Source organism: Halichoerus grypus, chromosome 1, assembly GCF_964656455.1.
Source record: "Halichoerus grypus chromosome 1, mHalGry1.hap1.1, whole genome shotgun sequence".
Classification (NCBI taxonomy): Eukaryota; Metazoa; Chordata; class Mammalia; order Carnivora; family Phocidae; genus Halichoerus; species Halichoerus grypus.
The window spans coordinates 15977887-16048108 of record NC_135712.1 but is presented as its reverse complement, the minus strand read 5'-3'; the positions used below and the strand labels follow the sequence as shown (position 1 = coordinate 16048108).

At 38.7% G+C, this 70222-nt stretch overlaps 1 pseudogene; it reads right to left on the bottom strand.

Annotated features, from left to right (window-relative positions):
• Positions 1 to 11465: 11465 nt before the first annotated feature.
• On the bottom strand, positions 11466 to 49049 carry LOC118547672 (small ribosomal subunit protein eS26 pseudogene; annotated as a pseudogene).
• Between the last annotated feature and the right edge of the window lie 21173 nt (positions 49050 to 70222).

Below are 70222 nucleotides of genomic sequence, written 5' to 3'. Positions count from 1 at the left end.
AATGCTACCATGCACTGTGACACCAAAAATAGTGTTTCCTTGTTTTATTGAAAACCCAGTACAACAAATGACAGGCCCAAGATCCTTTTGTTCCACAGTGACCAGAGGTTTCCCCTGAAATGCAGTTTAAATTTAGCGGTCATTTTGATGCCCATCATGTTAAAACAGAATTTTACCGGTATCTCAGAATCTTGCTTTAAGGCTTAATTTGCATTTATAAAGAGGTTTTAAAGCTCCCCATAAATGTTTGCAAAGTGATAGCATTCTCTTTAATAAGATATTAGATTTTTCACTTGATACCGCATGGTTTTGCTTAGCTAAAAATGAGCAATCAATTAAAACCAAATTACCATCCAAGCAAGGGCAATCCTGGATTTTTCAGAGAGAAAAATGAGGATAAAAATATCAGCTTTCTCTGCTTCACAAGGTTCTTTTTGGAAAGAAATGAAATGTTGTGAAAGACGCACAAAAGATTACTGTGCTGAATGAAGTTTTATTATTACCCTCACTGTAGAGTTGGTGGGCTACACAGGTCTTGTGGTTTTCTTTCTTTCTAGTCCTAAGTATTTTAGCTAATTTGTTGCCCAATCTGTAATCTTATTCTGTAATGTGCAGTGGGAGAAAAAGGGACGTGCATCAGTTAGGATTAGAATCAGTTGTGACATAAGCCAGTCAGAGAAAGACAAATACCATATGATTTCACTCATATGTGGAATTTAAGAAACAAAACTGATGAACATAGGGGGAGGGAGGGAAAATAAAATAAGACTATATCAGAAAGGGAGGCAAACCATAAGAGACTCTTCTAGGAAACAAACTGAAGGTTGCTGGAGGGGAGGTTGGTGGAGGAGGGGTAACTGGGCGATGGGCATTAAGGAGGGCACTTGATGTAATGAGCACTGGGTGTTGTATGCAACTGATGAATCACTAAACTCTACCTCTGAAACTAATAATACACTATATATTCATTAATTGATTAAAAAAAAAAGAATCAGCTTCGAAGGGCCCATTCCACCCTGGCTTGTCCCCCACCCCCAGCCACCACCACCAAATAACAGTGGGAAGATTTTTTTCTTCTATGATGTGGAAAACTGGGGATGTAGAGTCCTGGGTTGATTTGGAAGTTCTGCTCCATAAAATCTTCAGAGCCTCAAATTTCCTCTTCTGTTATTGAGGGATGTCCTTCATTATTATGGTCCAAAATGGCAGCAGCTCATTGTTACAGTTCAAGATGGCTACATCAAGGAAGGGACACAGAAGAGGAGGGGCTGACAGGGTGGGCTGGCTATCCTGGAAGTTGCCACAAGATGCTTCTGGGCCATGGGGTGCCCAGATATTTGCTCAGACATTATTCTGGGTGTGTCTGTGAGAATGTTTTTGCATGAGATTTACTTTTAAATTAGTAAACTGAGTAAAGCAGATTGTCCTCCCTGATGTGGGAAGACTTCATCCAATCAGTTGAATAGAACATAAAGGTTCTGAGTAACTCCTTCTCCTGCCTGCCTGCCTTGAGTTAGGATGTTGACTCTTTCCTGCCTTTAGACCAGGAAAGAAACATTGGCTCTTTCTGGCTTTCAAGCCTGCTGGCAATCAGATGAGAATTGTACCACTGGCTTTCCTGGGACTCTAGCTTACAGAAGACAAATCTGGGGACTTGTCAACCTCCATAGTCACATGAGCCAATTCCATATAATAAATCCCCCTCTCTATATATCTCCTGTTGGTTCACTTTGTCTGGGGAATGCTGACCAATACAATCCTATCATCTGGAAATTAGTATGGAAGAAAAAGAGCAAGTATATGGAGTGAAATGTGTGGGGGTGCAAGCAGAAGATTCTGCCACAGGAAGGAAACTCAAACCCTTCAGGGTACGTGTGAGTCAGCAGTGATGGGAGTGCAGTCTTCTATTTGGGGAGCTGACCCAAGAGCACGGCCATATCAGCAGGCCAGGCTCTCCATTTATCAGTTTGGGCAGCAATGTCTTCCTCTGTCCTACCAGCTGAAAGTTCTTGGAAAATATTAATCATATCCACATTCCTTCATTTTTAAAATATCTATCCAGAGTATGTTAAATAGAAAGCTCTGTCACTTTGTGCAGTGATGCACATTTGTATTGATATGAATATATGTGTATAAAACATGGAAATAGGGTATTTGGTCTGTTTTAATGCCTGAAGTGGAAGTAAGGGTGATTACTTTTGTATAGCGAGTAATATACCTCCAGCTTCTTGGCATTTTCTTTTTCTTACACCAGGTAACTGTCAAGGGTGAAGGATGGATGACAAAAGGTTTTGACAATGGTGACAAATTATTCAGTTCCTAGATTGGGGATTTTTTTTTTTTTATTCGTTTCAGGGGTAGAATTTAGTGATTCATGAGTAGCATACAGCACCCAGTGCTCATTACATCACATGCCCTCCTTAATGCCCATCACCCAGTTACCCCATCCCCCTACCCACCTCCCCTCCAGCAACCCTCAGCTTGTTTCCTAGAGTTCAGAGTCCCTTATGGTTTGCCTCCCTCTCAATTTTCATCTTATTTTATTTTTCCTTCCCTTCCCCTATGTTCATCAGTTTTGTTTCTTAAATTCCACATATGGGTGAAATCATAGAGCATTTGTCTTTCTCTGACTGACTTATTTCACTTAGCATAATACCTTCTAGTTCTATCCACATCATTGCAAATGACACCCTTTCATTCTTTTTGATGGCTGAGTAATATTCCACCACACACACACACACACACGCACACACACACACACACACACACACATCAATGGATATCTGGGCTCTTTCCATAGTTTGGCTATTGTGGACATTGCTGCTATAAACACTGGGGTGCATGTGCCCCCTTTGAATCACTATGTTGCTATCCTTTGGATAAATACCTAGTAGTGTAATTGCTGGGTCATAGGTTAGAGATTATAAAGCCACTTCACTGGCTGGGTGCAGATGTTACCCCATTATTAGAGGTCTAGTGCTTGATTTTTCAGAGCAGTTATCCAAGATCTTGTAAGAACTGCTAATAAGAACACGCATCTCTTCTCAAGCTTTGCACAAAGATCAATTGTACACAACTCCTGATGGTTGTTGCTCAAAGTCATTTCTTGCCTCCTCTTCTTTCCAACCGTGGGAAGGGCATGGGGGTATGAGATCTGTTTGGTTTGCTATTATTCTTGGATTCTAGTATAAGGCCATCAGAATAATCAATAGGTGGAAAGTTGAATAAATACTTACTTTTAATTTGTAATTGGTTACCAAACTGAAAGCTTTATGTAGCATCAGGACTAATTGCATAATTTGTAGGACCAAGTGTGAAAGGAAAATTTGGGGCCCTTTGGTTAAAAAATTAAGAACCTTAAGACGCTGATGGTGGAGCATTTAGAGCCAACGCAGGGCCCTTCTGAGTGTGGATCCTGGGCAACCGCCCAGGTGGCACATCTATGAAGCCAGCCGCTCTTAGCATTGCATGATTATCACTTTGATGTCCTTGAAGGCTCCACAAAGCTCCCACTTTATCCCCTCCCTCCACAGCCTTGAATCTTCTCTTTCTTCCCAATTCTTTACTTTGTATAACGTTACAGGAAATGAGAGGGTCTAAAGAGAAAACATTAATTGGTTTTAGATTTTTTCCCCCTTTCCTGAATATCAGGACTCACAGACATTTCCCTGTCTCCTGACTGCCTCTAATAGGAGGCAGTATTCTGAGCTGCTTCCTGGTCATGTATACACACATGGAGAACATTCGTGGGACTGTGTGTATGAAGGGGATTGATTCCTGCCAAATAAACTAGCAGTATTTGTCAAAGGCCCTTGACATTTAACATGGAAAAATGACCTGTAAGAATCACATCATCCACACGTAATGAAAAGTGAACTAATTTCCCAGGGAGATGGGATATACCTGGATCATGAAAGATTTATAAGGCAAATCAAAGGCACATATTCTAATCCAAATAGCTTCAGACCTGTGCTACTGTATTTGTCAGGGCTCTCCAGAGAAACAAAAACCAGTACAAGGAACGGGCTCGTGCAATTATGAAGGCAGGCAAATTTCCAAATCTCCAGGGTGAGGCAGTAAGCTGGAGACTCAGGAGAGCTGGTAATATATTTCCAGTCTGAGTCTGAAGGCCTGAGAACCAGGAGAGCCAGTGCTGTGGTTCCTGTCTGAAGGCAGGCCCGTTGGAGACCTAGGAGGAGCTGGTTTTCAAGCAGGAAGAATTCCCTTTTACTTGGGAGGGTCCACCTTTCTGTTCCATTCAAGTCCTTGGTGCAGTGTGAGGCCCACCACATTGGATAGGGCAATCTGCTTTATTTGGTCTATCACTTTAACAGTTAATCTCATCCCAAAACACCCCTATAGAAGCGCCCAAGCTAATGTTTGACCAAATATCTGGATCTCCTGGGGACCCTGCAAATTGTCACATAAAGTTCACCATCACGGATACCCTGTTGTCACAAACTCTGTACAGCACGTAAAATTCCTGGCTTCACACGTGGTACAGAAAGCTAGCTACTGTTCATCGCATTTGTTCAGTTCTACCACATGGCCATAACTGAAGAGTTAATTAGAACAAAAGGTAAATTCCTAAATCAACAGTTTACTGAGTACGAAGCACAAGCCAGGGAGGAGAAAATAACCAAAAAAGCTGATTAATACAAAGAATACTGGTGAAGAAGCAGCTTTATTTAAGTGGGTTTTACCTACAAACTTCCTTCTTTCACTTGTTAGCTCTCTTGCCAGGGACATGACTTTATTTTCTGTTGTGATTGCCCTTTTAGGACTGGAACCGAGTGAGGGTCATCACCGCTGCTGTATGGACTAGGCTGGGTGAGGTAGGATGTACAGAATGAGGGTGAACCACTCAAAGTGGATGAGAGAGTAGCTGTGGGTCCAGGCATCCATCGCCACGGGGCAACAGAGTTGGAAGGAGTAAGCTGAGGGGAAGATCGGAAAGAATGTTGGAGGGAGCAGAGAGAGGAAGGCTGGAGGGGTGAAATGTGTGAGGTGAGCCCGGATTGGCTGGTCATGGTCAGCTCTACATTTTAAAAAATATTTTATTTATTTATTTGAGAGAGAGTATGAGCAGGGGAGAGGGGCAGAGGGAGAAGGAGAAGCAGACTCCCTGCTCAATCCCAGGACCCTGGGATCATGATCTGAGCCAAAGGCAGATGCTTAACCGACTGAGCCACCCAGGTGCTCCCCATCTCTACATTCTTGAAGATGCTCAGATTACACCAAGGAGAGAGAAACCAGCCTGGAGCTTGGAGAAGACTCAGGTGATAAGAGAGGAAAAAGAGCTGGCATCACTGAATTCCTTGAGAAAAAAACTATTAAGAAGCTTGAGGCTTAAAAGACAGTGGCATCCATGGGTCAAATAAGCTTGAACTAAAAGCCAGATTTGATTAAATAGTTAAGCATGAATGTCAGGGTCTTTCTTACCTTAGGGCTTTGTTCATGCTCTTCTCTCTGCCTGAACCTGGAATGCCTTCTCTCTCTGCCACTACCTGGTTCACGCCTGTTAATTATTAGGTCTTCACCTAGCTGTTTCTCCTCCCAGAAGATACCTCTGACCCCTGAAGACTGGGTTTTGTGCCTTCCTCCCGTGTTCTCAACTCACCGTATTTCAGAACTTATCGTACTGATTGAGATTGCTTTCTGCCACATCTGCTTTCCTGAAGGAGCTGGAAGCTCCTTTATGACAAGGGTTGTGTCTTGTTTAAAGTTGCATCTCCAGAATATCCTTCAGTGCCTGGCACTGCGTAGGAGTTGAATGGGTATTTGCTACCTGAAAGAATGAAAGAATGCATGAGGGCCCTACTCCTGCTCTCTCAATGGCCCGTAAGGCACCATGCTGGGCATTTGGTGATGGAGCAGCAGGAAGAGTGAGGTAGATGTGGGGGTGAGACAAAGCAATTGGACACTCTGCCTGGTCTCTGAGCGCCTGGTCACAGCTGTGACTCATGGTGTGACACAAGACAAGTGAAATAATGCAGTACTGTAGTACAAGACAGGAGAGCAGGAGTGCCAGATTTAGTCAGTAAAAATACAGGGTGCCCAGTTAAATTTGAATTTCGGATAAACAACTAAGAGTCCATATACATCTCATGGAATATTGGGGGCATACTAATGCTGATAGTTATGCACTGTTTATTAAAATAAAGGTTTAACTTGGCCTCCTGTAATTTATCAACCTTAAAAGAGAGGAACATGGCCTATAAGGGATGATATTACCTCTGTCTTTTAGAGGCGATATAGGGATCTAAGAGAAAGACGATTCAGAAGAGATTTTCTAGGCAAAATGGGAACTGAGTTGAGTTGCAAAGGATGCAAGCCGAAACGTGGAAGAAATGCAACTGAGGCAGGAGACATCTCAGGTGGAAAGTCAGCTTCAGAGACTGGCTGCCATCTGGTTTGGGCAGTGTGAGAAGGTGTGAAATGGGAGGGGAGAAATCCAGCTAGATGGTTGGACCAGGTCTGGTGACTCCGCATGGGTCCGAGCCTCAGCACCCCCAGCACCTGCGCCCCTTCACCTCGGCTAGACTTCGCGAACAGGCAGGGCAGAATCTTTCTGCCTGGGCCAACATTTCATCTTTACCCAGTTGAGCAGCACTGGACATTAGTCTTTCTACTTAATAATGAAGAAGAAGCACCAGGGACATTTTGCAAGGGTCAAAAATTGCTCAATCATTTGTGTTTTTTTCAAACACTGGTGTCAAAACAGCATCCCTAGCCAAGTCGAGGAGAAAGTGAATATTAACAATGACTTACCAAAACAAGATGGGAAATACTAACAACTTCGAAGGCATTTATAATTTTGTCTTTTCCACTTTTCTCTTGCAACATTTAGTTAGCATTATATGGCAAATATATAATGAAATTGATAAAATAGCTTACTTAACATGTAGGTGAGAGGTGGAAATGTTTATATCACCCATACTGAGCACCTACTATGCTCCAAGTGGCAACATATACAATTTCCCGTGGTCTTTTTTTTTTTTAAGATTTTATTTTTTTAAGTAATCTCTACACCCAGTGGGGGGCTCGAACTCACCAACCTGTGATCAAGAGTTGCATGTTCCATGGACCGAGCCAGCCAGGTGCCCTGACAATTTCTCTTAGTCTTTTTTTTTTTATTTATTTGACAGAGAGAGACAGCGAGAGAGGGAACACAAGCGGGGGGAGTAGGAGAGGGAGAAGCAGGCTTCCCGCTGAGCAGGGAGCCCGACGCAGGGCTCGATCCCAGGACCCTGAGACCACGACCCGAGCCGAAGGCAGACGCCCAACCAACTGAGCCACCCAGGTGCCCCCAGTTTCCCTTAGTCTTAATCACAACACTACTGTAGTGCTATTGTACATATATAAACATATGCAATAACATTATAACACTACTGTGTATATAAGCATATACAATAATACTATAATGGTTGTTATGCGCCTCTTGTTGAAGTTCATGTTTATTTGCTCATCTATGATCACTCAAGTAGCAATTTAGTTATTTTGGAATTCAAATCTGCTTTCACTCTAACAGCTATATTATTTCCATTATATTACACCTATAGATATAGACCCATGGATAAATAACAATTATTGAGCCTTATGGCATACACCGTGTGGGAGCAGAAAGGAAAGAACATCTAATTCTGTCCTATGGGCATCAAGAACGGCTTTGTAGGGGAGGTGATGCTTGAGTAGTGATTGACAAAATTTTCACATCTTCTAATCTGATTAATAATAGGCAATGTGTGGAGAATACTCACAATAAAAGAAGTATTCTTAGTTTAAAAACATATTGTATTAATTCTAAAAAGCTCTCATTAGGTTTTTGTAATCTTTTATTAAATGTTCCACTTTGATGACACATACTTAAATTCTCATACTTGCTTCTTTTTTTATTATACACCCACTAATATAATTAGTCATATTCGTTAAATGGTCATTATTTATAATCTTCAGCTACTTATATGATTATAGTTTGATACCACTTTTGTTAGAAACACTACACATTCACATAGAAATATGTTTTAAATGTCTTTATAATTCTATAACCTACGTGAATGGTTACATAGTTGGGTTGACTAAATTCCTCCCACATAATTATTTCAATTATATAAAACTTTACTTACATAAGTGGAATGGTATTAGAGTTGTAGAATATTCAATTCTGTAATTATGTAAGATTAAAGTAAGCAGAAAGCCCCGAAATTTTAGCAACATACTTTCTAGAATCTAAATGGTTCTATTCCTACATTTTATTTTATTTTTAAAGTTTATTTATTTAAGTAATCTCTACACCCAGTGTGGGACTTGAACTCATGACCCCAAGATCAAGAGTCGCACACCCTTCCAACTGAGCTAGCCGGTGCCCCTCTATTCCTGTATTTTAAACAACTATAATGATAAAATAGGAAAACAAAATGCTTCTCAATGCTTTGCTTTCTCATAAGACATTAACCAAACTTTAGTTTAAAACCTCAAAGAGTGTTAGCTTTGAATACGTTCTTGTGAGCTGAATCCTCTTTGAGCCCAAATCTGGCTTCCAAATTTTCTTTCCAGGAAGCCCTCTCGAGGGATCTTACTTCCCTGGGGTTAATACTTACCTACTTTCCCTCAACAACTCATTGTTGTTGAACAACAATGCTAAGGCAACTCATTGCCTTAGAAACTTTGCAGGCTTTTCCTATATAGAAAAAGCTATTTAAAAATGCCCAGGACACTATTCTTCACTTGTTAAGCTTCGACAGCCATCTTTGACTGACTGACTTTCTGACAATGACTATCCAGAAGTGACAGGAAAAAGGGCTAATTCTGGCCTTGACTGGAACATTCGCGGGGAAGGTTCTGTACTTGAATTTCAGATGTGTTCCTCAGGAAGTCATATAAACTTGATGCTTATGCTTACTGAAGGAGAGATTTTAAATGAAGATAAAATTATGACTTCCATACAATATAAAATAAACATATATCAAAGATTTTAGTTAACTCAGGAATTAATGAGGGACCAACAGATGTTGTAGCCTGTTTAAAAGAGAACCACACGTTTATAGTCAGATAAAGAATGTGACATGAATTCTCAAATACATGCAAAACTGGTAAAACTGGTCAATAGCCACAGGAATACAATTTGCATTTTTATGGACAGGAATTGTTTGCATTACAATAAATTTTCCACAAGTTAATTTCTGTATCTAAAAGGTTGTGAAATGTCCTCATTGGAGGCAAACAAAAGCATAGATAACCCAGATGGATGAGCTAGATGATGCTTAGAAAATTTCAAAGTCTGCCCCCTTTTTTCTCATGTAGTCTTTCTTTAAAGGGTGCTTTTGGGGTGGCTCAGTCGGTTAAGTGGCTGCCTTAGGCTCAGGTCATGATTCCGGGGTCCTGGGATTGAGCCCCATGTCAGGGTCCCTGCTCAGAGGGGAGTCTGCTTCTTCCTCCCCCTCCCCAACCCTGTGCTTGTGCTCTCTCTCTCAAATAAATAAATAAAATCTTTTTTAAAAAGGGTGCTTTTGGGGCATTTGACATCTTTATAATGATAAATAACTCAAGATTTAGAAATTAACTAGTGAATAAATTAGTTGTTGGGGTCCAAGACTCACACACAGGAATTTGGCACTGAAATTCATTTTGAACAATAGCATAAAAATTAAGGATTCTTTCAAGGATCTGGCACTAACTAATTATATGTTGATGCAAAAACTGAAATATTATTCTGTTTTCTGTACATGTCCGTGAAATACAATATAAGCATTCTGAATGATTTAGACCAGTTCTCTAACTGGCAGCAACCTCCCTGTCACTCACAGATCGACCTCCATAATAATAGGCATGCTAATACCAGCAATAATAATAAAAACTATGGCAGCCAAGTCTTACTGATTCCTTAACATGTGCCAGACACTGTGTTAGGTCTTTTACCTATAAATTTTTAAATTTATTTTTCATACCACCACATACAGTGGGGTATAATTATACCTATTTTATGGAATAACGGTTCATGCTTTCTTTTCTCTAAGTCCTTCTTTTTTAATAAAGAAAAGGAAACTTTAGCCAAACAAGTTTTATTGAATGATCTGAATTATAGTATTTCAAAAGCAGCATGGTTCAGTGAACTAAATAGCAATCCGTTTTTGGCTCTGGTTTCCTCAACGACTTGGCTTCTTTCCCCCTCAGTTTTAAGTTATGAATAGCTTTACATAATTGCTGTTGCTTAATCTCTGTGCAATGCTTCGAGAAATCTCTTAAGGTATAAAACCCTAATTATTCCTCTTTTTATGAGTGAATTGGAAAGGACTTGAGTGCTTTGCTTTAACAGACAGATTTGGAGTCTGGAACTGTTGACTTCTAGCCATTCAGAGAGAAAACATCTGAAAGAGTAATGCAATGAAATTACAAAACAACAGCGTTTGGGTAACTGAGATACTATCTGGACTACCCACGTTGGAAAATGATGTTCACACTTACCCCCCTCTTTGCACTCATCCTCCTCTTCTTCTTCACCTCTGTTCTCTTTATTGACTTTATATGATTAAAGAGTCATTTAGTACCTGACTGTACAAAGAAATATGCTGAGTTTGACTTTCTCGATAGCATACACTCAGGAACTCATTTTAATATATGTTGCATTTATTTTACGGATGACTCTTTTTTGTTGTCCTATAGTTACGGTTCTAAACTCTGTCTTGCTCTGCATTTTTATTTCCTCATTTTGCATTGTGGCAAAAGGAAAACAAAAAGCAATCACTACACCAAGGACACGCTCGCAGTAAAGATGGTTTCCCCCAGGACTGACTGTGAGCTTTCTCCACCCCACTCATAGAGAGGGTTAGAATAAGGAAGTAGCACGAGTCATTACGATTGCCACACATTCAGGAAAACCCCTGCTCTGTCTTCCTCTCTACTCTGGGTGACAGGAGGTAAAATTTCAGAACATATGTTCAGGAGTTTTCTGTAGGAATGCAGCATTGATTTGATTAAAAACAACATTAGAAAGGACCCACATAAAAAAATCTTCAAAGAGCAGAAGAATGGGTCTGATCTAAATTTGCTTATAAGCTAGTTGTTTGGAAGTGGGAATGCAGTTGCCATTTCTTACACATCCTCTAAAATTGCTCCTAGATTAGCTCACCCAAGCATATCCCACCCCCACGTGGCTGACATATATATAGTATTGTTTCTGTGGGGAAGACACATTTGGCTTTCCAGTTTGATTACCAGGGACATGTTCAATGAAATGAAAAGACAGCTTGCAGAATGGGAGGTAATATTTGTAAACCATATAGTTAATTTTATATATGGTGTGAGGTAGGGGGTTCAATTTTATTCTTTTGCATCAGTTGTTCCAACACTATTTGTTGAAAAGATTATTGTTGTTGTGTATGTGTGTGTGTTTAAAGCTGGTTCTTCATTTTATTTTTTGTCTAACTAAAGAACAGTTTTTCTTTAGTCCTTAAGGACTTAGCTCCTTACATGGGCTTTGATGGAAGTTGTGGGGTAGCACCTTTGGGTCTAAATCAGAGTGGGGGTGTTTGGTCCTTCCATGCTTCATGAGAGCAATTCCTGACTACCTTGTGTGAATGGCACAGTTCACACAGTGATGTAGATTCATACACAGCTTAGGAAGCATATAGGCATCAAAGACACTTGCTATGGAAATGTCTCTGAAGGCAGTGGCCTCTACTATGTTATGAATAATGAACTTCTTAATGGCCTTACCCTTGGGCACACAACAGGCAGAGTTGGTGCAGCAAACAGCCTGCACTTGGCCAGAGCCCTTTCTGGCATGGCCATTATTCCTTCTTTTCTTGGTTATCTTAGAAGCAAGGACCCAAGAGAGTGAAAAGATTATTGTTTATCCATTGAATTATACCAGTACATAATTGTCTTTATGACTTTATTACTGTAGCTTTGTAATAAATAATTTTGAAACTGGGAAGTCTAAATCCTACAAGTTTGGGGTGCCTGGGTGGCTCAGTCAGTTAAGCATCTGACTCTTAATTTTGGTTCAGGCATGATCTCAAGGTTATGAGATGGAGCCCTGTGTTGGGCTCTGCACTGGACCTGGAGTCTGCTTAAGATTCTCTCTCTCCAGTTGTGGAGAAAGGGGAACCCTCTTACACTGTTGGTGGGAATGCAAGTTGGTACAGTCACATTGGAAAACAGTGTGGAGGTTCCTCAGAAAATTAAAAATAGAGCTACCCTATGATCCAGCAATTGCACTATTGGGTATTTACCCCAAAGACACAGATGTAGTGAAAAGAAGGGCCATATGCACCCCAATGTTCTTAGCAACAATGTCTGCAATAGCCAAACTGGAAAGAGCTGAGATGCCCTTCAACAGATGAATGGATAAAGAAGATGTGGTCCATATATACAATGGAATATTACTCAGCCATCAGAAAGGATGAATACCCAACTTTTACAACAACATGGATGGGACTGGAGGAGATTATGCTAAGTGAAATAAGTCAAGCAGAGAAAGTCAATTATCATATGGTTTCACTTATATGTGGAACATAAGGAATAGCATGGAGGACATTAGGAGAAGGAAGGGAAAAATGAAGGGGGGGAAATTGGAGGGAGAGATGAACCATGAGAGACTATGGACTCTGAGAAACAAACTGAGGGTTTTAGAGGGGAGGGGGGAGGGGGAGGGGCTAGCCCGGTGATGGGTATTAAGGAGGGCATGTACTGCATGGAGCACTGGGTGTTATACGCAAACAATGAATTGTGGAACACTACATCAAAAACTAATGATATACTGTATAGTGACTAACATAACATAATAATAATAAAAAAAAGATTCTCTCTCTCCCTCACCCTCTGTCCCTGCCCCCCCCACCTCCCCACCTCCTCTGGCCTGTGCATGCTTGCATTCTCTCAGGGGGAAAAAAAATCCTACAAGTTCCTTAATCTTTTTGAAGACTGCTTTGGATATTGTGTTTCCATATAAATTTTAAGATCAACCTGTCAAATTCTGCAAAAAAATAACAGCTGGCACTTTGAGGGGGATTGGGTTGAATGAATAGACCAATTTGTGGAATATTGCCATCTTAACAATAATAGTGCCTTCTGATCCATGAATATGGGATGTTTTTCCATTTATTTAGGTATTCTTTAATTTCTTTCACTGACATTTTGTAGATTTGCAGTATATAAATCTTGTGTTTTAAAAAATTTATTTCTAATTTTTTTCTTTTGTAAATGGAATTGTTTTCTTGATTGTGTTTTGAATTATTCTCATACTTTCCTTTAATTCTTTAAATATAGTTTCCTTTAGTTCATCAGGTAATTTAAACTCTTTGTTTAAGAAGTCCAAAGTCTGGACTTTGTTAGGGATAATTGACTGGTTGTTTTCTTTTGCCTGGGCTATACATTCCTGTTTCTTTGTGTGTCTCATATTTTTCTGCTCTAAACAATATACTGTGGCAACTCTGGAAAACAGATGCTTTCCCCAGGGTTTGTTGTTGTTGCTGTCTTTTGTTTTTGTTGTATTGTTGCTGTTTGTTTATTCATTTGTTTAGTGACTTTCCAGCACTCTTTCTGTAAATCCTGTGTTATTTGTGATATGTGGCCATTGAAGTCTCTGCCTGGTTAGCTTGGTGGTCAGCTAATGATTAGACAGAGATTTCCATAAATGCTTTGAACCAATAACTTTCCCAGCCTTTGTGTGTTGGCCTATATCTTCAGTGATCTTGCTGGCCTTAGCTTGTGCAGAGCCTCAAGGCAAGCTAGAGATGAGAGATTAGGACCTTCTTAAGTCTTTTCTGTGTATGCACACAGCCCTGCACATGTTCTTCTAGATTTCCAAGAAAGCCTGTGAGCTTTTCAAAGTCCCTTACAGACTTTGCCTTCCCCTGTTCTTTTTAGGTGTTTTGATTAGCCCCATTTAGTAACATCATCTCAGGCAGCTGCAATGTTAAAACAATTGTCACTGATTTTTTTTTTTTCTTTCAAATTCCCTAGAATCAAGGATGTTGGTACAGAGCATGTTCTGAGTCAGGTCAAATATAGACATGTCTTGAGAATGGGGATTTTCAATAAACTTGCCATAAGCTGGTCAAATGTTGACAATTATGGGGATTTTGGGAAGTTCCAAACCCATCCTACCCTCTTCAGTTAGACTGCTGGTTTGCATGGCTATCACAGTTTTTGGTCCTCAAGGCTACCATGAAGCTGGGGAGGGGAAGGTGGTTCTTACCAAGATTCAGCCATTTTTCTTGATAAACATGATTTGGAATTTTGTAATTCTTTAGTTAATGTCCAGAATATGGAAAAATTAATTTTGACATTTGCCCGAGTTTTACTGCAGATTTTTGTAAGTCCTTATTCTGCCATTCAAAAAGCACTCTTTCCTTTTCTTTTTTTTAGGAGGTTAAAAGACAATTTTTTTTAAAGGTAAAATCATGATACTCAAATCAATACAAATATTAAATAAGCACATGCCAAAGATTTTATTTAACTCATTTATTTAACTCATTACAAGTTGTTACAAATTCAAGAGGGTATTGAAAGAACACACATGCATACACAGGCATTTGAGAATACTGTCTAGGTTTACGTATGATGTATATTTGGTTAGTACTGACAGCCCAACAACCAATTGTATTTTGCAGATCCCAATTCACTCGCATTTCTTCAGAAAACAATCATTTGCATTATGATCAGTTTTCTACCACTTTCAGAGTTGTAAAATAGCTGAAAGACAGTGAAAGCAAAGATGCATTAGAAGGGTAGATGGACATACAGTTTGGCTTGGAAAAAAAAAAAAAGAAGGGTAGATGGACAGGACACGTGGTCATCTTTTTTGACCCCCATCAAAGTCTTTCACAGTTTTTCCTGACGCAGGAGTGGAGGGCACAGGAATGGCACACAGACATGTGGTCAAGGGGGCTGTTTATGACCCCACCTTTGGAGATAATTTCTTTTATGTGACCCAGACTCTTCATCTGTGAGGGAAAGGGAATGGCCCAAGTGATCACTAAGACTCCTTCCATTCCAGCAGTGTTCTTTAAAGTGTGGATCTTGGGCCGCCAGTGGGGGCATCACCTGAAAACTTGTTAGAAATGCAAATCCTCAGGCTCCATCCCAGTCCAACTGAATCAGAAACTCCAGGGTGGGTCCCAAGAATCTGTTTTAATAAGCTCTCCAGGTGATTCGGATATAATTACATTTTGAGAACCATTACATCCCAGGTTCATGAGAAGGATCTTTGATATCAGGGCAATTCACTTATCATAAGAGTATATTTGTTACTTCCTCCTGAAGTTGGGAATCATCCAATTCTACATTTGTGTAAAAGAGAAAGTCAGTTTGGTTGAAGCTTCTTTGCTCTAGGCAAAACTTCAATCTACTATTTATTTCAACATAACCAGTTTAAAGAGATGTCAGAGAAGTATTTCTTGAAGCTTTGGGTTTCACATATTTTATACAGTTAGAAGATCTCTCCCAGTTGTTATGGCAGACAGAGAGGAGATGAGTCTTCACAGATCTTATGCTGGAAAACATTTCCTCTTGCTCCTTGCATGCAAAGGCAGTGATCACAAGGCACTGTATGGCATGACTGGAAAACTTCTCTTTAAACTGTGTCTCTGGGTGGGGCACTTCTGCTCTTACTTATGATGAGCCATTCTGTTTCTGTTCAGTACACAGAGGACTAGTCTGTCCTGTTTGCCACTATCATTTCTTTAGAGGGTACAGCTATGCTGTGCCATATGAAAGGGTGGTTTTCAAACATCTTACTTCTATAACATGCCTTCTGTACATTCTCAGCATCATGCTCTTTCCAGTGTTTTCTACACTAGTATTCTCTGTTTAGCTCCGTCTGATTGACTCGTATAAAGGTCATCATAATTTCTGACCCGTTGCCTTGACCATCTTTGAAAACTCTTTCCCTTAAGTATAGGTCACCAGTTACACTGACCAAAGTAGTATCTATGAACTTAAGAATCACTGAGACTTCAGAACTTGTCAATACATCATTATTCACCTTGTAGACAAGTTTCTCCAGGAAGTATTAATAGTTTAGGAAGAAAGCATTATGTGTGGTCAATTCTCTCTCTTGAAGATTCATAATGTACAATGTGTTAAAGGCTCTGAGAGTCTTACAGTAGAGAAACTTATCTGTGTTTGACTCAACATTTTCCAAACTTCTTTGAGCCTGGAACGTTTGTACTACTGGCATATCTAATGCTATCCAGCTTGGGAGGGACAGGTGTAGAAGATTGAGTTGATGTACAAGACCAGATATTTCACAGAGTTCGATTTCATTCATTTATGATCAAATGAGGGGAACTATTTGAGGGCCAATCTTAGACAACAAAGCATCAGTGTAAATGTGAATTATGTCCTGATGTTAGTAGTTGAATCTACCGTGGCTTTATTACTCAAAACCTGGGAGCCTTTTAGAAATGCAGAGTCTCAGGCCCTAATCTAGATTTGTTTCATCAAAAGCTTCATTTGGGTGAGGTGTGATTCCCATGCATTTTTAAGTCTGAAAAGCACTGATTACAGCATTTTCCCCTGTTATTTCCTTTTCTCACTGCCTACTCCATCCAGAATTCCTTGGGATGCTTCCCTTTCCGGAAATTCAAAATCTTTGCCATTATTTTTATGCAAACTTTTGTTTCTCTTACCCTTCTCTGAATTCCAATATCCTATGTGGTTTGTTTTATACCAACATTATGGCTGGGTCTGGGAAAATTCTGTGAGGATCATAGTAAACTTTTGAAAATTAATAACATTCCCTAAATTGTGGAACACTATTAATTAGTTTTCTAAAGTCGGTCTCTCTAAGTCTTTCTTTAATTGTAGGAAAGGGTGGGGAGTGTGTTAATGATCTCCTTCCATTTAAAAAAGTTCCTAAGAGTTAAAAATATAAATTCTGCATATATTAAAAATAACATTCTTTATCACAATAATTTATTTTCAGACGTCTGACTGTCAGAACCATGCAGTGGTAGCCACAATAAACATTATACAAGGGGCGCCTGGGCGGTTCAGTCAATTAAGTGGCCGACTCTTGATTTCAGCTCAGGTCATGTTCTCAGGATCCTGGGATGAGCCCAGCGTCAGGCTCCCTGCTCAGTGCAGTCTGCTTGAGTTTCTTTCTCCCTCTTCTCTGCCCCTCCTGCTCTGGGCACACACACACTCTATCTCTCCCTCAAAAAAATAAATAAAATAAAATAAAATAACAATGAGAATCTATAGGTTAAATATCAGTTTTTTTTTTCCACTGAAGGCAGATTAAATAACATATTTGGGCTAGACCTTAGCTAAAATATCTGAGATTTGACTACGTTTTCATTAGACAATGAATGTAGGTTTTGATGACCCCGTCCTCCAAGTATTTCCAGAGGAAGCAGTGAGAGGAAAATTTAAATTCTGACAAAGATTTACTCATTTGTTCTTTTGTGGGGAAGAAGAGCTGTATAGTGAAATCTAAAACATTCAAAACTCATAATAGTCCTTGTTCTAAGCAAATACCAGGTCTCTAAGTTTATTAGCCTGTAAGATAACAGAATTCCAAAAATGTTCCGGAAAGTTCTCTTTTCTTCAACCCTTGCACACATATCTATTCATGTCAGTGAATAGAGTAGCCTTAATATTTTAAAACACGTATCATGTAAAAAGGAAGTGAGAATTGCAAATATGGGAAAAGAATGTGATACAAAGAAGTGCATTCCGTGTTTAGCAGAGAAACCATGAAAGCCTCAGAGAACCAGCTAAATGTATGAGGTCACTAACTTAACATTTTAAATTCCCCAGTGCTGAATTATTATGGTTTGCAAGAAATCTGAAAGACATTAAGCTTCTAGGAAAAAGTGTTGCAACTCTGGATTTTTGCCTATCCTTTGACCCTAATAAGGCTGTTTTAAAATAAAGTTATTAAGGGAATTAGGTCTGTCTCTAAAATGAGGAATAATAATTTGTTCTTACAAGCCTCTGATATCACATACCTTCATACTTTACAAAAGTTCAAATTCACTGAGGATTAAAATATTAAGAATTTAGTCATGCAGAGAAAACAGGAGTTGTTTTGTCAGTGTCAAAAATGATTGGCTCTAAACTCTAGAATAGCGTTGTCCAATATTGCTTTCTGTAATGATGACAGTGCTCCATATTTACGTGGTCCAAAATGGTAGCCATAGCCACATGTAGCTCTTGAACACTTGAAACACGGCTAATAGGGTGGAGAAGCTGAATATTTATTTATTTTTACTTTGATTTAAATTTAAAGAGCTACAGTGGGGGGCACTTGGGTGGCTCAGTTGGTTAAACTTCAAATATGTTCAGACTCTTAATTTCAGTTCAGGTCATGATCTCAGGGTTGTGAGATCCAGCCCCTCATGGGGCTCTGCAGTCAGTGGGGAGTCTACTTGGATTCTCTCTCCTTCTTCCTCTGTCAGCCCCCCATGCACACACACTCTCTCTCTCTAAAATAAATAAATTAATTAAAAAAAACAAGTAGTTACAGTGGTCAGTGACTATTGTGTTAGACAATTCAGTTCTAGGAATATTTTCTTTCCATTGTGAATTTAAAATTTACAGCAATATTTTTATTTCTTAATGTTATTTTCTAGGTCACAGATTTAGAAAAAAACCATTTTGTACCTCAGATGAGAACAAATTTTATAATATTTTGCAATGCCATTGCTTAGAGATATTTTCTTGAAAATAATGACATTAAGTGGTCCACTAGACAATGTTGTCCAAGTGATAGAAATGCTTGACATAAAGTCCAAGATAACCCTCACATCTGTAGTCTATGGGGAGGGTTTGACTGGTATACAAAAAAAGGACCAAGGAAAACCTGAGCACAGTGAAGAGAAATCACTGCTGATGCTGTAGGTTTGCCATTTTCTCTTTTTATTTATATTATGTTTTTTTTAAAAAAGATTTATTTATTTATTTTAGACAGAGTGAGAGTGCGCTCATGTGTGTGCAAGTCCAAGAAGGGGCAGAGGGAGAGAGTCTTCAAGTAGACTCCGTGCTGAGGGTGGAGACTGAGGCAGGGCTCAGTCTCATGACCCATGAGATCATGACCTGAGCTAAAACCAAGAGTTGGACAGCTTAACTGCTGAGCCACCCGGGCGCCCCTATTTCTATTAATTCTGAGTGACTTTATCAAGTCCTTTGATTTATCCTTTTCTGACTGGCATTTGAAATTTGAGACTAAGCTAAGTAAAGGACCCAACTTTTATTTAATTTATTTATTTATTTATTTTTTAAAAGATTTTGTTTATTTATCTGACAGAGAGAGACACACAGCGAGAGAGGGAACACAAGCAGGGGGAGTGGGAGAGGGCGAAGCAGACTTCCCGCCAAGCAGGGAGCCTGATGCGGGGCTCCATCCCAGGACCCTGGGATCATGACCTGAGCCGAAGGCAGACGCTTAACAACTGAGCCACCCAGGTGCCCCAAAGGACCCAATTTTTAGGTGTATACACTGCCTACATGCCAGCACCACCAGGGAAGATTGGAGATCATGAACTAGCACGAGTGGTCTGCTAAGAAGCCCCCTGTGAGCTCTTTCCTTATTTTAAATGTAATACTAATTGTGTTTCTTAAAACATCGTCCTTTCATTGGGCCTTTGTTCAAGATTGGATTATAGACCACATAGGAAAACCAGTTTCATTACTTGATAATTATGCTTTAGACAAAGAATCAATTTTTGAACAGGCTGGACGTATTAGGGACCAAAGTGGAAAACAATCCTCTTTTAAGCCCTCTGTCAGCTCTCCTTTCCTGCATATTTGTCTCACAGATCTTGTTTGCAGGTACTCGAAAGTTCAGCCCACAGGTGTGCCAGTCCCTACAGTGGTTCTTTTGAAGAACCATTTGGCATGTGCTATGTACTAAATGTGCCTTCCCCCAGATTCATATGTTGAAGCCCCAAACCCCAGTGTGATGGTATTAGGAGATAGGACCTTTGGGAGGTGATTACATCGTGGGGATGGAGCCCTTATAAGAAGAGACAGGCGAGAACTTGCTTGTGATAACAAACCCAGGAAGAAAGCTCTCATCAGGAGCTGAACTGGCTGGCAACTTGATCTTGGAGTTCACAGCCTCCAAAGCTGTGAGAAATCAGTGTCTGTTGTTTAAACCACCCAGTCTATGATATTTTTGTTACAGCAGCCTGAGTTAAGACAGCTTGAGAAAAGGAGAGAAGCCCTCCTCCCACTCTCCGTTGGGAGGCAAGACTAACATATAAATGTATCCTTAATAATCTTCTTACTCCTACTGTATAGAAGCTGCAGGGAGGTGGTATAGGTAAGTTTCGAGTCATCCCTTAGAGAATCATGCACAGATGTTCTAATGCTTCCCTTTAGGGCTTGAGATAGAGTGTACCATGATAACCTCACTGAACTGAGAGAATTAATTGGCATCTGGTGGAAGCAATCTCAAAATTTGGACGCACAAGATTTATAAAAAGCAAGGAATATAAATACACTAAAAAAGACCTCAGGGATGATGCTCAAAATGGAAAAATACCAATATTCATCTCCTGTTGACCACAAATCACCTCCAAATAGTTGACATTGTGTATACTAGTATGTGGAAAGACCTTCACCAGGTTTTGCATATTACACTTTACCTATAGAATTAAGATGATTTTAAAAAATGGCTAAGCAAAATTGGAATGTGGGAAAGTTTATCTCTGATAACCTCTGCCCACCTGTTCTTTCCTCTTTTTGGTACTATCCCGACTTTCTTCCCTCTGAAACCCCTACCCCTGCCAAACATAGAAACACAAACACACAAACCAGGCACACATTCACAGATCCTACATATGGAAAAACAAGTCCTCAATCTTTTTTTTTTTTTTTTAAAGATTTTATTTATTTATTTGAGAGAGAGAGAGAGAGAAACAGCATGAGAGGGGGGCAAGGGTCAGGGGGAGAAGCAGACTCCCTGCTGAGCAGGGAGCCCGATGTGGGACTCGATCCCGGGACTCCAGGATCATGACCTGAGCCGAAGGCAGTCGCTCAACCAACTGAGCCACCCAGGTGCCCCAGTGCTCAATCTTTATACTTCCTATTTGTTCTCTGGCCTTTTTTTTTTTTTAAAGATTTATTTATTTGAGAGAGAGAGTGGGTGCGCTTGTGTGTGTGTGTGTGTATGTGTGTGTATGCACTCATGCGCACGGGGTGGAGGGTAGTGGGGGGTCGAGGGGCAGAGGGAGAGAATCTTGCAAGCAGACTCCGTCCTGAGCACAGAGCCCCACACAGGGCTCAATCCCATGACCCTGAGATCATGACCTGAGCCAAAAATCAAGAGTCCAACACTTAACCGACTGAGCCACCCAGGCATCCCTCTGGCCCTCTTTTTTTTTAAACATACAATTCATTTAAATCTTCCAGTGCAGTGTCTTATGCTCAGGATATTTCCTGCTCTCCTAAACCCTGACAAGATTTGTGGTCTTTTGTCCTAGGCCCTTAGGTTTTACTTTTTAGTAAGTAGTCAGAAAAAATAATTCCCACTAGGTTCTCAGTAAAAGGAAAGACATTAATGTGTGATACCTTTCAGGTATCAGATGTGCACTCCTAAACAGTACATGGCCTTTGGAAATTAGCTGTGCTAACCTACAGGAGTGCCTCAAAGGGCTGCAATTGAAGGCAGGACGGGAGCTGGTGGAGAAGATACAGACCTTTTCTGTTCTCTTCAATTCACACCATCCAGACAAGTTTACATAGAATTTTTTCTCGGGGGTTATTGAACTCATTGAATTGGTTTTGGGGGTGCAGCCAAAAATGAGACCAAAAAAGCTTTATTTCATCACCTGTTGCATAGTGGCGATTCCCCAGATTTTTACATGTTAAAAAAATATGTTTATATTTTTTACAAGTAGAATTATTAATCAGTAAGTTCTAAGTGGCTTTAAAAAGCATGACTAGAATTTCATGGAGACAAAGACTTCATTTGACACAGGGTTAACAGTAAAGCTTTTAATTGTTTCCTTCAGTCTTTAAATTGCAAGTCCTTGTGAAGTGAACTATGGGAACTCTGTAACGTTCCCTGTCTCCTGGCCTGGTGTGTGCATTATCTCCACAAAGATTGTTACAGCAGAAATGCAAAAAGGAAGAGCCAAATGTTGGCTTTGGACAGCCAGCACAGGCTCTTAAGTCCTCCGGTTTCCTTTTAGCCCTTCCCATCGGCTAGCTGCTACTCGTTCTTTGTCACTTGGCTGCAGCCTGATGTCTCCAGAACGCCTTCTCCAGTTTCCGGTAAGTTCTCCTATTTTGGCTTCATAGCGTCAGAGCACACTTTTATCTCTGTATTGAACACACCTTGAAATTACTCATGTTACCCCTTGCTTGGCAGGAGTCTTGTCTTATTCATCTTTGTAATTCCCCCCTTCTCGCCCCCTCCTAGCGTCTACTTCGGTGTCTACCAAATAGTAGGTTGCTCAATAAATGTTTATTAGATAGAGGGAACTAGGTAGGATTGGGATGTATTCTGAATCACATTTTGCAGTAACAGAACTAAGACTAACCCGGAGTTGGCAAACTCTTGGTAGATGGCCAGATAGTAAATATTTTACACTTTGCACTCCATCCAGTCTCTTTCACAACTTCTCAAGTCTGCCATTATAGCAGGAAAGTTGATAATACATAAATGATTGGGTGTGGCTGTGTTCCAATGCAACTTTATTTACAAAAACAAGTGGCACACAGATTTGGCCTCAGGGATCTAGTTTGCCAGCTCTCGTACTCAACTAAGAATGGTTTACTGACCTCACTTAATTCTACACTTAGAGTTTATTTGTACATGGCTATTTTTCCCCAGAACTCAAAGTATTTTTACATATTTGAATGAGAGTATATTATGGTGGAATAATAGTCTTCTCAGTAGTTTGCTAGTGGCCTAAGGATATAATGTCCAAGCAAAGACGTATAATTTAAAACCAAGAGGAAGCTTCCTCACTAAGAGAAAGCAATTTAAATCCCACTGGGTTTAATGTACTTGTGAGTGGGAAGAAACAATTAATATTGGCTGTTCAAGCAAATAGTACATTTTAAAGAACAATCTGTTCCCCTAGTGTCTCCCAGGTCATCAAGACAATGGACTTTTTAATGGGCAGGAATTATGTACTTAATAAAATTGTAATACTCGCTCTGCTTGTCAGAGGAAGCTCATTATTCACAGATTATGTTTCTCTGTGTCCTCCTGTTCTCCCACTGTTTCTTGACATTAATGATGTTCTCTGGTAGGTCTGTCTCTCACAGGGCTCCACGTGGTCCAAGCTGGATCTTGGCTTATATGGCTCTCTGCTAAGATTAAGGCGTGGGGGTGGCAGGAGAACAGACTCCAAGATCTCTAGGATCCCATTCAGTTCTCAAATGTGTAAACTTCTTTTTCCTCTCTAAAGCCTCTTTTCCATCTCAAACCAGCTCTGGCCTTGGCACATATCCTACATTTAAATTAGCTGTGCCTCCTCTGAACTCCAATTGCCTCTTTAGGCTATAGCACATATGGCAGAGTTAGCTTGAATATTAATCTGATTTCTGTGTATTTCCCCTTCTTTCTGTGTTTTACCTTCACTTGAACTCCGGGGAATCCCCAGACTTTAATCAAACACCAATGCAAGCATTTTCAGATGCTTACTTATAAACACCTCATAAGTTTGGGGCTGAGGCTGTGAGAAGGACAGAGGAAGGGCAACGGGGCTGTGAAAGGAAGGTGTGGAGGGACAGACTTGCCCGAATGGAGCCAGGGAAGTGAAGGAAGGACCAGGATATAGAGGGAGTCAGCACCATAATTAGTTTGAGATCCATTTGCCCTCAGGAACCACTTGCTCTTAGGAACAAATGGTTACTGCCCATGGAAAACCCACCATCTAAAAGTACTGGGCCTTTATTTGTGCCCTGGACAAAGGTGGAATACTTGCAGGGGAGAGAAAATATTTTTTCCTACTACTCTCCTAGGTTCTCTGGCTGAGGCCCTATAAATTGGGTAGATGAAAGACACATTAATAAGAGAAAAATAGCTTGTGGGCAGCCCTTGGTCCTGGTGGCAGTGGGGGTTGCAGGTCTTCTGGGGTAGGTTTCCCCCATCACTCCCCCATGGAGGAGGTGGAGAGCATAGCTGTGGGCCTGGATGCTCTCACCTCTTACTGCACAGGGACAAAGGCACTAGCCACCCAAGCTCAAGAGGGGGAAGCCCATGTGGCCCGTATGGGCCTGTGAGTGGAAGTGACCAGGGCCATATAGCAGAGGGGCAGCTGCATGATTGGCCTCCAACTGGGGCCAGAGCTACTCTGCCAGGGTTTAAAATTTTAAATGAGAATACAGAGCATTATTTATGAGGAAATGAGAGTGAATAATTCATCTCTAACCTCTTCCAGGCTTTTTTCATAAGAGAGACCATATTAAACTTATATATTCAAAGACTGACTAATCCTGCCTCCAGCACTAGTGGTTTCTCTGTTTTGTGATCCACAAGAACTTTTTCAGTAACAAATGAAATGGTCCAGGGGCATGGAAAATATGACTTTTACATTAGTCTGGGATTGGCTGTGCTGGGATTGGCTGTGAGCTCCAGCATTTTCACTGAAGGGAGTTTCAGTTTGGGAAAAAAAAAAAAAAAGGGTCTTTTGTGCTTTGCCAGGAAAGGCTCCATGAGACCAGGTCAAGGTGGCCATGCATATCGTAACGGTTGGTTGTAGTGGGTTGGATTGCTATCAAGTATGTATACAGAACATTTGAAGAAAATATTATAGTTGTATATTAAATATTTGCACACGCTAGTACAGCCTCATATTAGCACATTTTAAAACTTTAAATAAGTCCTTGTTTTTTTTTTTTTTTTTTTTTTTTGAGAGAGAGAGAGAGAGAGAGCATGGGGGGGGCGGGTGCAGAGGGAGAGAGAGAATCTTAGGCAGGCTCCAGGTCCAGCACGGAGCTGGAGGTGAGGTTCGATCTCACCACCCTGAGAGCATGACCTGAGCCAAAATCAAGAGTCTGACACTTAACCAACTGAGCCAACCAGGTGCCCCTATAAATCCTTGTTTTTTTAATGAACAAAACACAAAATATGTAAAATTTAAGCCAGTAAAAGTCATCTAGCAGTTGAATAGTTTATTTAATTCAAATGAGAAGACTTTCTTTTACCTCTCTGATTAAAACATGTCTGATATAAAAAAAAGAAAAACAAATAGAAGTTTATTAACATGTGCATCATGCTTACATATGGGAGCACTCAGAGGTGAGTAACTCAAAGGTTTGGTTAGAACTTGGGCTTATATAGCCTCTTAGCAAAGGAACAATATATTTTTAGAAAAGTGACAAGACAAAGAAAAAGGACTTTTGAATTTTCATGGCAGCAAATTGTGGGAATGCAGATAAATGGGAAACTAATGGTAGATAACGCTAGTTCTATCAAGGTTCATGATGTAGTTTGCTCTGGTGCCATCTCCAGGCTGATAAGGGTCTAAAGTCATCTCTGTGATTAACTCTTAACTTCTTGTTCTCTTGGAGGAGGCAGGTCCTTTGTAAGTTTATGTCCTTCTTTTAGGCAAATAGGAGAGGGCAGAGAGCTTTTCTTACATCTACTTCCTCTCATTTGCCTTTAACTCAAAATAATCTTTATGCCAGAGTGACGTATTTGGGGGTGGCATATTCTGCCACCATACAGTCAACTTGTCAAAACAGGAAGTGGGAAAGAAAACCATGGTGTCCTAGCCTAGATGGATCAGAATAGTTGGGAATTTCCCTGTGAGATGGAACAAATGTGGACCCACTACCATCATTACACATTCTGCTTGGCTGCTAACATTTGTTATTTCTTGTGTATTAGTCTTGTTTTTAATTACTTTTCTATTAAAAAAATTTCTTCATCTCAAAGTGGGTAGAATAAGACCAACCTTGCAGAGTTATTGTAGGGATAAGTGAATGTGTGTAAGGCTTGTGAAATTATTCCGTTATACCAAAATAAGGAATTTTTATTAAATCAAAAGCTCTCTAAGGATCAAGTTTTATTCTTCTCTTATACCACATGATGACTCATGTCAGAATATCATCAAGATATGAAGTTTATGGAAAGTGGTTCCTGAATTTTCATCATATTGCTATTATATTCATGAGTCATTGAGGTTACAAAATTCTTCCTGCATTGAATGTTTTCACTCTTCCTTCAGGCTTCAACTCAAATGTCCCTTTCTCTGTAATCCCTTTGTCAACATTCCTCTGCCCCAGCCTCCCCCGTTCTGTTCATTCCTCTCTTATATACATCACATTGTGTAATTATCTATTTACATGTCTGATTCTCCTGCTAGTTTATGAGCACTTGGAGGAGAGAAAAACAGAGCCCATGTTTTGTTCACCTTTGTATCCCCAACATTTGCACCATCTGACAGCAAATATGCTCCATGCAGTCCTGTAGCTTCTGGAACTCTGCTGATGTTTGTAGGGCAATCAAAATTTAGAACTCTGATAAGAGCAGTTGAATGTTCCTTAGCCTATAAATGCAACTTGGAATTAAAGACATCTGGTCTAGTGTAAAAAAAAATCTCAAGTGGTCTCCATTTTCCATTCTTGTCTCCTTTCACTCATTTTCCAAGTACTGCCAAAGAGAACATCTTCAAACAAATCTATTCATCACTTTCTTGATTAAAACTCTTTAATATCTTCTCCTTGCTGAGGGATAAAGTTAAACTTTTTAGGATGACACAGGACCCTACATAACTTGATCCTGTCTACCTTCCAGGACTTATCTCTCTCTCTCTTTTTTAAAGATTCACTTATTTGAGAGAGAGACAGAGACAGAGACAGAGAGATAGCAGGGTGGAGGGGCAGAGGGAGAGAGAATTTTAAGCAGTCTCTGTGCTGAGCACAGAGCCTGATGCGGGGCTCCATCTCACAACCCTGAGATCATGACCTGAGCTGAAAAGTGTCCAATGCTTAACCGACTGTGCCACCCAGGCATCCCAGGACTTATCTCTTGATGTCTCTTCTCCATTCTCTCCCCATATTTCCCCACACCTTTGCCCCCCACCCCACCTGCCACTGTAGAGATTCTGAGCTCCAAGTAATATCTAAGTGAACCATGCTGCATTATATTAACCTCTGTTCTTTGTCTTTTTTTCATCATCATCTTGTTCTTTCACTGTTGTTTCTATTCCCACTTTTATCTCCTTGATTATTTAAACTTCACTTATTTTATAGTCTTGTTCACATCTATTATATCTAGTTTTTGTAATGTGAATTTTCCATTTGTAATGTTTACTGACTCTCTCTCACAATGGTGGATTGTTTCCAAGAGTCTGTGTGTGTGTGTGTGTGTGTGTGTGTGTGTGTGTGTGTGTGATTTTTTAATATATTTCATTGTGAGATCATCTTCAGTAGGGGTTGATTTTTCCCCCATGGGAGTAGTGCCCTCCGTGGTGGAAATACCTGTTTCGCCAGTTATCCAGTGGTTTCATGGGTCTCAGACCAGCTTTATGTTAATGTCTTAGCATGGGATTTTGATGGGGAAAATATAAATTGGACGCTTATATGCAAATGTGCCTTAGGTGTGGGGTTTTCAATTTTTCCCCACCCTGAGTTCCAGGCAGATGGCAAGTTTTCTTGCTACTTCTCCAGGCTGGTGGGGAGAATTTTCTTAGTTCCCTTTTCCTAGATGGGCCCAGCTAAGTGCAGAGATCTCAGTTCCAACTCTCTACCTCACATGGGCTGTATTCTTCTCTTTTTCCTGCTGGAAACACTCAGCCTCTCTAAGGAGGGCTAACAACCCCTGAGAAGTTGCTATATCAGTTTCATTTACTACTCTGCATTGGGTTGTCCCCTTCATTTCTTGAAACTATGGGCTGTTTTCCTTTTTTCAAGCTTGGCTATTGTTTCTTATGCTATTTTATCTAGCATGTGGAAAAATCTGTGTCAGTTTTTTCCACTAGGTTGCTGGAAGGGCTCTGTTTACCCACTGAGGTTGTCCTCACGTCCTTCTTTACGTGTAATATTCTGCCCTCTAACTCAGACCCAGATGAACTTTGCTCTTCTTTCAGTACCCAGCTCAGGCATCCCTTCCTCAATGGAGATTTTCCTAACCCTTCCTTCCCCAGGGTGAAGTTTGTCTTTCCCTCACGCACACCTCCACTGTGCTCTTCATTCTTCTACCATAGACCTGAGACATTAATGTGCTTGGTAACATATATGACTCTCTCTTCTTCTCTGATGGTTGTATTTTATTTATCTTTGTGTCCTCAGAGTCTTGCACTATACAAGGTCCATAATACGTGTTCAATACATGCCAGATGAATAGATGAATAAATGAATGGATACATAAAGTGAGTGGGTAAGGAATAACAAAATTTAATAGTGTATCTGTCTTTGCCTCTATGCCAGGTTTCTATAGTAGCCTATTTCTGTAAAGACATTAAGAAAATCAAATTTAAACAAAGCATTTTATCCTGATAAGAAGTAAAATATCAGATGTGCAATAAGACTAATAGCAGCAATCACAGTTAGTGCTCACCATATGCCAGGAGCATTAAATTCACACATCTAATTTTTACAACAATTTTTTGAGGCAGATACTTTTACAGATCAGGAAACTGAGTCACTGAAAGGTTAACTTGACCCAGCTCATAAATAACTTGGCCAAGCTCATAAATGGCAGTCCTGGGATTTGCACTCAGGTACTCTGGCTCCAGAGGCCATGCTTGTTACTATAATATTAGACAGACTGTTAATACCAATGAAAGAGACATGTTGAAGTTTCTGGATCCAAGTTTTTTTAAAGCAATTATTTTTAAGTCCAAAGTAAATAGTTGTTTTCTAATGACAGCTCAGGATCTTAAAGCCATACTACTTGGGAAGTTTACAACCTCACCCAGTAAATTATCTCTATATTTAACTGATCAGTCTAAAAATCCTTCTAGAATTGAATTCAGATCTCAGACATTGCTGTTTAAACACCTGCCTTCCTTATTTATAGGTGAGAAAAAAAAAAGAACAAATATAGCAACCTTCTCCTTGTGTTCCTGGAATGAAAGTTGAGGCTTGATGAAAAATTATTTAGTAGTACAAACTTTTTTTTTTTGAATCTAGAAAGCACCTAAATATTTTGGATATACTGATACAAATACACCATGGCCCTTACTCACTCTTGTCTTTAACACTGACCACAATGTCAGAATCAAGACATCCTGCAGCAGAACAACGTGCCTCACTGGTCCAGCCATTCCGACTCCCACATTGGCTTTGGGTGGTTACCACCATGTTTATCCTTGTGGCTGCTGACCGCAGTGATTCCTGCATTGCTAATATGATCTCATTCTCTTATCTAAATTCCTTTAATGGAAATCCATGGAGAAATGATGACTTCCTCACTGGCTATAAGCAAAATGGGAATAAATTTTTAGAGTGGCAGAAGTTTCTTAGGGTTATGAAAGAATACGCTAAAGAGAGATAAGCAACTTGAGCGGTTACTAAAAATACCCAGCATGCATGGGACTGAGATATGTGAGGTTATGTGCAGCTGAACAAACAAAATGATATTTCTGTAGGGACCCTAAGTGTTTGGTGCTTTGCTTCTGATGACGCACCTTACTATTTAAGGAGTGCAGGAGAATTATCCTATCTGAAGTCCAGAATAGATTTTTCTCTTCAAGAGAAATTTATTTTTAAATATTTGAATGGCCCTTGAGTAAAATATATCTATCATAAAAATTATCCAACAAGTTACATTGCCACCAAGGTGACACGGTCTAAGAGCCATGACGAGATCAGAAAAATAGATGTAATCAGTACAGTACACGGAACTTCATTTTTTTCTTCAAGAAACTGCTTCTAATACAGTGACAGTAATTTCCAGGAAATGGATGGTTATTGAGATGAGATTACTCGTGAGAGATAATGTGGATTATTCAGGTGAAAAGTTTTTCTTGTCTTCTTTTTGGCCTGAACTACTATATTTAGATGAATGTTCAAATAGATGGTAAAAGTTATCACAGGTATTAAAATTTAAATAACTGGCATTTAATTAATGATTGGCAACCTTGTTTAAGGTGTTCTGGCCACACATAGAATTGTAGTACGATTTTTCAAGGATTAAGAAAGAAATCATACCAAAAGACGATATCTGATAAATGGTTCAGGCGGTTTGAGTTCATGTTTGAACAAGTATCAGGCAAAAGATTTATTGTTTTAGAAATAATCTCCCTGTAAAAGATATCTGAGTTGTTTATGAGTTACTGGCACTTTCTTATAAAGCTCCAGTTGTTGCTTTTCTCAGAGAACTGGGAAGTCCCTTTTGACTTTGGTTGTGTTTGATGGACAGCACTCCATCTACAGAGACTGGGTGATCTCTTTTCTCGCTGAAGGACAAAAACTGGAGCGTACACAGCGATTGGACACAGAGGCCTCCATGAAAGGATTTTCTCACCCCAGTGCTCTCCTGAAATTCGCTATAATTCTTTAGTTTGGGAACTGGATACCTGTCAAGATGACTCGGAAAGAAAAACACATTCTTTGATTTTGCAAGGATGTATTTTTAGGGTCAGATGATATGAGAGGGTATCACGCAGTATCAGGATAGTTGACCTGAGTTGACCAAAGAACATAAGCTGAAAAACAAAAACAGAGGCCTATTTTAAAGTGTAGCTGACACTATACAGAAAAATAGCAGGTAACTCAGGGAAAAAGCAGAGAAGTCCAATTGGCAGATTTGGAGAATATTGAACCTAACATGACAGATCGTAATGGTAACACAGTCAGTTTCTACTCTGAAGTTATTCGGTTCCGAGTGACATCAATGGGCAAGAGTATTTTTCAGTGACCATTTTAAAGAAATGCAGTCATACACATTTTTTGGGGTATGTGGTTATAAAAGAGTTAAAAAGCAACAGTGATGGAATATGTTAATCCTATAGCATGGAAAATAATCAAGTAATTTTTAAAGATAAAAAATTTTTCAAAAAAATAAAGTAAAAAAAATTTTTCAAGGTTATTTGAATTGAACTGCTAGGGAAAATAAACAGGTGAAACAGAAAATAAATGAATTTTAGACTGATTTTCCTTTTTTTAATTGTGTTTTTAAATGTAAATTCAAGTTAGTTAACATACAGTGTACTATTAGTTTCAGGTGTACAATTTAGTGGTTCAACACTGCCATACATCCTCTGGTGCTCATCACAAGTGCCTTGCTTAATACCCATCACCTACTTAACCCATCCCGCCCACCCACCTCCCCTCTGGTAACCACCAGTTTGTTCTTTATAATTAAGAGTCTTTTCTTGGTTTGCCTCCTTCCCCCCACCGCCCTTTGCTCATTTGTTTTGTTTCTTAAATTCCACATATGAGTGAAATCATATGATATTTGTTTTCTCTGTCTTAGTTCACTTGGAATAATACTATCTAGTTCCATCCATGTCATTGCAAATGGCAGGATTTCATTCTTTTTTATGACTGAGTAATATTCCTAGACTGATTTCTTAATCCTCAAAGGTATTTTTCTGTAAAAACTCCTCTTTAAAGGAAAATATATTAAACAAATTTAAAAAGGGAATTTTATGTGTTTTAAAAACAGTATATTTCAATTTTAGATAGTTTTAAAACACACACTAAGAAGATGGGGATTTTATTATAATACATTTATTTTCCTCCCCTCTGTTATAGGGTTAGGAAACTACAACCAAATCTGGCCTGCTGCTTGTTTTTGTAGATGAAGTTTTATTGTAACTTGCTCAATTGCCTGTGCTCATTTGTTTATGTATTATTTATTCCTGCTTTTGAGTTACAGCAGTGAAAGGAGTAGTCCTGATGGGAACAATATGGTCCTGTTTGTTTTGGTAAATAAAGTTTTCCTATTAACACAGGCACATCCTTTTGTTTATGTATGGTCTATTCCTGCTTTTGAACTACAGCAGTGAAATTAAATTGTCTTGACAGAGACGATGGGGCTGGCAAGCCTAAATTATTTACTCTCTTGCTCTTTTTAGGAAAAGTTTATTGATCCCTGTTATATTGTTACTTTTTATATTGTCAAGATGTATAATATCTTCTTTGCAACCACAGTTCCACATTTTTGGTATATTTAGATGCATACAGTGCTCTTCACTAGTCCTCTTTACCATGACTTCTCCAATTTTGAGTTCTTTATTTTGATTCTTTTCTGGATTTCATCAAGTAGTTTCTTCAATAAAAGGTTTTAAGAACTGAATTTCCCTTTTTACATTAAACAACATATACCTGCTACAAATTACTTTAAAACATCTTGGGTAGCTATTATATTCTTTCCTAAAAAACTATGTAGATCAAAATAGTCTGATAGAATTGTAATCCTAGTAGCCACATTAAAAAATGGAACAGGGGCACCTGGGTGGCTCAGTCGGTTAAGCAGCTGCCTTCGGCTCAGGTCATGATCCCAGGGTCCTGGGATCGAGCGCCACATTGGGATCCCTGCTCAGCGGGGAGCCTGCTTCTCCCTCTCCCTCTGCCTGCCTCTCTGCCTACTTGTTCTCTCTCTCTCTCTGTCAAATAAATAAATAAAATCTTTAAAAAAAAATGGAACAGATAAAATTAATTTTAATAGTATATTTTATTTAACCCAATATGTTGAAATATCCTTTTAACATGTAGTCAACTTAAAACTTTCTTAATGAGATTTAAAAATTATTATTATTATTATTATTATAAGAGAAAGAGAGAGAGTGCGAGTAGGGAGGGGCAGAGGGAGAGAGAGAATTTTAAGTAGGCTCCATGCCCAGTGTGGAGCCAAACATGGGGCTCGATCTGAGATAATGACCTGAGCCGAAGTCAAGAGTTGACACTTAACTAACTGAGCAACCCAGGCACCCCTAAATTATTTTTTTTATAGTAAATCATCAAAACCCAGCATGTATTTTATGCTTACAACACAACCCAGTTTCAGTTAGCCATGTTTCAGGTGTTCAAAGGCCATATGTAGCTAGTGACTATCATATTAGACAGCACATTGCACACTACTCTCATTTATAGTTGAGTGTGGAATGTTGCTCTGCAGAAGTCTGAGATCTGTCTGATAATTGTTTTTCTCCTTGGAGGTGATTAGCTTTTCTTTTTTTAATTTTATTTTATTATGTTAATCATACATTACATCAATAGTTTTTGATGTAGTGTTCCATGATTGTTTGTGTAAAACACCCAGTGCTCTATTCAATATGTGCCCTCTTCAATATCCATCACCAGACTAACCCGTCCCCCCACCCCCCTCCCCTCTAGAACCTTCAGTTTGTTTCTCAGAGTCCATAGTCTCTCATGGTTTGTCTCCCCCTCTGATTTCCCCCCCCTTCATTTTTCCCTTCCTGCTATCTTCTTCTTCTTCTTTTTTTAAACATATAATGTATTATTAGTTTCAGAGGTACAGGTCTGTGATTCATCAGTCTTACACAATTCATAGTGCTCACCATAGCACATACCCTCCCCAATGTCCATCACCCAGTCACCCCATCCCTCCCACCCCCACCACTCCAGCAACTCTCAGTTTGTTTCCTGAGATTAAGAATTCCTCATATCAGTGAGATCATATGATACATGTCTTTCTCTGATTGACTTATTTCACTTAGCATAATACCCTCTAGTTCCAGCCACGTCATTGCAAATGGCAAGATTTTGTTCTTTTTGATGGCTGCATAATATTCCAATGTATATGTATATACCAATGTGTATATACATTGATGGACATCTTGGCTCTTTCCATAGTTTGGCTATTATGGACACTGCTGCTATAAACATTGGGGTGCATGTACCCCTTCAGATCACTACATATTTATCTTTGGGGTAAATACCCAGTGGTGCAATTGCTGGGTCATAAGGTAGTTCTATTTCAACTTTTTGAGGAACCTCCATACTGTTTTCAAGTGGCTGCACCAGCTTGCATTCCCACCAACACTGTAGGAGGGTTCCCCTTTCTCCACATCCCCACCAGCATCTGTCGTTTCCTGACTTGTTAATTTTAGCCATTCTGACTGATGTGAGGTGGTATCTCATTGCTGTTTTGATTTGGATTTCCCTGATGTCAAGCGATGTTGAGCACTTTTTCATGTGTCTGTTGGCCATTTGGATGTCTTCTTTGGAAAAATGTCTGTTCATGTCTTCTGCCCATTTCTTGATTGGATTCTTTGTTCTTTGGATGTTGAGTTTGATAAGTTCTTTATAGATTTTGGATACTAGCCCTTTATCTGATATGTCATTTGCAAATATCTTCTCCCATTCTGTTGGTTGTCTTTTGGTTTTGTTGACTGTTTCCTTTGCTATGCAGAAGTTTTTATCTTGATGAAGTCCCAATAGTTCATTTTTGCCCTTGCTTCCCTTGCCTTCGGCGATGTTTCTAGGAAGAAGTTGCTGCGGCTGAGGTCGAAAAGGTTGCTGCCTGTGTTCTCCTCTAGGATTTTGATGGACTCCTGTCTCACATATGGGTCTTTCAACCATTTTGAGTCTATTTTTGTGTGTGGTGTAAGGAAATGGTCCAGCTTCATTCTTCTGCATGTGGCTGTCCAATTTTCCCAACACCATTTGTTGAAGAGACTGTCTTTTTTCTATTGGACATTCTTTCCTGCTTTATTGAAGATTAGTTGACCATAGAGTTGAGGGTCCATTTCTGGGCTCTCTAGTCTCTCCCATTGATCTATGTATCTGTTTTTGTGCCAGTACCATACTGTCTTGATGATGACACCTTTGTAATAGAGCTTGAAGTCCGGAATAGTGATGCCACCTGCTTTTCTTTTCTTTTTCAACATTCCTCTGGCTATTCAGGGTCTTTTCTGGTTCCATACAAATTTTAGGATTATTTGTTCCATTTCTTTCAAAAAAGTGGATGGTATTTTGATAGGGATTGCATTGAATGTGTAGATTGCTCTAGGTAGCATTGGCATCTTCACAATATTTGTTCTTCCAATCCCTGAGCATGGAACGTTTTTCCATTTCTTTGTGTCTTCCTCAATTTCTTTCATGAGTATTCTATAGTTTTCTGAGTACAGATTCTTTGCCTCTTTGGTTAGATTTATTCCTAGGTATCTTATGGTTTTGGGTGCAATTGTAAATGGGATCGACTCCTTAATTTCTCTTTCTTCTGTCTTGTTGTTGGTGTATAGGAATGCCACTGATTTCTGTGCATTGATTTTATATCCTGCCACTTTACTGAATTCCTGTATGAGTTCTAGCAGTTTTGGGGTGGAGTCTTTTGGGTTTTCCACATAAAGTATCATATCATCTGCAAAGAATGAGAGTTTGACTTCTTCTTTGCCGATTCAGATGCCTTTTATTTCTTTTTGTTGTCTGATTGCTGTGGTTAGGAATTCTAATATTATATTGAATAGCACTGGTGATAGTAGACATCCCTGCCGTGTTCCTGACCTTAGGGGGAAAGATTTCAGTTTTTCCCCATTGAGAATGATATTCGCTGTGGGTTTTTCATAGATGGCTTTTATGATATTGAGGTATGTACCCTCTATCCCTACACTCTGAAGGGTTTTAGTCAAGAAAGGATGCTGTACTTTGTCAAGTGCTTTTTCTGCATTTATTGAGACGATCATATGGTTCTTTTTCTTTCTTTTATTAATGCATTGTATCACATTGATTGATTTGCAGATGTTGAACCAACCTTGCAGCCCAGGAATAAATCCCACTTTGTCGTGGTGAATAATCCTTTTAATGTATTGTTGGATCCTATTGGCTAGTATTTTGGTGAGAATTTTTGCATCCATGTTCATCAAGGATATTGGTCTATAATTCTCCTTTTTGATGGGGTCTTTGTCTGATTTTGGGATCAAGGTAATGCTGGCCTCATAAGATGAGTTTGGAAGTTTTCCTTCCATTTCTATTTTTTGGAACAGTTTCAGAAGAATAGGTATTAGTTCTTCTTTAAATGTTTGGTAGAATTCCCCTGGGAAGCCATCTGGCCCTGGGATCTTGTTTGTTGGGAGATTTTTGATGACTGCTTCAATTTCCTTAGTGATTATAGGTCTGTTCAGGTTTTCTATTTCTCCCTGGTTCAGTTTTGGTAGTTTATACATCTCTAGGAGTGCATCCATTTCTTCCAGATTATCTAATTTGCTGGCATAGAGTTGCTCATAATATGTTCTTATAATTGTTTGTATTTCTTTGGTGTTGATTGTGATCTCTCCTCTTTCATTCATGATTTTGTTTATTTGGGTCATTTCTCTTTTCTTTTTGACAAGTCTGGCCAGGGGTTTATCAATCTTATTAATTCTTTCAGAGAACCAGCTCTTAGTTTCGTTGATCTGTTCTACTGTTCTTTTGGTTTCTAGTTCATTGATTTCTGCTCTGATCTTTATTATTTCTCTTCTCCTGCTGGGTTTAGGCTTCATTTGCTGTTCTTTCTCCAGCTCCTTTAGGTGTAGGGTTAGGTTGTGTATTTGAGACCTTTCTTGTTTCTTGAGAAAGGCTTGTATTGCTAAATACTTTCCTCTTAGGACCGCCTTTGCTGGATCCCAAAGATTTTGAACAGTTGTGTTTTCATTTTCATTTGTTTCCGTGAATTTTTAAAATTCTTCTTTAATTTCCTGGTTGACCCTTTCATTCTTTAGTAGGATGCTCTTTAGCCTCCACATGTATTTGAGTTCTTTCTGACTTTCCTCTTGTGATTGAGTTCCAGTTTCAAAGCATTGTGGTCTGAAAATAGGCAGGGAATGATCCCAGTCTTTTGGTACCAGTTGAGACCTGATTTGTAACCTAGGATGTGATCTATTCTGGAGAATGTTCCATGGGCACTAGAGAAGAATGTGTATTCTGTTGCTTTGGGATGGAATGTTCTGAATATATCTGTGAAGTCCATTTGGTCCAGTGTGTCATTTAAAGTCTTTATTTCCTTGTTGATCTTTTGCTTAGATGATCTGTCCATTTCAGTGAAGGGAGTGTTAAAATCCCCTACTATTATTGTATTGTTGTCAATGTGTTTCTTTGATTTTGTTATTAATTGGCTTATATAATAGGCTGCTCCTATGTTAGGGGCATAGATATTTACAATTGTTAGATCTTCTTGTTGGATAGACCCTTTAAGTATGATATAGTGTCCTTCCTCATTTCTTATTATAGTCTTTGGTTTAAAATCTAATTTGTCTGATATAAGGATTGCCACCCCAGCTTTCTTTTGGTGTCCATTAGCATGGTAAGTTGTTTTCTACCCCCTCATTTTCAATCTGGAGGTGTCTTTGGGTCTAAAATGAGTCTCTTGCAGACAGCATATCGATGGATCTTGTTTTTTTATCCAATCTGATACCCTGTGTCTTTTGATTGGGGCATTTAGCCCATTTACATTTAGGTTAACTATTGAAAGATATGAATTTAGTGCCATTGTATTGCCTATAAGATGACTGTTACTGTATATTGTCTCTATTCCTTTCTGGTCTATGTTACTTTTAGGCTCTCTCTTTGCTTAGAGGACCCCTTTCAATATTTCTTGTAGGGCTGGTTTCGTGTTTGTAAATTCTCTTAGTTTTTGTTTGTCCTGGAAACTTTTTATCTCTCCTTCTATTTTCAATGACAGCCTGGCTGGATATAGTATTCTTGGCTGCATATTTTTCTCGTTTAGTGCTCTGAATATATAATGTCAGTCCTTTCTGGCATGAAGGTCTCTGTGGATAGGTCTGTTGCCAATCTAATATTTCTACCATTGTAGGTTACAGACTCTTGTCCTGACCTGCTTTCAGGATTTTCTCTTTGTCTCTGAGACTTGTAAGTTTTACTATTAGATGTCGAGGTGTTGACCTATTTTTATTGATTTTGAGGGGGGTTCTCTGTGCCTCCTGGATTTTGATGTCTGTTTCCTTCCCCGAATTAGGGAAGTTCTCTGCTATAATTTGCTCTAATATACCTTCTTCTCCTCTCTCTCTTTCTTCTTCTTCTGGGATCCCAATTATTCTAATATTGTTTCTTCTTATGGTATCATTTATCTCTTGAATTCTGCCCTCATGATCCAGTAGTTGTTTATCTCTCTTTTTCTCAGCTTCTTTATTTTCCATCATTTGGTCTTCTATATCACTGATTCTTTCTTCTGCCTCATTTATCCTAGCAGTTAAGCCTCCATTTTTTATTGCATCTCATTAATAGCCTTTTTGATTTCCACTTGGTTAGATTTTAGTTCTTTTATTTCTCCAGACAGGGTTTCTCTAGTATCTTCCATGCTTTTTTCAAGCCCAGCTAGTATCTTTATAATCGTCATTCTGAACTTTAGTTCTGACATCTTCCTAATGTCCATATTGATTAGGTCCCTGGCAGTCCGAACTGCCTCTTGTTCTTTTTTTTGAGGTGAGTTTTTCCGTCCTGTCATTTTGTCCAGAGGGGAACAGATGAATGAGAGAACAAAATGCTAACAGGGTAACAAGGACCCCAGAAAAATATACACTAAACAAATCAGAAGAGACCTTCCAGAAAGTGGTTGCTTTTTTGGTCAGAGAGTTGCTGCTATTCTTTTCTTCGATCTCTTGTTGAATTCATAGGTGTTCAGAATGGTTTGATACCTATCTAGTTGAATTCCTGGGACCAGATGAAATTTAAGTCTCCTACTCCCCCGCCATGTTGCTCCTCCTCCTGATTAGCTTTTCTTGTTGCTTGAATGATTGTTTCTTCATTATTTCTTGAAATGCTAACTTCACATGGACATATATTAATGTAAAGAGTTCCATACCTAATCTTCATGTTCATTCACTGTGCAGATTTAATGTTTTCATTTCAAGGATATTTTCTTGTAATATATCTTTGTAATACTTTTCTTATTTCATTTGTTATTTTTCTTCTAGACACCAATTATGCATTTGTTAGCGGCCTATTTCGGTAGTGTTTTCTCTATGATTCTTTAAGCACTCATGTTTATTTTCATTACTATGATGTTCATAATCTTTTTCTAAATGTAAGTAAGTGGGTTTTGTTTTTTGCTCTTTCAGTCTTATTTGTTTCTTATTGTTCTTAACTTGCTTATTTCTAATGACATTGTTTTGCTTCTCATTTTATTTTCTAAGAATTGTATTTTCCCTTTTCATATTATAGTGTTCTTTATATTCTAATTATTGTGTTCTTATTTTGTCAAAGTCAAATGGTTGTTGTTGACTCTTGTCTTATTACTCAAAGCTCTTCTGAAAAATTTCCTTCTGTTTCTTGTTTGCTTTGTTTTTCGTCTAAGTTAGTTTCTTTATTAATTACATATTATATTTTCTTTCTTCTCCAATTTTTCCATAGATTCTTCTCACTGTTGTCATGCCATTTATTATTTTAAAAAATCTCATTCACTTTTATTGTTGGCCATGGTTCTTTACTGCTCTAACCAGCAGATTCTTTTCTTTCTTTAAGATACTGATACCATTGGATGTTAGAGGACTCTGAGGAGCAAAGGGAGGCATTAGGATATATTCCTACCCACTTGAAACCTTGATTTTTGCACTTTTTGCTGATTTGATAGTGAAACAAGTGACAATAACTTACACAGAGTCTGAATAGTGACTCTTACCAGTACCTAAATCTGGACTAGACTTTGTATGTAGCCTAGCTTTAATTTGTTACCTCATTCATCACTACCATAAGCTAGCTTGCCAGAAGTATAGTGTAGCCTAAGGGTATGGTGTGTGTGTGTGTGTGTGTGTGTGTGTGTGTGTGTGTGTGTGCTTGGACTCTGCTTTCATTTTGGAGGCTCTCTCTAATGTTAGGCACCTGAATTCTCTCTACCCAGTCAGGATATATTCCATGTGTAGACCTTGGATTCACATTGGTCCTCAATTTACAAGCATCTCAGGGACTTTATCTCCTTCAGAGAGAATCAGCTATGTTGCTTACATCTTTTGCTTTTCTTTACTGCCTCCCCAATCAGAAGAGGAAGAAGATAAGCAATATGCTATACTTCTTTTCAAATTGAGTGATGCTAGTGAGAATTCTCAGGATTTTGTTAATGGATATATGTGGCTTCTGGGGAAAGGGTAGGAGTGAAATTAGGAGCTATGCCATACTCTTCTCTGTGAGACATATCTGCATTTTAAAATTCTGTTTATTAAAGTTAATGACACTGGGTCATATTGCTTAATTTGTTTGGAATCTGCTGGTAAACTTTTTCTTTGTAGCTTCATAAATAGTTAATATTTATTACTAGATATTAGGTGAAAGTTATTGTGAAGCAGCTTCATTTCTTCCCTTAAACAGTAATTTCTTTTTCTGAAAAAACAAAAAAACACCAAAAACCAAAGAGCAAAAAACCCCAAAGACGCTTATCTCTCTCTCTGTGTGTGTGTGTGTGTGTGTGAGAGAGAGAGAGAGAGAGAGAGAATGAGCACAAGAATACTCTGGAATATTTTTGAGATAGTTTCCAGTTCAGAAGTTATTCTTCTTTCCAAAAGTCAGGGAGACTCAGAATGTCTCTAAGACTGTACTCACAAAAGGCAGTGAGAAGAGGCGAAAAGCAAATTTGTATGGCTTTTGTCAGATTTGTAATTTCTAAAGTTCAAGCATTGGTACATATTTGTGCAGTTGCTGCAACTGTAGACAGAAGATATTACAAATTCTATTTTAGGAGCTTAACTTTGGGCTATTTTAAAATAGAGATTAAAAAAATCTCTAAAATTCACGTAAAATTGACAATGGGGAAAAATTGACTAATATTTTAGTGGAAAAAAACCCTCTAAAATTTGTAAATCAGTGCATGATTGTCCATTGTGACTTGGGATTTGACCCTGAAGGAATCAAAGGGTAATATAGAACCCAGATAAAAGCAGAAGAAAATCACCTGATGTAGACCCAATAGGCATTTAGGAATAAGATTCTGGTAGTCAGTCCAGGAAAGTGACTCCTTTGAAAGAAGGGGGTTCAATCAAAGCCAGTTCTCATGGGGGCCTGCATCTTTAATGAAATTCATAAAATAAACACATGCCCTTCTTATCTCTGTTTCATACTTTATGCCTGAGGATGCTTGGCTACTCAATTCAGAAACCATATTGGTAAACATTTCTGTCAGTTATTTTATTGTGTCCTATAAAGTATGTTTAAAACTTCTATTTTACAGACAAGGAAGCAGAAATGAAGTGTCTTGGAGTGTGTCTTTTTATTTTAGCACCAAGACATTTTATTTTTTTAATTTAATTTAATTTTATTATGTTATGTTAGTCACCATACAGTACATCATTAGTTTTTGAGGTAGTGTTCCATGATTCATTGTTTTCCTATAACACCCAGTGCTCCATGCAATATGTGCCCTCCTTAAGACCCATCAGCACCAAGACATTTTAAATTAGGATATGGTAAAATTGACTTTTATCTTTTGATGTACAGTTCTATGAGTTTTCATGCTGATCTAGATTCAGGAAACCACTACAGTAAAGATACAGAACAGTTCTCTTACCCCTTAACATTTCTTAGTGCTATGCTTTTGCAGCCACAACCTGCCCCCACTCTCCTAATCTCTGACAACCACAAATCTCTTCTCTGTGGTGACAGTATAATCTTTCTGATAAATAGAATCTTACACTATGTAACCTTTTGGGACTGGCTTTTTTTACTCGGTATGTACTGCATTTGACATTCATCCAAGTTGTTGCATGTATTGATTGCTCAGTGCTTTGTCTTTTTGTGTTTGTTCAACCATAGTTTGATTAACCATTCACCATTGAAGAACATTTGGGTTCTTTCTGGTTTGGGGTAAATAAGGATACAGCAGCTCAAAACATCCATGTAAGGATTTTTAAGTGAACATAACTTTTCATTTCTGTGGGGCAAATACCTAGGGAAGGGATTGCCAGGTCATATGGTAAATGTATGTTTCATTTTAGAAAAAAACTGTCAAACTGTTTTCCACAGTGTCTATATTTTGCGTTCCACCAGAGATGTGAAAGTTCCAGGTGCTCTGCATCCAAGCCAGGACTTGGTATTGTCAGTATTTTTTATTTTAGCTATTCTAATTGGTGTGTTTTAAGCCTGGTTTTAATTTGCATTTCTCTAATGGAAAATAATTTTGAACTCCTTTTCATGTGTTTACTTGACATCCTCTTACCTCTTTGATGAGATGTGTAAGTCTTTTGCCTATTTTTAAATTGAGTTGTTTGATTTACTACCGTTGAATTTTGAGAGATTCTTACATATTCTGGATCCAAGTACGATGTCCAATATATGATTTTCAAGTATTTTGTCTCAGTCAATAGCTTATCTTTTCATTCTTTTAATGGTATCTTCCACAGAGTAAAAGGTTTTAATTTTGATGTAGTCCAATTTATTATTTTTTTCTCTAATGATGTGCTTTTGTTGCCATGTCTAAGAACACTGTCTATTCTTGATACTGAAGATTTTCTCTTATGTTTTCATATAAAAGTTCTATAGCTATATGTTTTACATTTATTTTTATTTTTTATATCATAGTTGCTTTGTTTTTTTTCATTCTTTAATTTAAACTCAATTAATTAACATATAGTGTATTATTAGTTTCAGAGGTAGGGTTCCATGATTCATCAGTCTTAAATAATACCCAGTGCTCATTACATCAAGTGCCTTCCTTAATGTCCATCACCCAGTTACCTCATTCCCTCTGCCCTCCTCCAGCAACCCTCAGTTTGTTTCCTATGATTAAGAGTCTCTTATGTTTTGTCTCCCTCTCTGATTTCATCTTGTTTTGTTTTTCCCTCTCTTTCCCTATGATCCTCTGTTTTGTTTCTTAAATTCCACATATGAGTGAGATCATATAATAATTGCCTTTCTCTGATTGACTTAGTTTGCTTAGCATAATACCCTCTAGTTCCATCCATGTCATTGCAAGATGTTCACTTTTTTGCATATGAATGTCCAATTATTCCAACACCATTCTTTGAAAAGACTACCTTTTTCATTTAATTTTCTTTGAAATGTTGTCAAAACTAATCAGTCATACTTGTGTAGGTCTGATTTTGGACCCTCTATTCAAATCCACCCATCGTTATGTCTAAACTTTCACTAGTACCACATTGTCTTGATTACTGTAACTTTATAGTAAATTCTTGAAAAAGATAGTATGACTCCTCCAACTTTATTCTTCTTTTTCAAAGAAGAATATCCCAGTTCCATTGGCATCCCATATCAATTTTAAAATCAGTTTGTGTATATTTACAAAAATCTTGCTGGATTTTGAGATTTTATTGGACCTATTGATCAGTTAGGGAGAATTTACTTCCTCACAGTATTAAGTCTTTCAATCCATACATGTTGTATGTCTTTCTATTTATTTAGGTCTTTGATTACTTTCATCAATATTTTGTAGTTTTCAGCCTATAGATCCTGTATGTTTTGTTAGATCTATACTTAAGTGCTTTATATTTTTAGAGCTATTGTAAGTGGTATTATGATTTTAATTTTTTTCTTTTTTTTTCTTTTCCCCCGAGAGAGTGTGAGTGGGGTGGGAGGGGCAGAGGGAGAGAAAGAATCTCAAGCAGGCTCCAGGCTTAGAGCATGGAGCCTGACACAGGGTTGGATCCTTTGATCCCAAGATCATGACCTGAGCCAAAATCAAGAGTCATACGCTCAACTGACTGAGCCACCCAGGCGCCCTTAATTTTGGTTTTTAATTGTTTATTGTTAGCAGGTAGACATACAATTGATTTTTGTGTGGTGACCTTGTACCATGTGACTATGATACTGGGAGGTTTTTTATTTTTGTTTTTCCTTCTTTTTTTGTAGAAACCTTGGGTTTTTCTATGTAGATAATCATACTGCAAATAGGGACACTTTTATTTATTTGTTTCTAACCTGTATGCCTTTTATTTCTGTTTCTTGCCTTATTGTACTGGGTAAGACTTCTGGTATGATGGTGAATAGGAGTGGTGCGAGTGGATATCCTTGGTTTGTTCCTAATCTTAGGGGGGAAAAACTCAGTCTCTTGCCATTAAGTATGAAAGTTATCTGAAGGTTTTTTGTTGATTCCCTTTATCAGGTTTAGGAAGTTTGTTTCTATTCTTAGTTTTCAGAGCGTTTTGTTCTTGTTTTCAATCAGGAATGGGTGTTGAATTTTGTCAAATGCCTTTCTGCATCAGTTGGTATGATCATGTGGTTTTTCTTCTGTCGGCACTTAATCTGATGGATTGCACTGATTGGCCCAGATTTTCATTTCCAGGATAAACCCCACTTGGTCATATTGTATAATTATTTTTTATATTGCTGGATTTTAAATGTTAATATTTTGTTATTTTTTTGGTTTACTTGCATATTTTCATTTAATTCTTATAGTAACCTTGTGAATTAAGAGGTATCCCCAATTTATAGAGGAACATAATGAGGATTGAGAGCATTGGTAATTTGCCCAAAGTTACACAGTGAACAAGTTTGATAAATAGATTTCTGAATCCAAAGTTATTCTCTTTCCACTCTATCACCAAGCATAGGATTTGGAAAAAGAGAGTAAGAGAGCCTCAAGAGATCTTAAGTGTGGTCATGCCTTCAGGATTAGATAAATTACTTCTCAGAGTGTAAAAGTCTTCTAGATTTGTTGTCAGAGACATTAGAGAATTGGAGAGGTGAAAGAATAGATTTAAGAAATATTTAAATATTTAAAAAATAGATTTAAGAAATTCTAGAATCCTTTATTAGATAGATGGCTGATGAACACTTGGAACAGAAGATGGTAATCAATAGGGACTGACATACATTTACTAAGAAAAGGTCAAAATAAACTCTCATTTTCTTTGATCATAGATTTCCTACATTGCATGATCACCATAGAATAGCAGACAAAGCATATATCTTATTGGCTCTGGGACCCCCAGTTGTCATCTTTGGACCAAAATCCACATGGGAGAAGATAAAGTAAGAAATAACTCCAAATTAAAACTAACTTGTATAACCAATAAGGACTAGCTTAATATTACCTAGAAGAAGAATTACCAAATCTCAAGTCAAGTCCACAAAGATTTAATCTTCCATGACCCAGGCAGGGGTCCTCCCCGTCTGTGATCATTGTGTTGATTGCATCCTATAATAAACTTCTACAGTGTGCTCTTTTCACACATCCTAGATTATTCCACAATATTCCTAGGGGAGTGAAGAGCCATAATTTCCTAGAAATATGCGCGTTTTCTAAGGGGATAAGGATTTCTGCATTCTCATGACCATTGGCATATGATTTGGTAGTGTGCCCCCTCTTTGGAGCCCTGTGGTTTCTTTCTAGACAGTTTCTGCTGTTGTTTTTGTGATTGGTTCCTCTGGCTTTTTTTTTTTTTTTTATCAGTTAGCTATTTGCAGTTCTTTTTTTTTTCTATAGTAGTAACTATAAATAGCACAAATAACCACCCCCCTTCAATCTTTATTATTGTCTTGCCTTGGATAAAGCCTAGATAATCTTTTGAATAAGATAGACTCATGTGGGATGGCTGATACTACAAACAGAAGACTTTTCAGGTAGTTGGACAATCACATGAAAGGATATAAATCAAGGGAGGTCAACCTGGAAAGAAATTTCTCCAGGCATCCAAGCATGCCGCAGTTCTTTGTTCTTGGAGTTTTCCTGTGAATTTTTTTTTTTTTTTTTTTTAGTAAGCTCCACACCCACCATGGAGGCTTGCTTGAACTCACGACCCTGAGATCAAGACTTGAGCTGAGACCAAGAGTTGGACACTTAACTTACTGAGCCACCCAGGTACCCCTCCTGTGAAAATTTTTATCAGTGACTTGGGCATAAACATAAAAGCCATGTTTATCACACTTACCAGCTTATAGTTTATAAAGCTGGGGGTAAAAGATGAAAGGATGAAGGATCTCTCCAGGCTGGACCACTGGCTGTGAAATGACATGAAATATGTGAGTCCCTATTGTCAACTTCAAAAGGTCAATTTTACAATGATAAGATGTAACATACAAAACTTTCTGACAGCAGTTTTTGTAACAATGAAAATAAAACATGAACAAATCTATTAACTATGAATTTTCAGTGAAACCAAAATACTACATGGCTACCAAAAACTTAACACAGTCTTATACTTCAGATATTGCCCATAAGATCTGAATTCTAAACACCATGTTTTATGCCCCTTTGTATCCCCTATGTCTTGCGCTTAATAGATTCTCGATGATTGTTTAATAATAGCTATGATAGTCAAGACTTAGCTGGAATACTGTATTGAAATTTCACTGTCACATTTTAAGGGTCAGTTGTTAAGCTGGAGTGCACATAAATAATGATGGTTCAACAGAGTGGGTCTGAAAACTACATTCTTGGACAGCCAATGGAAAAATTAGAGATGTGCAGAAGAGATGATTAATGAGAGACAAGCTAATTATTTTGGTCCAGATTCATTTTATCCTGTCCCAAGGGAAGAATTTGATTGATCTTGTGGGGAGATAGCTGTAAACTCAATATTAAGAAGAACTTTCTATAATTAGTGGAGACAGTAGTGTGGACTATTGAATGAGCATCTGTTAGGAATATTGCAGAGGGAATTCTTGCCTATGTATATGGTGTGGTGATTTAGCTTGAATGGCCTTTCCAACTCAAAGATTTTATGTAGTAAGTAGTAGTAAGATTTAGTCTAATTTTTTGAAAAATGATAATAAATGTGTGTGATATATGCATTTTTCCATTAATGACAATACTTCACTAGAAAACCTTTCCTTTTATTTTTATTTTTTAAAGATTTATTTATTCATTTTAGAGAGAGAAAAAGAGAGCAGGAGAGTGAGTAGGGGGAGAAAATCCCGAACAGACTCCCTGCTGAGTGTGGAGTCTGACTCGGGCTCAATCCCATGACTCTGAGATCATGATCCGAGCTGAAATCAGGAGTTGGACACTTAACTGACTGAGCCACCCAGGTGCCCCAAAGACCTTTCCTTTTTAATGATTTAGTCAAGAAATGGGGTTTCCACTTCTTTTTTATTAGACTATAGTTTTATTTTTTCAATTTGTTGCAGGTTAGGTATCACTAGACATCTGCATTACTCATATCCATTATTTTGTCAAAATGTAGCTGTCTCTCTGTTGGTTTTTTAAGTCCTTAATCTTTCTGAATTTAAGAAGTCATTTTACAGGCATTTTTTCCACATTCAGGTCATTGTAATTATTTGCAAAACCAATAATAATATATTTTCAGTTTCATGTACTTTACATTTTCCCCCATAGTTAAACAACGAACAATAAAATTTTTTAAATGTTAATTTTTTCTGGGCGCCTGGGTAGCTTAGTTGGTTAAGTGACTGCCTTTGGCTCAGGTCATGATCCTGGAGTCCTGGGATCGAGTCCCACATCAGGCTCCCGGCTCAGCGGGGAGCCTAATTCTCCCTCTGACCCTCTCCCCTATCATGCTGTTTCTCTCTCTCTCTCAAATAAATAAATAAATAAAATCTTCAAAAAAAAATAAAATTTTTTAAATGCTAATTTTTATTATGTAGTGACCCAAATACCCCAATAACAAAAAGTTGAGTCAAACCAATTGCCTGCCCTCAAAATAGTTCAATGTAACACTAATTTCAATTTCCTAACAACACAAGTCAGCAGTGTACTCTTCAGTGGATTTACCACCACATACTTAACATTATTTTACCCTGGATCCCTGGAACACTGTGTTTTCTGGTTCCTCTCTGATTCTCTGGCTTCTTCACAATGGCCTTTCCCTCATTCTCATCTTAATTGTGGTTTTACTTGAACAAAGTCCTTGTCATTGTCTTGTTTCCTTAGGATTTTCTACTTTAACGTTTCACCTACTTCCATGCCTCACAAGGTGGAGCCCCATTTTTCCTACCGCCTGCCATGCCCTGGATCTCCAGCTCCTACTTAGGGCTCTCCATAGGATTATAGATCTAAGATCCAACTCAAACAACTTTTGTTTTCACCTCAAAACAAAACTTTGGGATCTTCTCTGTTTCTGCTAGTGATAGAACCTTTCTCTCAGCCATTAAAGCTCAGAATATATCACACTCTTTGCTCCTGACTGCAGAGGTAGTGTCTCATGATTGAGAAGAGCACAATTTCTGACTCAGGATAACTAGGTTCAAACCCAAGCCCTTCCCGCTTCCAGTTGCAAACCTGAACTAATTGTTTAGCCTTTTGAGGCCTCATTTTTCCCATATGTCAAATGGAAATGATAGGAACAAAAAGTGGATGTTGATGTCCACATAGCTGGAGCAACTATTATGGATTTGAGAGCCCAAACTTCTAGGTCGACCAGGTCATTATTTTGGTTGTTCAGACATGTCTCCGATGCAAAGTGGATATCAACAAAACATTAAACACTAAACATAAAACATTATGTTTAGTTTTTAAGTGACTCCCTAGTGGTAATTTTTTAATATACTTAATATATTCACTGAGATATGTGAATATATTAAAGTGTGGAAAAATTAATATACTGTATTAGTTTGTCAGGGCTGCTATAACAAAAGTACAAAAGACTGGGTGGTTTAAACAATAGATATTTATGTCCTCACAGTTCTGGGGACCAGAAGTTGAGATGCAAGGGTTGGTTTTTTCTTCAGGCCTCTCTCTCTGGCTTGTAGATGGTTATCTCCCTGTGTTCTCACGTTGTCTTCCATCTGAGTGTATCTGTGTCCTAATCTTTTCTTATAAGGACACCAGTCATATTGGATTAAGACCTACTTAATTATCTCATTTTATCTTAATCACCTTTTTAGAAGCCTTATCTCCCCCAAACAATCACATTCTGAGGTACTGGGGATAAGGGCCTCAGCATATAAGTTTTGGGGATGGGGGTGGGGGGACACAATTCAGCCCACAGCATATACCTACCTGAGGCCTTAATGGGTGAAAAAATAAGTAGAGTTTTAAATTTGTCTGCTCTACTATTTCCCATGAGGTAATCTAAAATAACCTGGGGAATCTAGGTGGTTTTTAAAGCAGTTACTTTTGTGGTGTTTCATCGTTACTTCTGAGTGGAGGGAAATGAAACTCAAGCTGGCCTATTTGGTTTCTCTGACACCAGCTTTGCTCCCCCTCCTTGGGGAAGGGTGATTTTGAAACTACGGACTAGAAAGGCTTTTGGATTGTGTGAGTCATGCTCTTTTTGTGACCCTTACCATGCTGGGTGATCAGGAGATGGCTGTAAATTTACTGCTCTGGGCAAAGACCAAATTTCCTTTCTGATAGCAATCTCTACACCAATATCACTCTGATACATCATGCATTATTGTGCGAAGCTTAAAAATCAATCCACTTAATATTTTCCCTTTTGTAGGTGGAGTTTAGCTCCTTTACAGATCAGGTTCGTGGTCTTGGGTGGGGACCCAAGGGAGTAGGAGGCTGGAGGGAGTCACAAGAAGTTTGCTTCTCACATGAGTATGGGCTCAAGTGCCCTCTTGTGTCTGCTTTGGCTTACTTTGCAGAGGAAGAGCCCAAGTTACATGGAATCCCATTGCCCACCTAACTCCTGTCTCTCTTGATTTTCAGACAGGTTTTAATTCCTATTAATTCTTGGTGATAGAATCATTTTCTGTAGGGTTCAGTTCATCTCGATGATTCTTTGAAACCTTTAACTCACATGGTTGTTTGAGTTGTGTCTCAACTTAGTCAGCCCTGAAAGCTATTCCGATGAGGTCATGGTTATTGTGTGGTTTATGCAAAGAGAAACTCTGGCCATAGTCTGCTCCAAGTGGCAAAAACAGGTGCTGTCAGAAGAGACAAAGCGAATCTACCAAGTGCTGGAGAAGCATTTCCTCCTGAGAAGTTCATCACTTTGTGAAGCCCAAGGGCAACGGAGTGATCATGGAAAGACTATCTTCCATTGGAGCCTGATAATACTTGCAGAATGAAGTTAAGTTGCTCTTCTGATGGTTGAAGCTATCTGTTGACGAAGTCATGTATTCTATTTTGCTGAGTAGGTATTTAGGATCTTCTTTGGGAGGAAATGAAAGTATGACAACTGGCAAGGGGGAAGGAAATCTACAGAAATTTGCCTTTTCTGTGTATTTCTAAGATCTTTATGTCAATCTAGTGTTTTGAAACAATGTCCAATCTACCTACAAGCCTTTTAAATGAGTCCTTTACTCTTTTTCTCATATAAAAACCTAAGTTAGCTGTACCCACTCGGCCAAGTTCTTTGTTTTCATTATTTGTCAGAAAGTGTTTTTGTTAAGCACTTCCCTCATCTTCCTTCCTCTTCTGATTCCCTTCCACTCCACCCACCTGCCTTCCTAATCCCCAGTCCCAAAGGGAGAGTGATGCATCTTACTCATGCTTTATGCAATTCTCATTAGGGAGGCTCCTTACCACTGACAATAAGGTTGACTTGTGGAATTCTTCAAAGATGAAGTTTCGATGGTTCGGGAGATCATGTGGTTTGATTTTTCCCCTCCCACATGCAGATAATATCTACAGAACAGTATCTTATATCTCTATTCTGTATGGAAATCTTGAGCAGAAGTGTCCTGGGCTGATCACTTGCTAATTGTATCAAGATTCAGAAGGCCTTGCTGTTGTAGCCACACCTTGTGTCTGCTGACCTGGACTGGACATTAGGGGTTCCTGCCAGGACCTTATATTTATTTTGGAACAGGACAGCATAGAGACTAAGGAAGGGCTCTCACCAGCAGATGGAAAATTCAGCCCCCAGTCCTGCCCTGCCTCTGCCATGTGCTCACTGGCTCAGATGGGTCATTTAACCTCTCTGGACTTAGTTTCCTTATCTATAAAAGAAGGACACTGGACTGATAGGGGAATCTGGTTCTAACATCCTTTCCAGCTATGGCTGCTCTGTGGTAACACATCCTTGGACAATCATTGTTTGGGTCCCGTTGAGCTTTGCCTTTCATGAGTTCCTTCTGCTCATTCTTTTTCCCAGACTCCTAAGTCCTAGAGGGTGACTCATCCCCTCCAGTTGGTCTAGCCAAAGAGTGAATCTTCTTTGCTGCTAATCTTCTGAAGAATAATTCATTCCAGGGACAGCAGACATCATCTGTGATTGCACCAATCAGCGTGCCGCTGGCTGTCTTCATGAGGCCTGGGCCCCACCACCAAGCTAAGCTTGCCAAGGATTGGGGCGTAGCTCCCACAGCTATGCTTGAGGTCTGCTTCCCAGCCCTGTCTGTCCTTGCTGGATGAGGCAGCAGCATTCTAGGAACACATGCCCTCTGCTCAGCCTGCTTTCCTGCCATCCAACTCATTTTCTGAATCTCACCGTTCTTTCCTCCCTGCCAGTCCTGGCAAGACTGAGTTTGTCAGGCCCTGCAAGTCCCTGTAGGCCTGTCCAGGTGGTTTGGACTTTGGTTGCTCTTGGCTTCTTCCCTAAATATTTTTAAATGCTTTTAATTGATTTGAAAAACATGCTAACGTTGAGTTTTAAAGTATTTGTAATTGCACCCCAAGGCCACTGGCTGACCAGTGGAGTTGTCAAACAGCCCATAAATAAACAACTTAAAAGGGAGAGGTGGAACCATGAAGGCAGTTGCTGAACTGGAAGCCCAAAGAAGCAGTTTCTGTCTAATAGCCCTGCTTGTGTGTCTTAATTCCACAGACTCCAAGAAGGGAGGACAAGTTAACTTGCTTTGGATTTCAAGAAAGAGGTTGTGGTGAGACAGATATAAACCTATGCTTGCCCGACTCCTTCAAGGCTGAGCTATGTTATGGGCACTCCCAGAGTTGTAAAATGGTTAATTATGACTCCCTAGGATAATGATGGCTTGTAGCAGCCCAGCTCTTCCAGGATGGCACAACAATTGCTCTTTATCCCTGGTACATCTGATTACAGATAACATAGATCTTGAACCAATCCTAGCTAATCTCTGGCTCATGTTTAGATTAAAATCCAAACCCCTTAAGCAATGGAATAACCTTAGAGACGGGATGCTTATCCCAGTGCAGTTGTGCTACTACTTTGTGGTATCAGATGTATTAGTCAGCTTAGCTGTAGTAACACACAGTCTCCAAATCTCAGGGGCTCACGCCAACAAATTTTCATTTCCCACTTGCATGGTATGGTGGTAGCTGTGAATTGGTTGCTACGATTCTGCTCCAAATGTCTCCTCTGTTCAGGGATCAGCAAAAAAGCAGCCCTTAGTTGAGATATGCTATTTTTGTGGCAGAGAGAAAACAAAGAATTGGCTAAAAACTGTGGTTCTTCTAAGTGTTTGCTTGGAACTGGGACACCATGGCCTCTGCTTGCATTTCATTTGCTCAGACAAAAGTCACACAGCCAAACCTGGTAATGTGGCAAAGCAGTGTACTCCACCCATAGAGAAGCACTACAGGTCCCCTAGAAATGGGCTGGGATGTGCAATCACCTTACAGGGAAGAGAGCCAACGTGGGGAACAATAACATAATCCATCATATTGGGTTGACATGCCAGACATGTAACTTCATGAGAAAGGCAAGGCTTTCAGCAGAAGTCTCAGACCCATAAATCTACCTTTCCTATCCTTGAATGCTCTCATATGAAGGAGACAGAGAAGATCTCTTTGATTTTCACACTTGGGAAGCCTTATACCAATGTTCCTTTTGTGAGATGAAGTATGGCTTTGATCTCACTCCTTCGAGGTTCACTGATCCCTACCGTAGACTGTATCTCCTTTCCTGTGAGTTGCTTCCATTGGTTTGATTTCATCTTTTGATTTCATTTGGTGTCTTTGGTGTTAGTAAAAGTCTGCTTTGCTCTTCTTTGGGCTGACTCTGAAATAGTGCTCTTGCAGCTGCAAAATCACTGTGATTGGGAGCTAGGCCAGAAGATGCAAAAATCAGCATAGGCAGGGACCAGAGTGTCTTAGCTCTGAGACGGATTCGAGAAGTAGAAGATGACAGAAGAGTGAGACATAGAAACAAATGCATCAATTCCTCTATTTTAACTGATTGATTGGTTGATTGGTTAATTTTTTAAAAGATTTTATTTATTCATTTGACAGAGAGAGAGTGAGCACAGGCAGAGGGAGAGGGAGAAGCAGGCTTCCCGTGGAGCTGGGAGCCCAACGTGGGGCTCGATCCCAGGACCCTGGGATCATGACCTGAGCTGAAAGCAGATACTTTAACTGACTCAGCCACCCAGGCACCCTGGTTGATTGGTTAATTATTAAAATACCAAGGGAAGGGGTGCCTGGGTGGCTCAGTTGGTTAAGTATCCAACTCTTGATCTCAGCTTGGGTCTTGATCTCAGAGTCTTGGTTTGGGGCTGCGTTGGGCCCAGTGTTGGGCTCCATGAGTCTACTTAAAAAAAAAGGAAAGAAAAAAGAAAAGAAAAGAAAAAAAGAGAAAAAATACCAAGGGAAGAAATAAAGGAAAATGAAAAGCAATTTTCATAACCCTGCAAGCAAAATATGAAAAGTAATAGCTGCCTCTTACTGATATTTTCCTGTGTGCCAGCCCCCGTGCCAAGGCCTCAGCAGACACAGAAGTGGGACTATGCTGTCCATGTTGCAGATGTGGGGCTGAGGCTTCCAGAGAGTTACTACTTGCCCAATGCCCCACAGTTGGCCTGTGGTGAAACTCACATGAGAACAATGGTTATCTGATTGTACAGCTCATGTTTGTAAAGAAGATATTGTTAAATAAAATGATTCTACTTAATGCACCAAAGAAATTGATTGAGCACAAAATTCCCTTTCTTAAGAGTCAGTGAGTTGCCTTGGGGACACTTGATGGGTTGGCATTTTGGCAGTCAAGTTGCTTGGGTTCCATGCCCATGCTTCTAGCTCTAGCTCTTCTACCATCTACATTTGAAACATTTTGTTTCAAAATGAACACAGTTCTTTTACTTTGTATTTTTTTTTCTGGTGCCCCTGACCATATACCTCCCACCCCTCCTCAACCTAAGCTTTTCCAGAAAGTGTGATAGGCAGGTGGTTTCCATCTCCAGCTGCAGAGCAGTGGTTATGGATAGCATTGAAACCTACAGCTTGATTGGTCTGTCTCCTCTGAATTCCCAGCATTTTCCATTTTCTCAGTTTCCCTATGAATCATCATGTCCCTTAGTGCCTTTCTTCCACCTTACCAACCAAAGGAGTAGTCTCTTAGAATTAGGGTTATACAAAACAAATATATTGATAATGACACACTTATAATGAGGAAGTTTTCCTCTAAAAATTATGCTAACACACTTTATGTAATTATGATGTATTTGTTCTTCAGTGTTTATATCCTCTTTTTGAAAAAAAAAATACACTGTGTGTTAGAGTTTGGCAAGATCTATCCAAAAGCAAGGAAAATTTATTTTAAGTGCTGCAATTATGTCAATTATATCATGAAATCATGAATTGTGGCTCTCTGTCAAAATGTGCTGTATTTCCTCAGATGTGCAAAAGACTATGAATCCCCAAGATAACTCACTGAGGTGTCTTTGTTAGGCTAACATATTTGATATCGGTCCCAGATAACTTACATGGTCAGAGAGATTCTCATTATGCAACCCATCCTTGAGCAAGAGACACTAGGGATTTTGCTCAACCACTCAATGTTCAGATGAGTTGTTGATTGCTTAGGTAGCCAAATCAGGTTAATCCTCTATCCATCTGTGGCAGCATTTATTTAAAAAATATTTATCGATGCTTTCTATGTGCCAGACACATTTCCAAGTGTTGGGGACTCCCAGGAATGAAACTGATGTGTACCCCTCCTCTTGGGGAGGTTACGCTCCAGCATTAGGTGTTAAAACAACACATTCTGAAAAATGTGCTTGGTGGTTTTTAAGGCTTAAATAGTTCAAAAGGATCAGAGTATAAAATTTCTATATTAAGCATCTTTTAAAAGAAATTTTTAGGCACTTGTTTAAGTTAGCTTACATTATTCATTTACTACATTTCTTTTTTTTTAAAGATTTTATTTATTTATTTGAGAGAGAGAGTGAGAGAGCGAGCATGGGGAGGGGGGTAAAGGGCAGTGGCAGAGGGAGAAGCGGGCTCCTGGCTGAGCAGGGAGCCCAATGCAGGGCTTAGTCCCAGGATCTTGGGATCATGACCTGAGCCGAAGGCAGACACTTAACTGACTGAGCCACCCAGGTGTCCCCATCTACTGCATTTCTTGATAAATAATTTCTTTTGTTTATCTTTCAGTCTATAATGTATTTGCAAGGTTGGGAAGAACAGGATAAACTTCAATTAAAACAATATGTTAGCTACATTTTCAAATAATAGGCTCAACATGCTTATTATGTGAGGTGGATTTGCTGTTGAAAGCAATGGGCCTAATTGCTAAATCTGAAAAAAAAAAAAAAAAAAAAAAAAAACTTAGGAAAACACTACTGACCAAAAATTCTGGAAGTGCAGGGAATGTAGTATAATTATGATACTTTTAGAAGGATCTGAAAGTTGAAGAAATACAGACTGAGTGTGTTTTGACATTATAAGTGATACATTGATGGAAATGAGTTTATCCTGTGTTTCCTGACTTGGTGGGACACTCTGTGTTTTACTTTTCTACCCACCGCAGTAAAGAAGTACCTCTTTCCTGATACTTCCTACATAGCCCTTGTTTGATCTCCCCTTTATTCTTCCTACCTTGTGAAACAGAAGCAAAGATTGGATGCTAGTAACAAAAAGGTGGAATGGAATGCTGATTTTCTCCTAGAATATTATTAACTTACCTCGACTGAGGTGATGGAGGTCTGGTTTGATGGAAGGAGACAGGAAATCTATCTTCTAGTTCTACATCAGTTGCCAAGGGCTTTCTGATATAGCCCAAACTGCTTTCCCTCGCGTCCTCCTCTATAAAATGAGGAGGAGGAGGTAGATATTTTCTAAGTCCCTTCTTGTTCTAACATGATGTGTTTCCACTCCATATGTGTGTCATTGACCTTGAGAAGGTGGGAGGGTATGATTTCTTCCCATTTTTTTGGATGTCTCTGCCCATAATCACCATCTCCTTAACGGTTTGGATTAATCATTAATGACAATTCTTTCATGCTTTGTTAATAAAAAAATTAGAATGTCAATTGACCCTTCTCTTAATCAATTAGAAATTGTATGAAAGAGTGAGAAATGCACGAATTGTGGGGAGAACAAGGACAGTATCCCATTACTTGTTAGTCGGATTTTATGACTTATTATTATTTTTGAATATTTTAAGTACACACACACAAAGGTAATTTTAGCCATTCTGACAGGTGTGAGGTGGTATTTCATTGTAATTTTGATTTATATTTCCCTGATGATGAGTGATGTTGAGCATCTTCTCATGTCTCTGCTAGCCATCAGTATGTCTTCTTTGGAAAAATGTTCATTCATGTTTTCTGCCCATTTTTTAACTGGATTATTTATTTTTTTTAAAGATTTATTTATTTGTTTGTTTATTTGACAGAGAGAGACACAGCGAGAGAGGGAACACAAGCAGGGGGAGTGGGAGAAGGAGAAGCAGGCTTCCCGCCGAGCAGGGAACCCGATGAGGAGCTCCATCCCAGGACCCTGGGATCATGACCTGAGCCGAAGGCAGACAGTGACTGAGCCACCCAGGTGCCCCAATTATTTGTTTTTTGAGTGTTGAGTTTTATAAATCCTTAATGTATTTTGGATCCTAACCTTTTAACAGATATGTCATTTACAAATATCTTCTCCCATTCTGAAGGTTGCTTTTTAGTTTTGTGATTGTTTCTTTTGCTGTGCAGAAGCTTTTCATCTTGAAGAAGTCCCAATCATTTATTTTTGCTTAATTGTTTCCCCTGCCTCTGGAGATGTGTCTAGTAAGAAGTTGCTACAGCTGAGTTAAGAGGTTTCTGCCTGTGTTCTCCTCTAGGATATTGATGGATTTCTGTCTCACATTTGGGTCTTTCATCCATTTTGAATTTATTTTTGTGTATGGCGTAAGAAAGTGGTTGAGGATGTGGAGAAAGGGGAATCCTCTTACACTGTTGGTGGGAATGCAAGCTGGTGCAGCCACTCTGGAGAACAGTATGGAGGTTCCTCACAAAGTTAAAAATAGAACTACCCTACGACCCAGCAATTTTACAACTAGGTATTTACCCAAAGGATACAAAAATACTGATTTGAAGGGATACATGCTCCACGATGTTTATAGCATCACTATCAACAATAGCCACATTATGGAAAGAGCCCAAATGTCCATCGATTGATGAATGAATAAAGAAGATGTGGTACATTTGTACAATGGAATATTACCAGCCATCAAAAGAAATGAAATCTTGCCATTTGCAATGACATGGATGGAACTATAAGTCAATCAGAGAAAGACAATTATATGATTTCACTCATATGTGGAATTTAAGAAATAAAACAGATGAACATATGGAGGAAAAAGAGAGAAAGAAGCAAACCATAAAACAGACTCTTAACTATAAAGAATAAATTGAGGGTCGCTGGAGGGGTGGTGGGCGGGGGAAGGGTTAAATGGATAATGGGGATTAAGGAGGGCACTTGTGATGAACACTGGGTGTTGTATGTAAGTGAGGAATCACTAAATTCTCCACCTGAAACTAGTATTACACTGTATGTTAACTCAGTGGAATTTAAGTAAAAACTTGAGAAAAAGAAAAGACTTTCAGGAACGATGGTTTCCAGAACTCAACCACATTGAGTTCTTATATTTTCATGTTTGAAAAATATAGATCAATTTTGTTGAAGATGGTGAATTAAAGATGAGGAAGAGGAGGCCTAAGATATTTCAAATATTTTGACACACTTTTCCTCAGGAACCTTCACGTGGGTGTCCTGTAAATCAAAATAAGATAAATTAGTAGCCCCCAAAAGAAGTCTGTGACCAGTGTGTACGCAAGCCAGAACATATGGCAAAAGGTGCTGTTTCCATGCATTCCTCTATCCAGGAGGAAGGCTGAAATGTTATTTTCACAGTCAGATGATTCAAATAGTAATGGTTTATTTACTCTCCCCTAGTGTGGTTGGGAAATACACTAGATTAAAACTCAGGCAACTGAGTTTCTGTTTCTGATCCGCCAAGTACCAGGGTAAGCTGGTCTGTCCATGTGAGCTTCTTGGCAAATGTCTCCTCAGGCCTTTACTGGAGAGACAGGAAACAATGATGACAGAGCCGGGCAAGCCCAGACCCCACACAAGCCTCCTCTGTAATTTTGGATAGTTCTGGAAACTGGACCATCAGCTCTAATTACCTATGTCGGGAAACCAATGAGCACTCGGCCACGTTTCTCAACAGCTTGCCCGAGCCCTGCTCCTAAAAACAGCTCAGACCTGCTCCACGGGAGCATTAATTCTGGCAGGCGGAAGAAGGTGAACTCATTTTGGGCATACGTTTCTGCCAACAACAGAAAGATCCACTCTTCTAAGCATAGACCTGACCCAGCTATGTGGTAGCTGTAAATTGTTTCACTTTTGCAACTTGAGAAGCTACATACTTTCACCTTATAGCAGATCTTGGTCAGATAATTTTTAGTGAACTTCTAGCTCTCCGCAGACAACTACCGAAACCACAACTACCTCCCCACCATTACAACAAAATGAATTTCGGTGGTTGAGTGCCATTCCTCAGCTCTTTCTCAGAGCCATCAAGCTAATTGGAACAAACGAACCAACTTCTTGTGTCATCGGCACCAACAGCTGAGTTGTTAAGTGGGAGTTGTGTGTGTTTTTCTACTCTCTGCGCACCAAACTGTGGGGACCATTTTAAAATGGTGATCATTTTGTAGAAAGAAAGCCAGGGTAAAAATCAATAGCTCAAAGTTACAGCTCAGTGACGGGGCCATGAATTATTTACTCTTTCATTCCATACAGTGGCAATCAAATGTAAAACCAAGCACAAAAATATATTTCTGTAAATGTTTTCTTTTCAACCTGAGATTTTGACCTTTTTTGTAGATACTAATTTCCTTAAGTTTTATGATAAGAATACTACTATGAATGGTTACATTGTGTTACTACATCTGAGTGATTGCATGTTATAAAGACATAATGATGTCTTGCAAATGATTTTGAGAAATGTTCCATGAATATGCCTACAATTTGTTATTTCTACCTGATTCAGAGTTTGTATTCATGAGAAATGGCTTCAGGAAGAGAAAATGTACCACACAATTTTATTTGATGCTTTTAAATAATTATGAAGAGAAAAATGGATGAGAAGAATGTGTAGACTATACTCTTTAATATATTTCAGCAAATATAAGAGCTGACTGCGCTGGCCACTTTGTTAGCTAAAGGGTATCCATTCAATAGAATGCTTGCTTAGGAAAGAAGTAATTATCTTATAGGTTTATTAAAGGATATTATCTTGAATGAACTAAAATGTTTAAATAAGTGATCTTGACAGGAAAGATCTTGAAAGAAAACACAGCTAGGGTGTAAGGCAATCTTCACTTGAACTTGGACTTGTAAGAATAAGTATGCAATGTTGCCCAGTGAGAATCATAGGGTGTTAGCACCATCTGGGACCTGTTGATGTTTTACAGATGAAGCAATTGTCCAAAGCTTCTAAGAGTGAGCAGAGTCTGAAACTCAGGTTTTCTTATTTCGAGCCGTTTGCTGGTTCTCTTCCAAAGGAAAAAAATTTCCTTCACCTGGCAGCTTTGCAAAAATTTATGTAGGGATATTAACTTGAGGTTGGCTGCTCTCAAGGCTATGCCTCTCCAGAAGTATTTTTTCCCATCAAGAAATAATGCTGACCACCTCACCAAAAAAGACATATAGATGGCAAATAAGATGAAAAGATACTTCACATCATATGTAATCAGGGAAATGCTAATTAAAACAGCAACAAAATACTACTACGTACTTACTAGAATGGCCAAAATCCAGAACACTGACAACATCAAATGCTGGCGAGGATGTGGAACAAAAGGAAGTCTTGTTCATGGCCAGTGGGGCTGTAAAATGGTAGAGTCACTTGGAAGACGGTTTGATGATTTCTTACAAAACTAAACATACTCTTACCACACAATCCAGCAGTTGTGTTCTTTGGTATTTACCCAAGGAAATTAAAAACCTGTCCATTCCAAAACCTTCACATAAATGCTTATAGCAGCTTTATTCATAATTGTCAAAATCTGGAAGCAACAAAGATGTCCTTCAGTAGGTGAATGGATAAACTGTGGTACATCCAGACAATGCAATATTATTCAGCATTTAAAAAAGTTATCGAGCCATGAAAACACATGGAAGAAACTTAAATGCCTATTACTAAGTGAAAAAAAAAAAACCTGAAAGGTTATATATTATATCATTCCAATGGTGTGACATTCTGGAAAAGGCAAAACTATGGAGACAGTTAAAGTATCAGTGGTTGTCCAGGACTGGGGGAGATGAAAAGATGGAGCACAGAGGATGTTGAGGACAATGAAACTATTCTGTGTGATACTCTAATGATGAATACATGTCATTATACATTTGTCCAAACCCATGAAATATGCAAAACCAAGAGTGAACCCTATTGTGAACTATGGACTTTGAGTGACGATGTATCAATTATAGGTTCATTAATTGTAACAAATGTAGCACTCTGATGGGGGATGTTGATAATGGGGAAGACTATGCATGAGTTGGGGCAGGGACTATATGGGAAATCTCTGCACCTGTCTCTCAATGGCTACGAACCTAAAACTGTTCTTAAAAAAATGAGGTCTATTAAAAATAATTAAAAAAAAAAAGAAATAACACTGGAAATCATAGTCAAATTCATATTTTACATTTAAAATTTACCTTTTAAATTGGTTGTACAAGATGAAAAATGGGAAACATCTTTTTCATCTGTCTCAAGAATGTACATGTGAAGATTTCTCATACTTTAAAATCCTAGCAGGGGCGCCTGGGTGGCTAAGCGTCAGTCGGTTAAGCGTCTGACTCTTGATTTCAGCTCAGGACATGATCTAGGGGTCGTGGGATTGAGCCCTGCATCGGGGTCTGTGCTCCGTGGGGAGTCTGCTTGAGATTCTCTCTCTGCCCCTCCCCCATATCTCTCTCTATTTCTCTCTCTCCCACTCTAAAATACATAAATAAATCTTTTAAAAAATCCTAACATAAAGAAAGTGAGCATATGTAGGCAATGAACTTTGATTTAACCCCTAGTAAGAATATGGGTTTTACCATTTTCCAGTGGAAAAACTTGGGTTTATGCTCAACATCTCAATTCCTTATAATTCTACATTCTTGAGTTAATTAAATATAAAAATTATCCAGTGTTATTTCATGCAGCCATTTCCCTTTGCTATATAATGATTCTTGTTACATAGAGTAACTACTCAGCAAAAAGCAGGATGCATATTTTTGAATGGTTGCTTTTTGTCCAGTAGAAATTTTGTCTTTTGGTCACATGAACTTCTAATCTGATAGTCAGCAATTTTTGTTTGACTTTTCTTTCTTATTTTAACAGACATTAAGATCTCTATTAAAATTTTCTATTTTCAGTTTATTCGCTATTAGATACAGTAACACTGAGTCTTTATTCACAAGAGGAAGGGCTTATTTCCCCATTTCCTTCATAGTTCCCAAAGTGCTTTTTTTGGATGATTTCATTTCTTCTTCCAAGAAGAAAATTGGCTAACCTTCCTTAAAAGTTATATTGTACAGAAAGTGTTCCAATATTTCATTTGGTCACAAATGAGAAACAGAATTTTTACAACATGACTTTCCTTCTGTGTGGTGAGCACAGTGGGTGGGAATCAGCATCACTAAAGAAAAAGACAAACGCTCCTTTGTCTTTCTCCTATTACAGATTCTAGAAATCCAGGGTTCCATCCGAGCTCTTGAAATCCTATAATTTATGTCTGTTTCTCCTCTTCTGATAAGAAGGCTATATGGAGAGATTTTTAGAACTAAACTCCCTCTTCTGCTTGAGTTAGGACTAAAATTTCTATCTATCTTTATGGTTAAAGTCAACATTTCCAGCTTTCAAATTTTTCCTATAATCTGATTCTTTGTCCAAAGAAGGACAAAACTAAGGAATCAGAACTTGGTTTAAGACAGTGCTAATAATGTGTATGTACATTTAAAAAAATTAGTAGGGGTGTCTGGGTGGCTCAGCTGGTTGAACATCGGACTCTTGATTTTGGTTCAGGTCACGATCTCAGGGTTGTGAGATCAAGCCCTGCATTGGGCTCCATGCTGGGCATGGAGCCTGCTTGGGATTCTTTCTCTCCCTCTCCCTCTGTCCCCCTCCCCCCTTAAAAAAAAATCAGTGATGACTGACAACAATATCCACTTTTCTGTAGTTTTTATGTAATGAGATTGAAGATGTTTTAATATCTTATTATATTTGGTACTCCCAACTATTTTTAACTTTAAACATTCAAAATTCATCCAAAAAATATTTAAACGTCTTCTTTATGATTGGGGTTCTGCATAAGAATTTATTTGAAAATGATTTCTACTTCTTTAAAAGTTTGGAGCGATCACTTCAGAATATTTCCTTTTTCCATTAAAAAAGTACCATACTCTCATTAAAAATATTTAGGAAATATAAGAGTGTTAAAACACGCCAAAAATCCCACCTATACACAACCATTGATAATGTCTGGTGCTTCCTTTTTTTTTTTTTTTTTTTAGTTTTCTTCCTATATATATTTTCCAAATATTTTTATAATCATATTATATATGCAAGGGGTGCCTGGGTGGCTCAGTTGGTTAAGCGTCTACCTTTGGCTCAGGTCATAATCCCAGGGTCCTGAGGTAGAGCAGAGTTGGGCTCCCTGCTCAGTGGAGAGCCTGCTTCTCCCTCTCCCTCTGCCTGCTGTCCTCCCTACTTGTGCTCTCTCTCTGTCAAATAAATAAATAAAATCTTTAAAAAAATCATATTGTATATGCAAATTTTCCCTGTCTTAATGTTATATCATATGTATTTTCCATGGTATTATTTATCTCCAGTAGAGAATGTTAAAAATAGTCTTAGCCAAAGTAACCTTTAAATTATTTTTATTTTGTTATAAGACTAATATAAAATGAACATATAAAGTCTCCTAACTGATCCTAAAGTTTCTTAACTGGTCCTTCTACTACCTGCCTTCCCCTTTAGAGATAACCACTTTTAAGAGTCTCAACTATCCATCCAGAAATTTTCAGGCATATAAAAGTATATTCTTATTTAATGTAACATTTTCTACATTACATGTAATCTGAGAGAATCATTCATACTTTAACCTAATAAAATGTCTTAGTGCTTTCTTTTTCAGACCAGTCCCTATACATTTTCCTCATTTTTTATTTTTATTTTTTTTTAAGATTTTATTTATTTATTTGACAGAGAGAGACACAGCGAGAGAAGGAACACAAGCAGGAGGAGTGGGAGAGGGAGAAGCAGGCTTCCTGCTGAGCAGGGAGCCCGATGTGGGGCTCGATCCCAGGACCCTGGGATCATGACCTGAGCTGAAGGCAGACGCTTAACAACTGAGGCACTCAGGTGCCCCTTTCCTCATTTTTTTAAAAAGCTCAATAACATTCTATTGCATCATGTACGTTAATTTGGTACATGGTCCTCTAGTAATGAACATTTAGATTATTTTGTCTTTCGTGCAATGATAAAACGTGGTAACGGGCAACTCCATGATGGCTTCGTATGGATTAGAAAATGACACTCTTCTATGAAGGACGTGTTCTATGAGTCCTTCCAGTTTCACTCTCCACCATTTCCTGCCTTCCTCTGTTCCCTGGGAAGCTGATCTGCATATGGATCCTATCTATATATTCTCCTTTTGTGTGGGTTCAGCCAAAGGGAGCAGCTGCAAGAAATTGGGAGGGGAAAGTAAGGAGAGTTTGGGGTATTTTCTCCCTAGGTTCTTTCCTGCCTGCCTGCTGAGGGCTGGCTTCCTCTCTTAAACTTTCTCTCTCAAGCTCCTACTTCCCTCCTCTGATAGCTGCTCTTGTCTTTCTAGTCCTGGGATACTAACTTCTCTACACTGTGCTCTACCTTTGTAAGTAGGTAGAGCTCAAATTACCCAAATGGACTGCGCCACCCATTTCCTACTAGGACGCTAACTGATACACTTCTCTCAACAGATACAGCCCCAAAACAGGATGTTTGGTTTGTTGATTGGAGTAGGTGATTACTACCCTCCACTTCCCACTCCCCGACTCCCTGCTACTTTGTCAGCGTGCCCAGTGTAGGGTACAACCCAGACAAGACCTGGCAGCCTTGATTGCTATCCAAATGATGGTTTTGTGTGTGTGTTATCTTTGTGTGCTTTCATGAATTCCATAGGATAGATTATTAGCAGTAGAGTTGTTGGGTCAAAGGTCATACACACCTTTTAACTTTGAAAGAATTTGCCAAATGGTTATCCCAAAGACAGCCTGAATTTACATTCTCTCTGGACTTTTGCCAACTGTTGGTTGTAAAACTTTAAAATTTTTGCCATTTTTATAGGTAAAAATTGTATTTCATTTTCTCTTTGACATTAGATGTCTTTATGAGTTCAGGTTTCTATGTCTAAAATCCTATGTCTACTGGGTTAATATTTTCCTTACTTACGGGGTTCCTCGGTGGCTCAGTTGGTTGAATGCCCATCTCTTGGTTTTGGCTCAGGTCATGATTTCAAGGTCGTGAGATTGAGCCCCACATGGGGTTTTGCACTCAGCAGGGAGTCTGCTCAAGATTCTCTCTCTCTCCCTCTCCCTCTGCCCCTTCCCATACTCACTCATGCTCTCTCTCTCAAATAAATAAATTAAATATTTTCCTAACTTATTTAAAAGTACTATTTTTATATTAAGGAAATAAGCTCTTTGTCAGATGTGTAGGAAATATTTTTTTTCCAATTTTTCATTCCATATCGATGTTTAAAAGTTTTTTCTTTTCTTTCTTTCTTTTTTTTTTTTAAAGATTTTATTTGACAGAGAGACACAGCGAGAGAGGGAACACAAGCAGGGGGAGTGGGAGAGGGAGAAGCAGGTTTCCTGTGGAGCAGAGAGCCCAATGCGGGGCTCGATCCCAGGACCCTGGGATCATGACCTAAGCTGAAGGCAGACGCTTAACAACTGAGCCACCCAGGTGCCCCTAAAAGTTTTTATATAGGCAAATGATATCAGATTTTTTTTTCATAGCTTCTGGATTTTGTGTCAGGTCAAGAAATGTTTTTCTTATTCCAAGATAATAATTGTTAAAATCCTATGTCTACTTTTAGTACTTATTATTCTTTTTACATATACTATTTTGACCCAATAGGAATTAACTTCTGTGTGGAAGAGATAGGTGTCCCGATTTTTTTTTCCCGGTGACTAGCTAGTTATTTGAAAATTGATTTGGAGATGATTTGATTTGGCGAAGACATAATAATCAATAGAGCTCTTTACCATTTACCATTAATATGGAATGCCATCTTTATGATATACTAAACTCTCAAAGGAATTTGGCCTATTTTTATATTCTTTATGTTTTTCCAATTGTTTGTCTTTTTAGTTATACCAAGAAGATTTGTAAGATGGCCCCCAATTGATCCTGGTGTTCGTGCCTTTTTGTTATACCCTCCTCTTGAGTGTGGGCCAGACTTAGTGACTTGCTGCAAAAGTGATGGGATGTCACGTCAACAATTAAATCACAAAGTCTATGACTTCTAGACTTACTTCTTATTAGGACTCTCTCTCTCTCACTGTCTTTCTCTCTCTTTCTGTCTGTCTCTCTTTTTCTCTCATTTGTTTGCTTTGTTGTAAGCTGCAGTGTTTTGAGCTGCCCTATGAAGAGGGGCTGTGGCAAGGAAAGAGAGAGATCCTATATTTCAACCTGTGAGGAACTGAATCTTTTCAACAACCAAATACTTGAGCTTGGAAGCAGGTCCTACCTGGTTGAAACTTGAGATGACTCTAGCCCTAGCTGGTACTTTGACTGTAGCCTTGGGAGATATCCAGAGTCAGAAAACCCAGCTAAGCCATACCCAGAGCCCTGACCCTAAAAAGCTATGAGGTAAAATGCCTGTGTTGTTTAAGCCAATGTTTTGGGAAAACTGTTATACAGTAGTAGGTAATGAATACACTAGTCCTGTGATAAAATGTTTTAGTTCCTGTAGTTTTATGTGGTTTAATATTTGATTAAAAAAGTCCTTCCTCATTTTATTTTCTCTGGATTTTTTTCCCCTGGCTATTCTAGTATATTTGATCTTCCAGATGAACTTAATATAGTTTTGTCAAACACCTTGCAAAGTTTTATTATTTTTTTAATTGATTTTTTTGAATGTTGAATTGATAAATTTGTAGTTTTGATTTTTTCTATATAGGAACGTTTAGTCAACTCTCCTTTTATGTGTCTTTAGTAAAGTTGGGATATTTTATTCATATTTGTTCTACACATTCACCATTAAGATGATTCCTAATTATTTGTTTTGTTTTGCTATTGTAAGATTTTGTTTATTTTCTCCTTTGTTATGTTTGTATGTAGGAAAATTATTCATTTTCATAAATGATATTTTTTAACTAGCTACTTTATTTAATCCTTTTATACAGTCATACAATCTCCAAATAATGACAGTTATGCATCTTCCTTTCCAATATGTAGACTCCTTATTTATTTTTCTTATTTGATTACATTGGATTTTACATCTAGAACAATGAATTATAGCAGTAGTGAACAACAGCATTTTTTTAAAAATTTGGATAGAAAATTGAAAGTTTTACCATCAAATTTGATGCTGGCTTTTGATGTGATTAAATGTAATAATCGATCTCTTTTGCTTCGTTGTTGGATTTTATGTCATTTCTGCATTGGTTGTGATGTTTACCTGATTTTTTTCATGTGAATTATTAATACCAGAGGTTATACTAATAGATTCTCTAAGATTCAACAATGCCGTTAATGATGACAGAATGAATATTCCATCAGGTGAAGGCCTTGTAGCTTCCCCTTCTATGCAAGCCAGTTTTTGCTTTTATAACCACCTCTTTAACAAACATCCTCACATTTGTAACTTTGTCTTTTGCTAACAATAATAATGGGTCACACATACAGAAACTCCTATCTCTCAGCCTCTCTTACATCTTCATATTTATTAATTCATTTTTTAAAAGACTTATTTATTTATTTTAGAAACAGAGAAGGGGGGGCAGAGGGAGAGTGAGAATCTCAAGCAGGCTTCACACCCAGTGCAGAGCCCTATGTGGGACTAAATCTCACAACCCTGAGATCAGGATCTGAGCCAAAATCAAGAGTCAGATACTCAGCCGACTGAGCCACCCAGGGGCCCCTATTAACTCATTTTTTAAAAACAATTACAACAACCTTAGGAAATAGGTATTAATATTATTATAATACCCCTCTCACAGATGAGGGAGCTGAGGCCCAGGAAGGTTGAAAATAACCTGGCTAAGTAAGTGATGGAGCCTAGATGCAAAGCAGACCCACTGGGCCTATGCACAAACTAGGTAATGGCCGCCACCACAGTCAGATACAGAACATTTCCATCATATCAAAAAATGTCTTCCACATATCAGATAAAGGCCTAGTATCCAAGATCTATAAAGAACTTATGAAACTCAACACCCAAAAAACAAATAATCCAGTCGAGAAATGGGCGGAAGACATGAACAGACATTTCTCTAAAGAAGACATACAAATGGCCAACAGACACATGAAAAAATGTTCCACAACACTTGTCATCAGGGAAATACAAATCAAACCACAATGAGATACCACACCACACTGGTCAGAATGGCTAAAATTAACAACACAGGAAACAACAAATGTTGGCGAGGATGTGGAGAAAGGAGAACCCTCTTACACTGTTGGTGGAAATGCAAGCTGGTGCAGCCACTCTGGAAAACAGTATGGAGGTTCCTCAAGAAGTTAAAAATAGAGCTACCCTATAACTCAGTAATTGCACTACTAGGTATTTACCCCAAAGATATAAATGTAGTGATTCAAAGGGGCACCTGCACCCCAATGTTTATAGCAGCAATGTCAATAGACAAACTGGAAAGAGCCGAGATGTCCATCAACAGAGGAATGGATAAAGAAGATGTGGTATATATATACAATGGAATATTATGCAGCTTTCAGAAAGGATGAACACTTACCATTTACATCAATGTGGATGGAACTGGAGGATATTATGCTGAGTGAGATAAGTCAATCAGAAAAAGACAATTATCATATGGTTTTACTCATATGTGGAATCTAAGAAGCAGGGCAGAGGACCATAGGGGAAGGGAGGGAAAACAGAATGGGAAGTCATCAGAGAGGGAGAAAAACCAGGAGAGACTCTTAATTCTAAGAGTCAAACTGTGTGGCTGGAGGGGAAGTGGGTGGGAGGATGGGATAATTGGGTGATGGGCATTAGGAGGGCATGTGATGTAATGAGCACTGGATGTTATACAAAATTGATAAATTATTGAACACTACATCTGAAACTAATGACGTACTATAAGTCTGCTAATTGAATTTTAATAAAGAAGAAAAAAAGTGTCTTCCAGCTTCTGTGCAATCATCCCCCATCCCACATGGCCCCAGGCAACCACTGATACTCTCTTATTACTATAGATAAGTTTTCCTGTCCTAGAATTTCATATAAATAGAATCGCCTCCGGTGCATTTTTTTTTATGTCTGGCTTCTCTTGCTCAGCATAATGTTTTCCAGATTCATTCACATTGTTGCATTTATTAGTTTGTTCCTTTTTATTATAAGTAGCATCCTATTATATGGATTCATCATAATTTGTTTACTTGTTCACCTCTTCATGGACATTTAGGTGGTTTCTAGTTTTTGGGTGTTACAAATAAAGCTGCTATGAGCATTTGCATACAGGTACTTTGTGGACATGTGTTTTTACTTCTCGTGGGTAAATAAGAAAGCATAAAATATGTCTTTCCTTACATCAATACTACACTGTCTTTTTTTTGGTAAGATTTTATTTTATTTATTTGACAGAGAGAGACACAGCAAGAGAGGGAACACAAGCAGGGGGAGTGGGAGAGGGAGAAGCAGGCTTCCCACTGAACAGGGAGCCCGATGTGGGGCTCGATCCCAGGACCCTGGGACCATGAGCTAAGCCGAAGGCAGACGCTTAATGACTGAGCCACCCAGGTGCCCCAATACTACACTGTCTTGATTAAGCTACAGTAGAAGCTTGATGTTAATGAGCTATATATCCAAAGTGATTGATTAATTTCTAAATCCAACAAACCACCATTCTATCAAATTTCTCCTATAAAATTGTATGTTATTACTGAAATTTTAAAGTAACTCCTTCAGACTCTGTGTTAGTGTTTTATTGATGGCCTTTTTAAGTCAGTTTGAGGTCTTTTGGTTCTGGGTATGACTAGTAATTTTTGATTAAAACCTGGATACTTAACATTTTTCTCAAACAACAAAATTTCACAGCTGCCCATTTATAATAATTTCTTTCTTCCACTTCTAGCTCCAGGCAACCACTGGCCCATTTTCTGTCTCTCTCTGTTGTCTTCCCTAGAAATTTCATATAAATTGAATCATATAATATATAGTCATTTATGTCTTTTTTTTTTTTTAGATTTTTATTTATTTACTTGAGAGAGAGAGAGAGAGAGGGGCACGCACAAGTGGGGGCAGGGGCGGGGGAGGGTAGAGGGAGAAGCAGACTCCCCACTGAGCAGGGAGCCTGACATGGGGCTTGAAACAGGATCTTGAGATCATGACCTGAGCTGAAGGCAGATGCTTCACCCACTGAGCCACCCAGGTGCCCCATGTCTAACTTCTTTTACTTAGTACAATATTTTTGAGTTTTCTTCAAATGTTTTTCAGATATCAGTAGTTCATTCCTTTTGTTGCTGAGTAGTATTCCATTATAAGAACATACCAAATTTTGTTTATCCATTTGCTACCCGAAGAACATTTAGGTTATTTCCAGTTTTTGACTATTATGAGTAATTCTTCCATGAACATTCACTAAAAATGTATTTGTTTCTCTGGACGCCTGGGTGGCTCAGTTGGTTAAGCATCTGCCTTTGGCTTGGGTTGTGATCCCAGGGTCCTGGGATTGAGTCCTCCATTGGTCTCCTTGCTCCATGGGGAGTCCACTTCTCCCTCTGCCTCCACTCCCCCTGCTTGTGCTCTCTTTTCCTCTGACAAATAAATAAAATGCTTATAAAAAAGTATTACTTTCTCTTGGGTAAGTACTTAGAGTGGAATTACTAAGCCTATGGTAAGTGTATGCTTAACTTTTTAAGAAACTACAAGACTGTTTCTCCAAAATGTCCGAACCATGTTACATTCCTGCCAGGGTGTGCGAGTATTCCATTTCCCCCTCATCCTCCAGAAGTCTCTTAAGCTAGGGGTGGTGTGTCCCACATGTAATGATTCCTCTTCCTTCTCTCTCCCATCTTTGTCTTCAACCTGCTATGCGCACACACCCCACGGGTGTAGTTTGAATTGTCTACTTGATCCCTGATTGGGATTTGGATGTTTTAGGAGAATCTGTGTCTCTTTGTGTGTGGGTTGTAGTTCTTCCCACACACTTGGCATTGGTTGGTGGCTTATTTTTCTTTCTGCTCTGTGTTTTCTCATGTTCCCA